At 41.4% G+C, this 72,089-nt stretch overlaps 2 protein-coding genes across 2 annotated transcripts; both read left to right on the forward strand.

The window, feature by feature from the left end:
* Positions 1-11,763: 11,763 nt before the first annotated feature.
* Positions 11,764-25,490, forward strand: LOC121877086. The gene is made up of 11 exons (XM_042382732.1): positions 11,764-11,915; positions 17,106-17,339; positions 17,676-17,844; positions 17,961-18,097; positions 18,304-18,513; positions 19,029-19,245; positions 19,747-19,901; positions 20,529-20,768; positions 23,428-23,534; positions 23,953-24,088; positions 24,394-25,490. Exons 1-11 carry the CDS (start codon positions 11,855-11,857, stop codon positions 24,558-24,560), a joined length of 1,833 nt encoding a protein of 610 aa, XP_042238666.1. The 5' UTR covers positions 11,764-11,854; the 3' UTR covers positions 24,561-25,490.
* A 3,791-nt stretch (positions 25,491-29,281) lies between these two features.
* Positions 29,282-36,068, forward strand: LOC121878336 (glutamate [NMDA] receptor subunit 1-like). Its single transcript, XM_042384499.1, has 11 exons — positions 29,282-29,781; positions 30,028-30,128; positions 30,558-30,648; positions 30,875-31,030; positions 32,217-32,305; positions 32,526-32,632; positions 33,124-33,338; positions 33,513-33,668; positions 34,008-34,114; positions 34,774-34,937; positions 35,559-36,068. Exons 1-11 carry the CDS (start codon positions 29,740-29,742, stop codon positions 35,612-35,614), a joined length of 1,284 nt encoding a protein of 427 aa, XP_042240433.1. The 5' UTR covers positions 29,282-29,739; the 3' UTR covers positions 35,615-36,068.
* Positions 36,069-72,089: the final 36,021 nt, after the last annotated feature.

Here is a 72,089-nt window from a genome sequence, read left to right on the forward strand (position 1 = left end):
AGAATTACCATTGGGTCATGATGGTGACCTTGAATGGGGAAGGGGGAGGGGGTAAGGAAATTTGTGCCATTTGAGTGAGAGTGTCTTAAGTGATTCAAGTCCAAGAGGTTTAGAGTGTGTTGGTGATCTACTGACCACAACTGACTGAATGATTGTTGTAGTCAATAATCAGTCATTTGGTTAGTAAGTCATGCAGTTGGTCATTCAATCAGTCAGTCAATCCGCCATTCAGTCAAATTGTGAATCAGTCAGTCAGTTAGATAGTTATTTAGGCATTTAATCAGAGCTTTCATAGAGCTAACAGATTAAGCTATAAAGACACACACACACACACACACACACACACACACACACACACACACACACACACACACACACACACACCACGTGAACACCACACCACCCGGTGTCCCCATGACCACGTAAGGTCCTTCATATCAACACCCTAGGACGAGTTACTACACCACGTGAACACCACACCACCTGGTGTCCCCATGACCACGTAAGGTCCTTCATATCAACACCCTAGGACGAGTTACTACACCACGTGAACACCACACCACCTGGTGTCCCCATGACCACGTGAGGTCCTTCATATCAACACCCGAGGATGAGTTACTGCACCACGTGAACACCACACCACCCGGTGTCCCCATGACCACGTGAGGTTCTTCATATCAACACCCGAGGACGAGTTACTACACCACGTGAACACCACACCACCCGGTGTCTCCATGACCAAGTGTGGTCCTTCATATCAACACCCGAGGACGAGTTACTGCACCACGTGAACACCACACCACCCGGTGTCCCCATGACCGGTCCAGGCCCGGGCCATCAACTGTAAACTAAAAAAAAATGTGTGTTCAATTCATGTTCCTTCTTCTTTCAGTAATGAAAGCTTTTGTTAAACGACCCACCCACCCCATGTCTTTGTATGTAATAAGTCATTTTTATCCAATGTATATTTTCAGCCTTCGGGCTGCCGACTTTTTCAATAAACCGTTAATTATTATTATCACACACACACACACACACACACAATAATAATAATAATATTATTATTATTATTATTATTATTATTATTATTAATAGTATTATTATTATTATTATTATTAATAATATTATTACATATTATTATTATTATTATTATTATTATTATTATTATTATTATTATTATTATTATTATTATTATCATTATTATTTCACACACACTTGATCTCATGGCCTTACATCACGGACTGGGTGACCTAATGGAACGACACCTCATGACGGGAGAAAACTACACACACACACACACACACACACACACACACACACACACACACACACACACATCAGCTGACGCATCATAACAAAGGATAAAAATGAGTTCACTTGACACAGATCTACAAAAAAAAAATCCCACCAACTTCTTTTTACTTTTGTTTTTCTGAAGATAAGATGTGAGAGCTATTGTTTTTTCTGTTTTGCTTGTCTCTTTTTTTCATTGTTATTTTTTTTTATTATGCGTATCGTTTATTCTTCATGTAGGAATTACTTACGGTGACTTTGGTTAGGTTAGGTTAGGTTAAGTTAGCTTAGGATAGGTTAGGAAAGATTAGGTTAGATTATGTTAGGTTAGGTTAAATTTAGTTAAGTTAGGTTAAATTTAATTAAGTTTGGTCTAATAAGGTTAACTTAGGCTTGGTTAGGTTAGGTTATGTTAGATTCGGTTAGGTTAAATTAGGATTGAGGTTGGGTGAAGAATATAAAACCTAACTAGATTGCGGTGGTAAATCCCAGGTAATGCAATCATGAGGGTTGCTGAAGGTGAACTTAGGCATCAGATTACCGTGGTTTTACAGTTGTCGAGGCCTCTACCTACCGCATACCCGTGTTACCCTCGCTACCATATATCAATAACTCATTTCTAAGGTCTACCTGGGAATTGTTTTTCTTCTAGTGTATTCCAGATTCATTAAGGCTATGCTGGATCTGTGTTGTGTGTGAGGGGAGGGGGGGGGGGGAGGTCTGGTGTGGTAAAGTGGGGTCGAGAAGCAACATATGGCCGGAGGTGACGTGGGTGAAGGCAGTGCAGCAGTTTTGTCCCTAATCTCCATAAGATCACGATGCTATAGTTGAGAGAGGCAGTGTAGTGAGAGCCTGAGTGTAGTGGTAGAGGGAGGGAGAATAATCTTGCACGTCCCCTTTTCTGATTCTGTTTCTAGGAGTCTTCACTGTATAAGTTAACACCAACAACAAGACTAGGCAAGGGAAAGCACAAGTGAGTTTAGGAAATACAAACAGTGTTGATAAGGGGAATATTTAAGGATGAGAATGCTGACGTGTTCTTTCCAAGGTGTCTGGCCCAGCATGATAACCAGAGGCGGAACTTAGTCAGAGGAAAGTTAATGTGTATGGTTAACGGTGGACCAATTATGGAGGCTTGCTAAGAGGTGATCTGGAAGACGATGTGATCAGAGAAACCTTGGTTGCCAACGGGTCGGGGAGTATCATTGATGAGGATAAGGAAACAGAGTAATCCTATCCTTGCATCATGGGGGACGACCCGGCAATGAGAATGAGAACTAGAGGTGGTAGTTCGGTGTTCGGTCGTCCAACAAGTCACGAAATGAGACATCTGTAGAACCCAAAGGCGATGAATTTATTGATAATTATAAGTTGTGGCAAAATAAGTCGAACGTTTCCGTGAAATCTATTGAAGGTGGGAGTCATAGATCTCTTAATACGTCTCTAGGTTATGATGTAGAATGTCTAGTAAGTTAATAAGGCCTTCGTAGCCAATAATGTCCGCATAAATTCAATAGGTTATGTGTATGTGTGTGTGTTTGTGTAAGTTCCATTTTGTTACTTTAACCCTTTAAAAACATATTGAAACATCATAAAATCTGGAAATTCCCTCAGTATCTATACATGTAAGAGAGAGAGTTAACACAAACCATGACAGACTAACAGGGAGACCAAAAAAAAATTAAAGACGGAAAATACAGCAAAGTTGAAAAATTACTTTATATTTTGTTTTTTAGAATCTCATTATCCGGGAAAAAAAATGCAACGTGGATTGATTATTAGGATTTGTCTAGTGTCTACCTCCTGAGAGAGAGAGAAAGAGAGAGTTGAAATAGATCTTCTGCACCTCACGAGTATTTGACCTTATAACATAGTTCATTTGTAAGCTTTGTAAATATTATGATCTTGAAGTTAAGTAGTGGACTGGGTACTTGAGCTGGAGGGCTAGGTTAGGGTGGGTACCTGTCTGGTGGTAGGTGGGGGAAGGGGCAAGGCATAAGGACAATAGGGGAAGGGGGTAAAATAGGAAAGGGCAAGTAGGGAAGAGGCAACAGGTAGAAGAATAGGCAGAGAAAAAGGAGGTGGAGTACAAGTGATATTTAAGACAGCTGTTGCCAACGCTCAACACACGACCATCTACGTCATGTGGTAGACCCTTAACTCACTCCAGCCTTTGAAGCCGTCATAAACACTACACCTAGGACGAGGTATCGATATGGTAACTCAAGATTGTCGTAAGGGAAAAAAAAACTAGGAAGAATGATTAGTGTAATACTGGATACAAATGTGTTAATAAAGAAAGGGGTAAATAATACACGTTTATCAAGAACATATTACCAGGAACTACAAAATAAAGAAAATACAACTCGGAAATGTGACTGGTTGTATTTTTGTTTCTCTTTGGGAATTTATTACAGGTAATGGTATTAAATTTCAGCGAGGAGTTAACAAGCCGCCATTTACTTCATTAAGTCTTTCATATTATATAAAGTTTTCTATATTGATGTGACACAGTCTGCCTGATGTGACACAGTCTGCCTGATGTGACACAGTCTGCCTGATGTGACACAGTCTGCCTGATGTGACACAGTCTGCCTACCTCACCCATACTTTTCTGTGCACCTCGGTGTCTTTTTCCCGTCAGGGTGTAGAAGGACCACACTAGTGAGGGACCACACTAGTGAGGGGCCACACTAGTGAGGGACCACACTAGTGAGGGACCACACTAGTGAGGGACCACAATTATGAGGGACCACACTCATGAAGGACCACAATTATGAGGGACCACACTCATGACGGACCACACTCATGAAGGACCACAATTATGAGGGACCACACTCATGAGGGACCACACTAGTGAGGGACCACACTAGTGAGGGACCACACTAGTGAGGGACCACAATTATGAGGGACCACACTCATGAAGGACCACAATTATGAGGGACCACACTCATGAGGGACCACAATTATGAGGGACCACACTCATGAAGGACCACAATTATGAGGGACCACACTCATGAGGGACCACACTAGTGAGGGACCACACTAGTGAGGGACCACACTAGTGAGGGACCACACTCATGAAGGACCACAATTATGAGGGACCACACTAGTGAGGGACCACATTCGACCTCCGTAGACAGAGAGAAATAGATGCATCTATCAACATAGACACAAGAAGGCAGGTAGGAAGCTTCAGCACATGACCCCGCTACTCTCAACACCATTTATGACCTGCTCCAGAGAGGTTTTTAAAAACAGTTTCCAAAATATTGAAATTAATACTTTTTTCTGTACTAAAATATATGTTTTAAATAAAAATTAACTGAATATAAGCCTACTTTAAGTTATAGGAACACGAGCTAGAAAATATAGACACTTTGTAATGATTTCTAAATTAAACTTGTTTATAAATCTTGTATCTGAAAATACTAACAGGCAACTCAGGGATGGTGGATGTGTGGAGTATATAAGGCGGCGTGTGTGTGTCTGTGATACTGTGCAACACAACCAGACGTAAGACATGAAGGCCTTCAAGCTCCTGGTGAGTTGATCTGTTGTCTTCATTTAGTTATTGGGCTAAAGTTTCTTAGACACAACTTGTAGTTAGTTAATGAAATGTTAACTTTTATCCCAGTCATTGATAGGGATGTTGAAGAACTTTTGCTTTTTATTAATGTCAAAATGTTTTAAAAAATCATGATATTAATTTAACAGAACAAAATCTCCCTTTTTACTGACAATATTATGAAACGTAGGCAGGTTGGGTAGTTGAGGAAAGTATGGGAGTTGTTGATGGTGGGGGTGCTGAGTACGACACCTGGTGAGGGAGACGTGAAGTAACTGGTCCTTACTACTTGTGTGTTGCAGATGGTGGTGATGGCCCTGGCAGCCCTCGTCGTGTTCACTGAAGCATCACGCAGATATAGAGGCTACGGTGGACACGGTGGACAGGGTGGCTACAGACCCAACTACGTCTCCTATGTTCAGTAAGTGACTCCATGGTTCACGTTTGTCAAATAATGATTATGATTCTCAATAATTATTACGTTAACTTTTATTTTCTTTGTGGTGTAACTTTACAAAAGAGATCGTATGAAGTTATGGTAGTTTCAGTGAGTGTTGGTCCAGCGTCTGTTGTTGTTATCATGTTATTTGAAGGGAAGACAATGTTGTGGTCAGCGACATTATTCATAATGTTAATCCTTTGCTCAAAGTATACACTGAGTGTGAGGTCATTTTTGACTTAGGCCTAACTGACCAGTCTTAACTGTATCTTTTGAAGAACATTCCAACTAAATACGTGTTGTCTTCCGCTCATCAACAGGCCCACGTACACCAGGTCCTATGGTGGCTCCTACAGTGGTGGAAGAAGATATGGATATGGATATGGGCACAACAGTGCAACCTATTGGTAGAATGTTGACGGTATAAAATAAAGATATCGACTGTAGTGGCATATCACCTTTTTCAAAAACTTCTTCCGAGATGATATAATCGTACAACTTATTATCCCTAGTAATCTATTTCCTTGTTCTGGTGTGTTAGTAAGATATACCTGTGTTACCTTTGAGGTGAAGTGACAATAAACAGTTTGATATCTGTAGTACAATATTTACATCTTTACCTTATGATAAGTTTTCCCAAATACGACTGACAACTGTATGTTATTTACCATTGTATATCACTTACAAGTATTTACACTGATAATATAATCGACATGGAGACAGTACAGAGCTACATCAACATATGCGGTAGGGAAGTGCCGGACTGCCGGCCGGAACAAATGTCGGGAGTGTAGACACTGGATGTCAAGCGTGGGGTCCTGTATATCAACACGGCACAACTGGTTAATTGGTGTCTTCTACTCAACACCTTCACAGGAGAGCTAGTACCCTCCTAACTGGCACAGGTACTTGATAATGGACCTGGGAGGAGCAGCACAGAGGCTAGGGCTGACAGTGTCCTAGCTGGCGTGCTGACGTACAAGGCGAGGAGTGTAGCAGTTCACACCAACGTGACCACGAATAAAAAGTTGCAACAATACAATCCATTTAGAATAATGTCTAAATATTTTAGTAGTAACTGTCAACATACTATTATATTTGCAGAATTCATACACACTAACTTGTACATTCATAGTAATTAACAAGCATTACACACGGCACCCTTAAAACACAAGTAACACCTTAGGAACGATAAACCCAAAACGATAATAAATAATATGGTATACTCACAGGTAGCAGGTGACCAACTGGGTCAGGGGAAGGGAGCTAAGTGACCAGCCATGTGGAACAGATTTATTATACGGAAATTACGTGGAAAAAAAATAATTTGGTAATATCAAGTAATGTTTTTTTTTATTTCACTAAACAGGAAAAAATACATAGTGCCCTCTATGTGATAAGAACGTTAAATGTGGCATAATATATAAGTGGTAATGTACCGCTTATATATTGTCTCAATCTATGGGTGTGTTTAGTTAAAGTTATAAGCAATATTATTTTCTTTGTACGATCATGAGATAAAGTATGTGGAACCTTAATTGTTCTGTTTATGAGGGGGTGAGAGGGAGGGTGAGGGAGTGAGAGGGAGGGTGAGGGAGTGAGAGAGGTAGGGAGTAAGAGGTAACGTGAGGGAGTGAGGAATCAGTGAACCTCCACCCACGTGCCCGCGGGAAGACCTCCTTGATAACAACTAAAAGGCGTGAAGAGAACGACACTGAACCAGGTGCGTTTTGCTGAGTCAGGTTACCCTTCGCTGTCACACTTAATTAAACTCGAACAACATACTCCTACATATTTGTTTCACATGTGGTATGAAACAGCGGTCCTCACTAACGACCCATTATCGTTTGTGATCACTGTAATATCCAACACTAATACACCGAACAGAAAAGACAGGAGACTTGATATGAAATGAAACATGGATGAGATTACTGCTGGGAAAAATGTTCATATATCAGTTTCTCAGAATAAGTCTTCAAGATGACGTGCGTGTATGATGTGTGTGTATGACGTGTGTGTATGATGTGTGTGTATGACGCTTAATCCGAGTTTCAGATGGATTCGTTCACTTGTTTCAGAGTGTCAGTTTATTAATTGACGGCCGAGATGGCGATGGAACAGGCCAATTGTCTAGGTATTTGTGTTATAATGTAATTGTGTCCCAAACGTTAACAATATAAGCTGTGTTCAAATGTCAATACTTTTTCTTTAACGCTGTATTGTACTCAGGCCTTTTTGTATAGTAAAATGTAATTACCATTGACCTCAGAATATCTCCTAATATCAAGTGCACATGGCTTCAAAATGTCCATGATATTGGTCAAATTTCAAAACAATTTCTGGGAGGTGGGAGGGAGGGGGGGGGGGGCTCGTTATGCTCCCCCACCCATAACTTCTTGGACCCCCTTTTTTATACTCCTGGATCCGCCCCTGGTATATTATGTATCTGTCTGCTTGTATCTATTTCTGTGTCTGGAGTGGTCAAGGGGTAGTTGTCTTTACTACTTCCCTCTGTTATTAGTAATTTATTGTAAGATATACGAGTATATTACAGTAAATACAAATAATGATGATACATTTAATATGATAAACCTTTTGAATATATTATAATCATCATCTCCCGTTAATAATTCCTTACAGCAGGAAAGACACACGTAGGAAGGTTACTGTGGGTTCGTGTCAGCCATACAACTCACAAGGCCGTGAGCGATACTCCCCCCAACAGTCACCCACAAGAGCCTGAATAGATTATATATTTATATTTTTCCTCTACATATTGTGAGTATCATTTATAGTGTGTGTACTGTTGGTTATCAATGTCTAACGCTAATATTATACTCACATTTTAGAAGGACAATGAAATCCATTTTCCACTTTACCATTTAATACCTCGTCCAGTCTCTTCCTCCCCCCTTCTCAATAACTGTATGCAACATACAGTATCTGGCATAGAAGACACACGGTCATGAATAAACGCCGGCCTACGCTTGCACAGTTCCAACTGGGCGTGGACGTAGTTCAGGTTGTACTGATCTCGTTGGTACAAGTTAGTTAACACAAATCTTAGGATTCGTATTGCGCTCCATAGTCCCCGAAACATGTCTTCATTATTGAGTCTCCCATCGAAGGCATCCGTTTTCTCTCAATGTCATGTGTCTCTGAAACTGTTTTTCCTCCAGAGCTCATGCCAGTTTCGGAGATTTGAAATTGAGAGAGAACCCACTGATGTTATATTGTATTAGATATGTCTGATTACAGGTAAAACATCAAGATCGCTTGGGAGTGATGTTGAAAGCTTCAACTACATTTATTGTAAGCAAAACTTGTCAAATACGAGAGTGTTGAGTCTGCCAATAAGAATGACGAAGTACTAATCTCGCTCTTGGGGACAGCCATGTGTTTCCAATTGCTACTGAAGTTAGATTATTTTAATGTCCAAACCTCAGAGAATCTGATCTTTGTAGTTTGTTTATTGTCAGTTGTCTATTTAAGAAAGCGATTAATTTCCTGACAAGAATCTGTCAAACTTTATATCTCCAAGAGACCCCCTGACGGAGACACGATGATCCTCCCAATACTGGCCAGATATTTTGTAAATAATATTGATTATGTGTTAAAGGAACATCCTTCCTTCCTTAGGCTTTAGTAAGCCCCTTTATAATATTTATACTGTTTATACTTTTCACACTTGCCAGATGATTCTGGTGTCATTGTACAGGGGTACCTAGTGACAGCACTAGGATCCCGCTTCCTCTATCAAGGAATAAACAATTGAAATTGAATTGAATTATATCTCCAAGATCTAAACGTATACCCATAGAGGACCCTGTGTGGAGTGTTGCTGAGCCTGTAGAAGTAGCGTTGTTAGCATATGTATTTGACGTCCATTTCACTTTTTTTTGGCACGTTCAATCTCTGAATAGATTATAAAAATAGACATAAGAAATTCACCTGACCCATGACACTGATATTCATAACCAAATGTACAAAAACTGATTTAAATGTAATTTCTCTCATTGCGAAATTAGTCTTTATGGCATGTCTGGCGAATGGCTGAGTTACCAGATGCCCATTTATAAACGAATGCACGAAGAAACCTCACACATATAGTCAGGTACCCAGGAAAATCCAAACAAATGATGGCCGTCAGAACAAGCAGAGAAATAGAGATAATAAATAACTATGAACGAAAATGGAAGATAAAAACCAATGTCCAAAAAAACTCAAAATAAATCACATCGCAAAAACAAATCCCTGCCCCATTATTGTTAATAACCAACAAATACCATAGGCTGCCAACGGAAAAATATTAGGACTCAAGATAACCAGCAGATCAATGAAAGAATAGCAGTACAAGACATACACACAGAACACAGTATAGACCCACTCGACACCAGAAGACACACCCAAGCACATGCACTATGAGAAAAAATCCACCAAGAACAGGATCCCATATTAAACCAACTACATGAGGAAAACAACAACACATCACACAGATGGTGGCCTAGAAGCAGGAAAACTGATAACGAAGAACCAGAGCCTCTATATACACAATGAAAAAGAACCAAAAGATGGGAACAACTCTCCAGTCACACAAGGATCTGGAGGGACATAATATGCCCCCAGCAAACATCAAATAGAACAACTTAGCTTAGCTTAGCTGACACCGGCCTTCCCTAGCCGCAAGAGTCCTCTAATGCAGCACTGTAGACGGAAGACAAAACCTCGTCTCCGCAAGGTGGATAGCCCACCTGCTGTCAACCTCCTCCTATATTTCCCACTTCTGAACTTCACCTTGTACTGTACCCTTCCTGCACCCTCAGAGCTGATGCTCTCTTCTCTCCGTATCACCAACCAACCTCACACTCTCGTGACTCTTCCTCATCGCATCTCCAGGCACTGTCTGTGTTGTCACCACTACCGAGGTTCGGTAGCCGTCTATGGGCAATGTTCATTGAAGGATGTCTTTAATATGGCTAAATTAGAATCTGAGGTCAGGAGCACCCGGGGAACTGTGAGGGCAAACTTTTTCGGAGTGAGGGTTGTAAACTCTTGGAACAATCTACCAGAAAGTGTTGTGACGGCACCGAGTGTGAGTTCTTTCAAGACCAGACTTGACCAACACTGGAGCGGGTTCAGGTACATTCAGGAGCCAGTGCATGCCCAGTACTTGCCAACCGTGCGTAACAGAGACGTGACCGATCGCTCAAGCGGCTGACAAGCCGATCAGTGGTGAAGAGGATAAAGTAAAAGTAAAAGTAAAGTGCTAAGACACGCTGCATCGCGTCTACCCCTACGTTCCTAGCAACCGAGCTTCGGCTGTTTGTGTAGTAAACAACATCAGCGCCCAGTGGTCTAGTCTTGTCTGAGTGTATCTAATTATCATCTTGTTCACTCCGTATGTTAATAAATATTGAATTAGTAACCTACGAGTATTACTGCTCATTTCCTGGTAATAATTGCTCTGAAAATAACCACTGTACCTCACGTGCCTAAGCTCACTACCACGCTACCCCACAGTGGACAATATCAGTATATTTTAATAAAAGCCTGTGTGGTAAAGAATGAAATGGTTTTCCCAAGTTAATCCATTGTATTGGATATAATTGAGCCATGATAAGAAATATAGATGAACTAAGATAAGAGAGAGGATAAAAAATAATTATATAAATAATTGAAAATAAACAACATAGAAAATACAACAATATAAACAATAATATAAATATAAAATAGAAAAATATAGAGAAACCTAAGGTATAATATAGAGAGAAAGATAAATAAAAACACTTGCAGAGTTACGCCCTTACAAGGTGATGATGGCTGGTCCGTTCATCTGCAGGTTACCGTCAGTGTGTCGTAAACTTTTGAACGGAACAGCACAAACAGAAACCATCTTAAGAATGATTCTAACGTATAAAATTATGAAACTTTACCGTGTACTTATTTTCATCATAGTCACCCATGGAGTATGTCGTTTTCGGTAATTAGAACATACATAGTTCCCTACCTGGCCGCCAGGTGGCTCAGCCTACACCCTAACATTACCTGGGGCTACATAATCGATGCCACACACTGGAGTAGATATCCAATTTGTCTTGTTAAAGAATATTTGTGTACGGTGACTTGTCTTACGTTTAAAAACATCATTAAGTTTGTAATATACGAGTCATCATTAATTATCTGTACGCCCATTCAGTGTTGCCATTCCATAACTATTTTAATGAAGTCTTGATAACGTGACACAATTGCCGCCTCGATAAAGTAACGTCATTTTATCAATGGAAGCAGATAATCACCTGGATGTAACATCAACATCCACCTGATATATACACACTATATATAACCATAAAGGCGTAAGAATATCAAAACCTTAATGTAGAGAGAGGAAAGACTTGAATGTTAATAAAATCACCACCAAGAAATGGCAACTGTTATCACACCTCCCCCAATCCAGCACCCCCCAGCCCCCTCCGCCACACCCAATGACCAGTACACGGGCTCACCAAGCTTGAAAAATATGTTCTCTTGTGCTTGATCTTATACTCGCGACAAAAATGAAGTTATTACCGAGATTTCTAGTGCTTCTTGTGCTGCTGGCGTGTATAACTGTGAGAGGTAAGTAGATCTACGAGTGAGAGGAAACCGGGATAATAAGTGAGAGTTAAGAGACTTCACAACAACGACGACTCATTGTTGGAACTAATATGGGTTCAGCCAAGGACCAAAACAATACCGTGATGTGTTTCCCAGGAGTAGATTTCTCTCTCGAAAATTTGTTTTGGCTTCAACCTTGAGAAACTATCGTAATTCTCAGCCATAAATCCGATACTAAGAGTGATAATAGGGGTAGGATGACGTCTAGAAGGGTAGAGGGTCTTGAAGTTACCAACCCATACCTCAAACTTTACCGTCTATGAGCTGAGGGACTTCACCTCGTGTTTCCTGTTTCTCTCACGCCCCACAGGTGAGAGAGAGAGAGAGAGAGAGAGAGAGAGAGAGTTAGAGAGAGAGAGAGTTGGTATTGTTCTAAAAACTTATTATCGTAATTAACGTCGATGCCAGACATAATTTACGTATGTCTTCTCTATAATTCAAACTTGTCTTAAGTCATTATATTGGCAGCCTTATGATGAGGATAATCGAAATTTAATCTATAAAACGAACTAAAATAACGTAATTCAAGGGTATAATTGGGTAATGTTATGAAACACACACACACACACACACTAGCAGGAGGATGTACGCTGCTTTGTACACCACTTGAAATGGGACCATCTATTGTGTTGGTGACGTCATAGTAGGATTCAATCACGGTGATGACGTCATAGTAGGATTCAATCACGGTGATGACGTCATAATAGGATTCAATCACTGTGATGACGTCATTCACTCATGATAGAGATGAAAGTAAGTGAACAACCTGAGATAATGACGTTAATCTTATGCAGTATCATCACATATATATTATCACATAAATGAATAAGAACATAAGAACATAAGAATGGAGGAAACTGCAGTGGGCCGATTGACCCATACTGGGCAGTCCCATTTACACCCAACCCCTATTGCTCATATAAGCATCCAACCTATGTTTGGAGCTATCCAGCGTATTCGAGTTAATGATGATATTTGGTAACTTGTTCCACTCTTCCACTACTCTGTTTCCAAACCAGTGTTTACCTATTTCACGCCGAAATCTAAATTTGTCTAATTTAAAACCATTGTTGCGAGTTCGCTCCTGGTTGGATAGTTTGAGTACCTTTGTAATGTCCCCTTTGTTTAACACTGACTTCCATTTATACACCTCTATCATGTCGCCCCTCACTCTACGTCTCTCGAGGGAGTGCAAATTAAGATGCTTTAACCTGTCTTTGTACTCAAGGTTCCTAATGCCCGGGATTAGTCTTGTCATTCTCCTCTGAATTCTTTCCAAGGATTCTATATCCATTCTGTAATACGGTGACCAGAACTGAACTGCGTAATCCAGGTGAGGTCTCACAAGCTCAAGATATAATTTTAAGATGACCTCGCTAGTCTTGTAACTAACACTCCTTTGTATGAACCCAAGTACTTTATTAGCCTTGTTACTAGCAAAAACACATTGTTTACTTGGCTTAAGATTCCTACTTATCATTACTCCTAAATCTCTCTCGCAGTCGGATTTCACAATGGCATCGTTGTTCATCTGGTAACTGGTTTCCCTGTTTACATCTCCTATACTGAATACTTTACATTTGTCCACATTGAATTTCATCTGCCATTTTTCAGACCATTCGAAAAATTTGTTTAAATCTTCCTGTAGTTTTGCTGAGTCCTCGTCAGATTTAATTACACGTCCTATTTTAGTGTCATCAGCAAATTACTTATGTTGCTGTCTATGCCGATATCTACGTCGTTTAGGTATATAATAAATAATAATGGTCCAAGTACTGAGCCTTGGGGAACTCCACTAATGACGTTGCTCCAATGCGATTTAGTGCCATTTATGCTCACTCCCTGTTTCCTGTCCCTTAACCACGCCCTAATCCAGTTAAGGATACTACCTTTGATGCCATGCTCTTCTACCTTTTTAATTAGTCTTTCATGGGGGACTCTGTCGAAGGCTTTGCTAAAGTCGAGATATACCACATCATAATTGTGCCCCTCGTCCACCGATTCGAAAACTGATGAAAAGAATGTTATTAGATTAGTTAGACATGAACGCCCCCTTGTGAAGCCATGTTGGGAATCATTGATCAACTTGTGCTTCTCCAGGTGGTTTCGAATAGAGTTTGAAATGATTGATTCTAGTAATTTGCCTACTATTGATGTTAGACTGATTGGGTGGTAGTTAGAGGATAGTGATCTATCCCCCTTCTTGAAAATCGGTATTACATTCGCTATCCTCCAGGATTCTGGCACTACACCTGTTTTTAATGACATGTTAAACAACTTTGCTAAGGGCATACTAAGCTCATCCTTACATTCCTTTAATAATCTGGCAAAAATCTCATCGGGACCAGGTGACTTAATAGGCTTCAGTTTGTCTATTTGCTTATTAACATCGTTACTAGTCACTACTATCTCGCTTAATTTGTTTTCTTCACTATCTCTGAATAGAGTCGGAGCCTCGGGTATCATGTTTAAATTTTCGGTTATGAAAACTGTTGAAAAAGATTTATTCAGATTATTGCTCATTTCTCCGTCGTTATCAGTTAGCTCGCCGGTATCTGACTGTATTGGTCCAATCTTGTCTCGTGTTTTAGTTTGATACATTTGGTAGAATCCTTTGGGGTTTGTCTTCGCCTCCCTTGCTATCTTCACTTCATTATTCCTCTTTGCTTTTCTTATCTCGGTCTTAACCCTGCCGACCAATACCCTATAATACTCCCGGAGGTAAATTTCGCCACGCTTTATCCTTCTACCTATAGCCTTCCTTTGGCCAATAATGTCTTTTAAATAATTATTTATCCATTTAGGGTCATTGTTGTCTGATCTGAGTTTTTTGTATGGTATGTTCTGCCTTTATGCATTAAATAACTCATTATTTAAATTGTCGTGGAACTCGACAATCTCAGATCTCGTTATCAGGTCGGTGTCATCTGTCAGGTTCACGCCCAAGCGTGACACCCACTCTCTCAGCTGCCTCTTTAAACTATCAAAGTTTGCCCTTCTGAAATCTCGGACTTAATGGAATTTTCCTTGCGTCTGACCTGAAAATCTAACTGGAATCTAATTTCTTTGTGATCGCTGTTTGCAAGTTCGTTCCCTACCTCGACATTGCTAATGAGGTTTTCTCTGTTCGACAGAACTAAATCGAGTATATTATTACCCCGGGTGGGTTCGGTTATATGTTGACTTACGAAACAGTCCTGGATCGTTTCGAGGAAATCCTCTGATACTGAGTTACCCGTAAGGTCAGTCCAATCTATTTGGTCTAGGTTAAAATCGCCTACTATACAGACTTTGTTGTGTATAGAAGCCCTGCACATTTCATCCCAGATAAGTCGCTCGTTAACTCTATCAAGATTGGGAGGTCTTTATATTACTCCTATGATTAATTTTTCCCTACCGTCGATTAATTGTATCCAAATTGTTTCTTTATTCTGCTCAGTTTTTATTTCCTTATTTATTTCACTCTTCAGATTATCCCTGACATAGATTGCTACTCCGCCTCCTTTTCTGGTCTGCCTATCGGTATGGAACAATTTGAAACCCGCAATTTGGTATTCGACCGGTAACTCACGTGGGTCTAGGTTGATCCATGTTTCAGTGAATGTTATTATATCGATTTTTTCGGTACATACCAAGGCCCTAATATCATCCATTTTGTTTCTCATACTTCTACTGTTCACGTAGTAGACATTTAAGTTAGTCGTGTTCTGAGTCCTCCCTTTACGTCTCTTAGGTTTAAACTCCCTGTCTAATTTAGTTTTGTCATCATTCCTAACACTATTTCCCTGTAACCTTTCACTTTGTTTACCCTCTCCCACTGCAGTCTCCTCCACCCCCGTGCCCATAAATTCCCCTAGCAGTTTAAATGCTTTGATATCCTTTGAACTGCCCTCTCGAGAGGCCCAGCCAGGGTTGCCACCCCTTCCCGAGACGGGTGCACCCCATCCCTCGCATAAGGGTCCCTTCTGCCGTAGAAGTTGTCCCAGTTGTCAATGAATGGGACTGATATTGACTTGCAATATCTGTCAAGACGGTCGTTGACACCAACCGCCCTGTCACATAACAACTTACACAAAGTAAGAATAAATGGCACCGAACAAGAGAGACGTGTTTGTGTGTGTGTGTGTGTGTGCGTGAGTGTGTGTGTATGTGTGATTGTGAGTGTGTGTGTGTGTGTGTGTGTGTGCGTGAGTGTGTGCGTGAGTGTGTGCGTGAGTGTGTGTGTGTGTGTGTGTGTGTGTGTGTGCGTGAGTGTGTGCGTGAGTGTGTGTGTGTATGTGTGTGTGAGTGTGTGTGTGTGTGTGCGGCGTGAGTGTGTGTGTGTGTGAAAAGATCAAGGCATCAACAAACACCCACAAACATCAACAAACATCAATAAACATCAACAAACATCCACAAACACCCACAAACATCAACAAACATCAACAAACATCAACAAACATCAACAAACATCCACAAACATCCACAAACACCAACAAACATCAACAAATATCAACAAACATCAACAAACATCAACAAACATCAACCAACATCAACAAACATCAACAAACATCAACAAACATCAACAAACATCAACAAACACCCACAAACATCAACAAACATCAACAAACATCAACAAACTATCCTTATACCTTTTATAATTTTCCTCAAAAAAAAAAACAATATTTACCTGGGGAGAAAAAGTTATAAGAATCACCTTAGGTCATGATTCGTGTTAGACCACTGGTTAACATTACACTATATAATAATTCACTGATATTGTATTTCTATAATATTCAGGTACAATTATTATTATTATTATTATTATTATTATTATTATTATTATTATTATTATTATTATTATTATTATTGTTATTATTATTGTTATTATTATTATTATTGTTATTTTATTATTATTAATTATTATTAGTGTGATAATGAACATTGTCAATACTACAGTAGTGTTATCCTTTATCTTGTAACGACGGTCTGTGTTTTAATGTCTACAAACAACCAATCAAAACGTAAATTTATTTCCTATTTACATTTTCTTTGGTGTGTTTCAACTATTCCTTACACACTAACTCCACTTCCCCTCGACATTCCATATATTAACTCCATTTCCCTCTACCTTATACACTAACTCCATATCCCCCCACCCACTGCCTACAGAGATCCAGGGAAACTGTGTGATTCCCTTTTTGCTCCGTGGGTCTTGGTTCAGCTTCGAGAAGGGCACCAACACCATCACGGAGATCGATGGCACCAGCATGTCTGACCACGGAACCTGCGTGGCCCTGAAGGTCTACAGATATGACTATAAGGCTTTCCTCTTCCGCCGGGACGAGTGTTACTACTGCGTCAGGTTTCACATTCGCACCGTCAATGTACTACAGAAGAGTGGAAGTAAGTGTGGTGAGAGAGAGTGGGAGTGAGAGGGGGAGAGGGTGAGGGGGTGAGAGAGAGGGGTGAGGGACTGAGAAGGGGGTGAAGAGTAAAGGGTAGGAGGAATTAGGGAATAGTGGATAGGAGGGTAGGATTAAGTGTGGGAGGGTGGGTGAGAGTGGAGAGAGAGAGAGAGAATAGGAGCTGTATCCACGTTACAATATTTATTCTGAAGTAACAATACAGACTGACAATACAGTATACAAATACAGGTAAAGTTACAGGTGTAGGTACAGGTATCTTTAGTAACACATCACAACACCCTGTCACTCTCACCTCCCCCCTCCCTCCCCCCAGCTGGTTGTTACACCTTCAAGGAAAACTACAAGCCGTCTCTGGAGGAGGTGTGTGCTGAGCTGGACAGGAACCAGGGTTTGGTCACCATGTTTAATGAGAATTATGTCCCCAAGAACTGTCGCTCGGCCATAGAGGGTGTATGGCACTTCGCATACCAGAACAGATTTAGGTGAGTCAATGAAGGCTGTTGTTGTTTTGTCTCCTGTTTAATATATACGACTTACCTGAAAAGATTTCCCCCCCAAAGCAATTTTACTCAACATTTCGGGTTTTTCTTTTAAACAGTTTCACAGGAGAATGTAACCATCCTGGGGCGAAGATTCAGTCGTGTCAGGAACCTGGTAACCAGTTTCTCATCGCTAATCAGAAGTTCAACATCAGTTATAAGAAGTGTGAAGGGATTAAGGAGTCATTTGGTGGCAGTAAGTAGCGAGTGTTCTTCTTGTTTGTTATAGTCAGAAGTTAAAGAGTCGCTGGTAATATTTCTGTCAGGAGTTCATTCTTAATAATAATATCCTTAAGAGTTGTTGTCATTCATCTTCATCTCTAGGGTTGTTCATCGTCATCATCTATGTTATTCACCCTTACCAATGCTATTCATCGTTCATCTCTATACCCTGACACACAGCCAAGGAGTTCTCGTGCCTGGGTGACTGGTTTATAGAGAAGAACCACTTCTTTGCCGTGGCCAACACCAAGGAGTCGAGGAAGGACGAGAAGTATCGATGCTTTGTCAGGAACAGGGACGATGACCTGTACATGGGCCACTCCATCACCCCGGAGTGTTCTGTGCTCAAGACACCAGAGAACAGTCCATTTAGGTTTCGCATGACCCCTGGTAAGTCGTGGCTGTAGGAGGGGTATGACCTTATGGGTATGACCTTATGGGTATGACCTTATGGGTATGACCTTATGGGTATGACCTTATGGTGTGATATGTCTCTTGTACTGTATTATGGTAATCACAATACATTTAAACTTCGTAAAGAAAATGTCCCTGAAAATTACTTTTAAATATGAAAAAGAGTCGAAAAAAAATGTATCTTGGAATCGCGTTTACACAGGTGGGAGAGCTGGCAGCAGGTGTGCTCGGTCGTTTCATGGTCACAGCTGCTCGTCGCGCATTACTGTACTGAAGAGTTCTATCTCTCATAATTTTTCAAAGTTGTTGGACTACAGTGTATTACTAACCTTGATATGAGCTTAAATACCTTCGTTGTTGAAGATAAGTAATAACATCATAATAACAACAACAGCATTACTGAAGTAGCATTTTTGTACTGATTTTTTTACAAGATAATAAAACCATATTTCTAACACACACACACCCACACCCTCTCGTCCCTCCCACAGTCAAGCTGGAGACGGTGAACCCTGGGTGTCTCCTGCCGAAGAACTTCAGCGGGGAGTGGGTCAACACGGCTCACACGGAGGCCGACGTCTTCATCAACCAGACCCACATCATCGAGACAACTTACCCTGACGAAGGCCGCTTCAGGAAGACCATCTACGTGTGCAAGGAACAGCGAGACAACCGATACATGATGGCTAGGCTGAACATTGACGGCTGGTGGGTGTTGGTGGCGAGGGAGGGCCCATGGGAGGTAGAGAGAGATGGCGGGGAGAGGCTGACGAGGGTAAAGAAGGGGAGGAATGGGGAAGATATTAGGATGAGTGATGGTGAAGGGTAAGGGTGGAGGTGAAGGGTAAGGGTGGAGGTGAAGGGTAAGGGTGGAGGTGAAGGGTAAGGGTGGAGGTGAAGGGTAAGGGTGGAGGTGAAGGGTAAAGCTGAAAGGTAAGAGTGAAAGTGAAGGGCAAGGGTGAATGGTAAGGCTAAAGGTGAAAGGTTTGGGTGAAGGGTTAGGATACAAAGGTTGATAAATGGGAATAAAGAGATGCTGGGAAATAATAAGAGAGAGAGAGAGAGAGAGAGAGAGAGACTGAAGGATATTAGGATGAAAAGGAGGAAGAAAATGACGTTTGTATGGATGAGAAAGAAAAAAAAAACTATAAAAAAGACTCAACAACCTGACGATCCTCACTGCTTGCCTCTCTCTCTTTGTGTCCACAGTCAGAAGGATTACGTGTGCTTCGAGTTCGTACCTCGTCACCACAGCATCATCAGGTTCAGGAAGGGTTTAGAAATGATCCTGGAGGACTTCTCGACTGTCTGCTCCTATATACAGTTCAAGAGTGGCCGGGAGTGGAACTACGACTTGATGTTAGGTGAGTTTTCTTCAGTGGGATGGTGTGTTAGGTTAGGTTAGGTTTCTGAGGAGAGGGACACCTGTCATTTAATTAAGGAAGTTTCTAGTCACGTCAGGTGTTGTTCATTCAGTGTGTATACCCTTCCGGAACTCCCCCCTCCCCCCCCTCCCCCCCCCCCCATCCTCTGGTTTGACTTTTAATTTGACCTTCTCGTTATTTTTAATCTCTCCAATTATTTTTTTTCCTCTTTGTCTCTGTAATGTTTTAATTATGTTGAAAGAACAGTTCCTGAGTTATTAGTGTGGATTCTCTTCTGATTTTTTTTCTGAGGAAGTATTTTAATTTTTTTGTGTGTGTGTGAATTTGACTTATGTTGGATTATATCATTTTCTTTACATTAAGAACCATTCTTCATTTCTCTCTTCATCCAATGGTTTATGTTTTTCTTTATTTTCTCAAACTCAAAAAGTAATTTGTATTTATTTTTTTATATAATTTGACTTGTGTTGGATCATATAATTTTGTTTATGTAGAAAAGCCACATTACATTCCTTCACTGTACCAGAGATATACTTTCAATTATGTTTCATTTTTAACTCCTATAACTACAACATCAGCTCCTAACTGCCTTCCCTGTCCCACCAGCTAAAGACCCGGTTCCCGTCAAGTGCCCTGTAGCGGGTAAATTTAACTTTACGCAGAAGGGAGAACTCCGCTTCGAAACTAGGATCCTTGGGGGTGTGACCAAGTCTCCCTGGGACCACATCTACTGCAGGGAGAATATCTCGGACCTGTCTGTGTGCGACCGTGACCAGAAGGAGATTTGGATTGACGCTCATTACTGTATCAGCGTGGATGCTTACGGCAGACACACCGATATTTATAGTATGTGACGAAGTGGTGTGGTGTCTTGGTGTGGTGTGGTGTGGTGTGGTGTCTTGGTGTGGTGGTGTGCTATGGTGGTGGTGTATTGTGGTATATATTGTGTGATGTATAGTGGAAGAATAGGCATTTGTTTATGTTAAAAGGAATTAATCTTCTATTGCTGTAAGAGTATTTAATCCTCCTCCTCCATCTCTCTCTCACTCCTGCTGTTCCATGTTGCTCTACTCTAGTAAAATTGAAAGTAAAATTGAAAGTAAAATTGAAAGTAAAATTGAAAGTAAAATTGAAAGTAAAATCTCATAATGTATTTGGTAACTCCAAAAAATGAATACATACTAACATTACAATATTTTTTTCCACTGATCAACGAGTGAGGATAATATTACCATTTAGAAATCTCCCATGAAAGAAAATTTTGACGTATATACATTTTTTTTTTGAGACACTGTTAGAAAGTTGCAAAAACATCATCTTGGTTTTCCTCTTCAGCAATCTCTCCTTTCCTCATTCTAACGGAGAGAAGGACTGCAGAGGTTAGCCACGTCATCCAGTATCTAAAGTGACCTACTTACCTGCCTTGGCTTAATTAATACCTTCTTCATTAACCTGTCTTAATATGTCCAGGTTATTATTGATATGAGGTGTTGTATCAGGGGTGAGAGAGAGAGAGAGAGAAAGAGAGAGAGAGATAGAGATAGAGAGAGAGTACAGTCAGTCACCGCTGAACACCTGACTCAAAACATGTGTCTAATTACAGGTGTGTTAAGAAGCTTCCCCTGTGGCACCTGAATTTTTGTACATGTTAGATCTCCTATATTCAGACACACACACACACACACACACACACACACCCTCTATGTTTATTTTGTACCACTCAAGTTAGATCTTCTCCTTCTCTTCTCTTCTCTTCTCTTCTCTTCTCTTCTCTTCTCTCTCCGTCCTTCTGACTGTTTCTCTCCCTTTGCCTAATCCCTTTGTATTTTATCTCTTCTTATTTATTTAATTTTCCTATTCTCCTCTTTCTCTCAAGGTTTTTGTCAATTATTTCACGTATCTGTTCTTTCATTATCTTCTTTATCCATCATTTTCATTTATTTTTTTTACCTTCTCTTTCGTCATTTTTTATCCCTTTTCTCTTTATCCTCCACCTCCATTTTCATTCTTGCCCCTCTTCCTTTTTATCCACTTCCTCCTCCTCCTTCTTATCTTTCTGCTATACCCACCTTCGCATCCCTCCTCCTCTTCTTGCTCTTTTTCCTCCTTAATTTTCTCCTATACCCATCTTCCTATCCCTCCTTCTCACCATCTTTCTATTCCTCCTTCTCACCATCTTTCTCCTCTTCCTCTTCCTCCTGTCCTTTTCGCCAGGCAAGGACCCGCTGGCCGTCAAATGCCCCATCGCTGGAAAATTCAACTTCATTCAGAGGGGTGAGCTACCTTTCGTCACTAGGGTGCTAGGGGGAGTAACTGTAGCACCCCGGCCAGGCATCTACTGTAAGGATAACATCTCTGATATGTCTGTATGTGACGACGCCCAGAAAGAAGTGTGGATCGAGGTGGACAAGTGTATATCCATGGATCATTACGGACGTCATGTGGATATTTACTGTATGTATCCACCATCCACACGAACACCCGCGAATGTAATCAATATTATTCTTTATCACCAGTAGATAATTTGATGTATCTTTATGTTGGCTTTCAATGGATGTTTTGTCGCTGTGAAAGTAGAAACAAAAAAAAATTATTGAATTACGTGAAGATTAGACACCCTAGTTTTATTTAACTGATTAAACACCTGACCTAACCTAACCCAACCAAGGCTGTGCTAAGTTCTTTAATCCCCACGTTAACTTTAAAGATTTATAAGGACTAAATTTTTCAAGATCCAGAACACATTATTTTTTTTTGTATCAGTTCCTTATGATTTGATCGGCGTTAAGAATGTAAACAAACCCAGAGGCGTCCTTTATGTGGCCACGTCAAGTACTGTATATGGTAAACAGACCCTCTACCCCCCCTTCCCTCTACTATTCCCCCCCCCCTTTAGCAACGTGGGGGGAGGGGAGGGGTGGTATCAACACGCACTGGTTCTCATGTTTATGTCGGGTATTGATTCACGAGTCTTGTGTGTGCGTGTGTGCGTGTGACAGACAACCTGCACGCACCTCCTCCACTACGACAGAGGACACTAACGCACCTGTCACGAAGCTTTATATTATGAGTGTGTGTGTGTGTGTGTGTGTTTTCCTTGGTGTATGGATATATGTATATTTTATTAAGTTGAAATAGAAGAAATGGGCATGAAAAAAAAAAGCATGTGACTTCTTAACCAATTAGTATCGTGTTTATTTATTATGCATGATCTGTTTACCTTATATCTTTGTGATTTATGTATACCACTAACAGCTGTTCTATGCCACTAACAGCTGTGTTTTATACCACTAACAGCTGTTCTATGCCACTAACAGCTGTGTTTTATACCACTAACAGCTGTTCTATACCACTAACAGCTGTTCTCTATCACCAACAGCTGTGTTTTATACCACTAACAGCTGTTCTCTATCACCAACAGCTGTGTTTTATACCACTAACAGCTGGTCTCTATCACCAACAGCTGTGCTTTATACCACTAACAGCTGTTCTCTATCACCAACAGCTGACCCGGACTACAAGCTCAAGTGTGTAGGCTACTGGAAGGAAAATCTCCAGTCATACCTCATCACATATGACGAACTTGACCCGTATTCCAAGTACAGGTGTTGGGTGAGTATGAGTCCTGGGTGAGTCCTGGATGAGTCCTGGGTGAGTCCTGGATGAGTCCTGGGTATATATTTTATTGTTGGATGGAGTACAAGTGATGGATGAATATGGATGCTTGATAAGTAATAAGTAAACACAAAATATTAAAGTAAAATAAAGTCAAAATTAAGATTAATTAAAACAAAATAAAGTTGCTTGATGAGTTACAAACGCTGGATAAATATTGGTGTCGGATGAAAACTTGTGTTAGTTAAGTACAATTGGTGATTGAGTATAGAGGTGAGAGGTAAACTTGTGTTATGGGAAGACAGGTGGTGGATGGGAACAAGTCGGGTTGTGTTAACCTATTAACTGGATAATCATGAGTGATATATGAGCACAGGTGTTCTCTGAAGTGACAGGTATTTTTGTCCTGACGCAGGTATACCAGAGGGCTGACTTGAACAAGATATTGATGTCACAGAGCGTAGGGCCCTTCTGTAACTTAAAACAGACGGTCCTTGGTACAGGAAATGGCGCTGCTGTCACGCTCAACATGGTCGAATATGAAAGAGAACGTAAGTAAACAAAGAAAAATGGAGGGATAACTGCCTTGGTATCTGTCGCAGCTTGGGAGTTAACTCTCTCGTTTCATGAAAGGATGTAGTGTTTTTATGCAATATTTCTTACCAACAATTCTCATGACCATTTTTTTAGCAATGCTTTATGAATCTCAGAAATTGGTTATACATGGGTGACGTAATTATATTATTTAATAGTGAATGTGTTATAGCGTAGGTAATATGTACAGTACGGTGTTTTAAATGGCATATGTATAAAGAAGCAGAAAGAGAGAAACAAACTAACAAATTCCATGTTCCAGACGACCGCTGTCCCATGCATTTTGACGATGGCTCCAACCCCTGGAAGGAGGCTGGCGCTAACGTACACGTCTTCCATTTCACGGGCGGCACAAAATATTTCAGCCCCTCAGTTCTTACCATCCTCATCGCCTTCGTCATCAGCTGGCTACTCTCCAGGAAGACTTGAAGATTACAAAACTACACGAAATAGAAGAAAGAAAGAAAATATATGATGAATGAAGGATAAATTATGTCTTAGTAATTATTCCAAACTGAAGAGAGAAATAAAAAAATATGTTAAAATCCAGTTGAAGTTTATTCAAGTACGTTATATAGAAGTGGTTCAATCCAGATGGAAAAAAAGAAGTGGATACGAACTTAAATCTTCGTGTACAAACTAAACTGTGAATCACTCTGCCATACGACCACAACAGTTAACTCTACTGTTATGAAATATAAAACCCCATTACCACTGCCTATACCATATAACCATCCCCTGTGAACCATATTAACACGACGGTGAATCTTGAAGAATAGTGAACCATACTGCCACAACTATGAACCATCCTAACACAACAATGCCCATCCTACGACAACTATGAACCATCCTACGACATCTATGAACCATCCTACCACAAGTATGAACCACCTTACTACCATACTACGAGAACTGAAGGCCTAACACACACACACACACACACACTGCTCATGGCCGGGATTGTACAGATAAAATGAATTAAAACCATAACCTATGTGATGTGTTGGCACAGATTAAACCAATATTATTTGATCAAGTATTACTGTATAGTTTTGACCTGTTGTGTGCATTAGTGGTTGTTGCTGGTGTATACAGACTTGGTTAATAACTGTAGAGTGTATAGTGGGTGTTGTGTTTTTTATCCCACGAGGGGAATAGGTTGAAATTACTGATGCCAAAAGGCTGATTGGTTTCGTCTCAATTGGTGATTATCTATGTTGTTTATATAATTAATGAATGAGTTATGATGACCTAATACAACTTGTACAATACCAGTGTGTCTTGTCTGCCTGTCTGCCATATCCCCCTTTCACTCCCAGACACACACACACGCCCCATACACACACACACACGCCCCATACACACACACACGCCCCATACACACGCCCCATACACACACACATGCCCCATACACACACACACACACACACGCCCCATACACACACACATATACACACACACGCCCCATACACACACGCCCTACACACACACACACACACACACGACCCCCATCCCCTTAAACGTGGTCGTGATGCTTTTAATTCTACGTTAGATGTCTGTTCGAGTGTAGATTTCTCAGTATATTTTTATTTATCTTTCGTCGTAGAATAAATTAGCCATCTTCTGTAGTTTATTCTCAGGCAGACACCTTTATGTTTGTTCTGCGAGAGATGTATTAACGTCTGTCTTTGTATAGGAATATTTTTACCTTTGTTTTATGGAAGATGTCTTTACCCTGTGTCACTGCCGCCCACTGTGTGATGGCCGCCCACTGTGTGATGACCGCCCACTGTGTGATGGCCGCCCACTGTGTGATGGCCGCCCACTGTGTGATGACCGTCCACTGTGTGATGACCGTCCACTGTGTGATGACCGTCCACTGTGTGATGACCATCCACTGTGTGATGACCGTCCACTGTGTGATGACCGTCCACTGTGTGATGGCCGCCCACTGTGTGATGACCGCCCACTGTGTGATGGCCGCCCACTGTGTGATGGCCGCCCACTGTGTGATGGCCGCCCACTGTGTGATGGCCGCCCACTGTGTGATGATTATAGTGATGAGTGAAGTGTTTTTACTTATGTGTGTTATTAACTTACGTAAACAAGTTATTGTAAGAATAAGTTATTATTTTCACTTATACTAACTGTTTCACACACACACACACAGACACACACACACACACACACACACACTTTACTAATAAGTGTATTATAAGTATTATGACCCAGGGGCTTACTGTGTCGATTAAAGGTTCACTTTCTCGATCATAGTATTCAAGAACCTCTTGCTCATATCAATAAGTGTTCAAACCAGCCGCCCAGGAGTCAAATGAAGCACCAAAGTTTTTATATTGTCACAAAAAAACAACATTAGTATAGATAGTTTACCTGTGAAATTATTTTATCCCGTCCAGAAATAAGTAGATAAAGATGTAATTTTTTCTCAATATTTTTAATAAATGATGTATGTTAATCTGTAATTTGTTTGTGTTTGTTTTACCTTTTGGATTTTATTATTAAGAGAGAGTGATAATAGTATGTACAAGTGATCGTTGGCCCTTCTTGCCCGGTAGAAGTTTGAATGCTCGTTGCTCGTGCTTGGCAAGCCCGCAACGCCCGTCCGGCTGACAGCGAATGAGGGTGAGTCAAGTCTGTAGCCCTGCATCGTTTTCCAGCGTAAATAAAATGGTTAAATAATGCCTTCCTAAAGAAACCATCGACATGGGACCAGGTTTGTTCCACTCTACGAATTTTTTGCGATTTTTCCACCAAGTTTGATGAAAAACGATTTTGCCGTTTCGGCTGCCCAGAACAGACACACACGCAGACACACGGCTATTCCTATAGTATATTGGATAATATGTATAGTGGGTATAGTGGTTTGAGTGCATAGTCAAAGAAAATAATAATCATATTATGTTCTCAAACCCTTGACGAGGTATTTTGGTAAACCTTCTCCTTCATTGACAATGAAGCTTCGAATTTCCAGTTTGAACCACCAAAAATTAGCCCCTTTATTCACCAACAGATGGCGTTCATGCCGGTACCATTTCTCGATGTTCAGAGTCAGTCAGAAAAATAAATATCTTGAACAATAATCCTTATATAAATGAGCTTCTATATAAAGTATATATATATATTGTGACTTTTTTATGTTATTTTTTTCCTGGGATAAGCCACAATCTTCGTGAAGGAGAACGTTAGTGGCTCAAATGTCCGTGGCTCAGATGTCCGTGGCTCAGATGTCCGTGGCCCAAAAGTCCGTCCACCTTAATCATCAGGTGAATCCATTTTTACCCCCTGGCTTTGTACTGACATCCAAACAGTGCTTCTCTCTAAACTGTCTCTCTGATGTTCAACCACTGAATTAAGTAGTTTAAATTTTAATCTGTAGTCAATTAGTGAGTTCAATAAGAGTATATAAAAGTTACATTTCACCTTTTAAATCCATTGATATAATTCTCTTGAGCTTTATTCACGGATCACCTGAAGGTTCGACACACTAGTTTATTTCTACTGGTGATTAAATACCAGATTAGGTTAAGTTAGATTAGGTTATAGGTTCCGCTGAACATTTCCCAGGGGGGGGGGAGGGGGAGGGGGGCAAAAGCCAGCTAGGACAAAATCCCTTTATTGTTTATATTAATGTTTCTCAAAGTTAGGCTGTTGACGTGAGGTGACATGAATTATGACCTCACTACCAAGATGAGATGCTGTAGACGTGAGGTGACATGAGTTATGACCTCACCACTAATATGAAAGGCTGTTGACGTGAGGTGACATGAGTTATGACCTCACGTGTCAAATGTTGCCGCCACTGACACCATTTAGGAAAGTTATCTGTGGGTGTGTGCGTGTGTGTGTGTTGATTCGAGGCTTCGTGTGTTCATGTGTGAGTTATTTCTGTGAATTGTATAAATAACAATGGTTTTAGTAAGGAAGACCATAGCTTGTGTGAATAATACTTAACTACTGCGTCACTGTTCCAAACTATACTTGACGGTGGTGGATCGGATTCACATTTTCATAGATATGAGGGTTCGTAAGGCAATACACGACCCCACGACCCCACACAGTCAGTTCACGCTCAGCCTCAGACAGTGTAAGGTCCTTCACCCTCTTCTTTCGTCCTCAGGATAAGGTTGACGGACGAATCCAGCGCTGACGGCCTTACTGTACAACCTTGTGGTAAAGTAGCCTGTGTTGTGATGTTGTATCATTCTCGATCTCTTACGTGAGACTGTTGGTCACTCCTGTCTCGGTCTTCATTATTCCTTTATACTGTGGCGTAGTGTAAGACTGACGTTAGGTTAAAGTTACTTTGTGTTATAATTTCAATGCTGTTTACCTGTTGTCTACCTCTTGTTTACCTTCTTTGTGTATTATTAATCATCAATTTATTTTATTAGTTTACTGTTTATACCTAATTTGGTGGATGATGTATTGGCAGTTGTTGTTGATCCTGGTTCGCCACATAGAGTTATATCACACACGGGCCAATACTGATCAGGGTTGGCGATAAATGGCGACCTTTCCAGGATACTTAAACCCTAGACTTCACAACTTTTTTTTTTCCACCTGAACATTTAATTCGTGGGTGTATTGTGGAGTCCCTTTTCTTAAATATAAATGGATCATAATGCCTTGATGGTCTACATTTCTTATTCTAACATTCTGTAATTATACGACCATCTGATAATCTAGTCGCTGTACCATCCCAAGGCTTAACGGGAGTAACTGAATACGAGTCAGTAGTGAGAACAGGTTTATTACGATCTCATCAAGGAAGTAAAAAAAAAAACTATATTCTGAAATTTCGTCTATTCACGTCAAAACACTAACTCGAATCCAATAAATCATTTCATCCAGCGTCAAAAAATTCGATTGCTATTTTTTTACCGCAACAAAGATCAATCACAGCACAAGTTCACACACAATACAAAGTTCATCACCATTTGTGTCTCTCGCCCGCCTAAAGTTCTAGACCAACCGATCTTGTTATGAACTTTCCACAGGGTGATATAAAGAAAAGATCAGACAGATTTATTCAGTGAGACTAATGAGGAGAGCCATTTTTTTTTATTTACGAGAGCATCATTGTGTGTGTGGTTGGATGGCAAAGCTGGGGAGAGAGGTGGTCAGTACCCCCGTGGACTCAGAGGGAAGTGCACGTCCTAACCTCTGCTGCTCTGTTAAGTACAAACCCTATAAGAGAAGGAAGTTGCATTGGCTATCTCTCTGCTACGTCAATCTCTATAGGGAGCCTCAGAACCTATGTCAGTTTATAGGGAGACTCAGAACCGAGGTCAGTCTATAGGGAGCCTCAGAACCTACGCCAGTCTCTATAGGGAGCCCCAGAACCTACGCCAGTCTCTATAGGGAGCCTCAGAACCTACGTCAGTCTATAGGGAGCCTCAGAACCTACGTCAGTCTATAGGGAGCCTCAGAACCTCCGCCAGTCTCTATAGGGAGCCTCAGAACCTACGTTAGTCTCGAAGGGGCGTCACATAGGCTACCACAGACAACTACAGGGACTCACATAGACCTCACCGAGACTTGGGAGACTGAAGAAGCGTCACCTGTAAGTCTTCACGTCAGCTACAGGATGTCAAGGGATGGAAAATGTCTCAAGATTGCAGCAAATTTTGTAAGTTACAGTGAGCTAAATTTATAGTTCAGGAACCAGCAACTCAAGACACACCTCTTAAGTTACTGACTCGGCGACCTTTTAAAAGATTCGCAGTATTGAAACTTACAAAAAAAGGCGAATAATTGTAAATCTCCCATACTGAAAACTATTTCCCGTTGGTGTATATAGATGTATAGAAATATGTATATAGAGATAACAGTATAGATTATTATATTTATTCTACACGTCTTGACTTTCCCACAGAACCCACCATTTATGACAGTAGCAGGTAGGACAACTCCCTATCAGGTGGGCGGCTTCCTGGTGGAGGTCTTCGATATTTTAGCCAGATACCTGAACACCTGGTAAGTCCACCGCCGTGTGTCTGGTTCACCTGAAGAATTCGTACTACCACAGCTTATTAAACACTCTAATCTAACCCAGCCCTTCCCCTTTCAGATAACGTTAGTGCATTTATTAGATGAAATAAGCTGGGGTGTTTATTCTTCACGTGATTTCTGGTTTTTGATTGGCTGGAATGTTGTCAAAGATGAATTTAGAGAAAGATAATTTAACTGGAATATTATTGGAATGGGATAATTTTTGTTATTGTTATAAGTCGTAACTCATGTAGTAGCTGTGTTATTACTAGTATTTATTATTATTGCTGTTATTATTGCTATTTTTTATTATTATTATTTTTATAGATACTGTACAGATAATACCTACAATAATAATAGTAGTAGTAGTAATAGCAATAGCGGCAATAATAGTAATAGTCATGGTTCTTTTAGTTACCAGTTCGTGGTGCCCCCCGACGGGTTGTTTGGACATCGCCTCCCCAATGGCACGCTGACCGGGTCTCTTGGCCTCATCAACCGCTCAGTGAGGACCCTTCCTGTGTGCTGCAATAAATTACGTTAGGTTACGTTAGATTTGGTAAGGTTAAGTTAGTTAAGATTAGTTTAGAAATTGTTAGGTTAGGTTAGACTATTTAAAATTAGGTTAGGTTATGTTAGGTAAGCGTTAGAGTGTTTGATCATCATGTGAAATAAGCTGGGTGTCTAATTTTCTGGTAATCTTGTCTCCCCTGGCGTGACCCCTTATATAGGAGGCTGACCTGACCTCGGCATTGACCTTGACCTGGGAGAGGACTTACTACACGGATTTCTCTGAGCCTCTCTTTATGGATGACTTTGTGGTGACCTACAAGAGGCCAGTGCTTGAGGCCGACCTTCAGGGCTTCATCAAACCCTTCACGCCTCTGGTATGTTCTGGCCAATATCACCACCTTCCTCCTCCTCATACTCTCGATTGTCTCCACCACACTGTAATGGCCATATAATCTCCACCACACCTTATATCTCCACCATTGTCTCCACCACACCTTTTATCTCCACCATTGTCTCCACCACACCTTTTATCTCCACCATTGTCTCCACCACACCTTATATCTCCACCATTGTTTCCACCACACCTTATATCTCCACCATAAGAACATAAGAAAATAAGGAGTCTGCAATAGGCCGGTTGGCCTGTGCATGGCAGCTCCTGTCGAGAGTTACTACCACTCTCTATCGTCCATGAATCTATTTAGCCTCCTTTTGAAACTTTCCAGAGTTCCCGCACTTACTACAAAGTTGCTAAGCTTGTTCCACTCGTCCACCACCCTATTTGTGAACCAGTTCCTTCCTATCTCCCTCCTAAACCTAAACTAATCCAACTTGAATCCGTTGCTCCGAGTCCTATCCTGCTCGGATATTATAAGAACTTTATCTATATCCCCTTTATTGATTCCTTTCACCCACTTGAATACTTCTATCATATCTCCCCGCACTCTTCGTCTTTCTAGGGAATGCAAGTTTAGTTTCTTTAACCTATCCTGGTATGGAAGGTTTCTAAGTCCCGGAATCATTTTCGTCATTCTTCGCTGCACCGACTCTAGTGAATTTATATCCATTCTATAATAGGGGCACCAGAACTGAACCGCATAATCGAGGTGCGGCCTAACTAGCGCAAGATATAGTTGCAATAAGACCTCTGCACTCTTGTTACTTACACTTCTAGATATAAAACCCAATACTCTGTTTGCCTTATTTCGAACATTAACGCACTGTTTTCTAGGCCGTAGGTCCAGGCTTACAAGTACCCCTAGGTCTCTTTCATAAGTCGACTTCTCTAGGTTGATGTTGTTAAGGCTGTATACATAATCAGTATTTGTTCTTCCAATATTAAGTACGCTGCACTTGCTGGTGCTGAATTTCATTTGCCATTTTTCAGACCACCCCTGCAGTTTATTTAGATCCTCCTGTAATGCATTTGCATCCTGCCCTGAATTAATCTGCCGCCCTATTTTGGTGTCATCCGCAAACTTGCTTATGTCTCCACCATTGTCTCCACCACACCTTATATCTCCACCACACCTTCTATCTCCAACATTTCCTCCACCACAGCTCTGGGTGTTGGTGCTGGTTAGTGTGGTGGTCACCTTCGCCTTCACCTGGGGAGTCTTCAAAGCCAGTCACCTCCTCCACTACACCAGGTGAGTCGGTACCTTTCATCTGGTCCGCGTACCTGCCAGCTAATCAGTCAATCAGTTACCTATCAGATAATTAACCAGTCATTCATCCTGTCCACTGAAATCCATCAATCAACTTATCAATCAAATAAGTATTCAATTAGATTACCTGATAATCAATTAAAGAACAAATTGTACGTGTCAGCTAATCACTGTACAACTCTTCACGTTCTCACATACACAGAGTTGAAGGTGAAGGAACTGGAGTAACGGAGGAGAGGAAAGGTGGAGACTTAATCTACACAGCTGAGAAGTCCATCCTGTGGACCTACTCACTCCTGGTTGGCCAGTGTTAGTACTGTACATTGTTTAGTCGAGTGGATACTGTGTTAACCTCTTGTTCTTAGAGTCACTCGCTGGGGAAATGATGGTGGTCTGTTGCAGTACCGACCACGCTGCCTCTTTGCGTACTAATGGCTTAGTAAATACACAATGTGATGTATCCACACAGTCCTTACCTGACCGTCATGGCTATGGGGCCCGCTGCCACTGTCATCCTCCTTGGCCGGCGTTAGTGAATTCCCTCTTTTAAACCTTACCTTCTCACTCCTCCTGAACGGGTTTTAGGGGTTAGCGATGAGGTGGTGTGAGTGTCTCGCTCTTTAATATAACCTCTTCCCACCTTTAACCAATGATATTATCTCCCCACAGGTACTGTAAGACCTTGCTAACCCCCAAACCCCTTTTCTTCCCATTCCACTAGAGCCCCAGGGGCCAACTGGGGCCGTCGACACCCGCATTAGCGCCTCACTGACTCCGAATCTCCTCCATTTATACTCTAGCCGTACCTTGGGAACCCCAGAGGGCGTGGGTGCGGGTGTTGCCGGGTTTTTGGCTGCTGACGACACTCATCCTGGGGTCGGTGTATCGCTCCAACCTGAAGGCCATGTTGATCATGCCCAAGGTGCGCCTCCCCTTCAACACCATCCAAGAGCTGGAAGCCACGGGTATCTCTCTCTGCGTGCCGGAGGGTAACGCTGTCCACCAGGCCATCATGGTACGTGGGGTGACGACCCATGTGCAGGACACTCTTTATTAAATTATTTCCTACTTTTGGAGCAATTTTGAAATGCATTTATTACTAATATCTCTCTTTCACACACTCTCTATCTCTCACACTCTCTCTATCTCTCACACTCTCTCTATCTCTCTCTCTCTCTCTCTTCTACAGGAGGCAGATGTCACCTCCAAGTTGGGGTCCCTCAAAAAACAGCTGATTGTGCCGGTGGACATGGTAAAGGCCGCCAAAGATTCGAAGGAAGGAGACTTTGCCTGCTCCACACCTCTGTTCATCGTTATGTTCTACCTCAACCTGTATAAACTCACGGTGACTCTCATCCTGCCTTGTTTATTAAGTAGATTGAGTAATTTTCGAATGCCATTTAAACAAATCTATGAATCATATTTCTCTAATATTATGTCATTTCATTGGTCGTTACGTGAAACATATTATGAGTAAAGGTTTCTAGTTGGGATCTCTAGAAGATTAAACACACTAACTTAACTTGTAAGGTTAGGTTAGGTTAAGCTATGGCAAGATAGAACAGGGATGGTGCATTTTAAGCAACAGGTGAAATAAATTAGAGTACCTAATCTTCACGTTGTCATTTCTTTGTCCATCTACAGTCATTGTGTCCATTGTAGTGAGAGAGTGTTGTTGTTCCAGGATGGTGAGTGTATACTGTACATCATGTCTGAGAGGATCCTGGGGGCCAGATCAATGGTCTTTATGATGCCTAAAGGATCACCCCTGAAGACACGAGTGGACAGAGTGTAAGTTGCTTCTCTCTCTCTCTCTCTCTCTCTCTCTCTCTCTCTCTCTCTCTCTGTAATTGAATATATTTCCCCTACCACCACTACCTCCACCACCACTACCACCAGAGATGTATCAAGTGAAACATGTATATGGTGTAAGTAACAAGATCACTAGATTACAAGATGTTGTAACCGCTAGACTAAGGTCAGGATATAAATACTTCTGGCAGTATATCCCTCAAGCAGATGTAAACAAAACTAAATGTAAAGTGTGTGGTCAAACGTATGGCCACACACTTGAACACTACGTCCTCGACTGTGTGAAGATAGAACCTTTTAGGGACAGGTCCAAGCACACTGAGTGTGAAATGCACAACACTTTATCTGTAATGGTAAGATAATTGACATATTAAGCTTGTATCCACTTTTCTGCACTTAGTAGCTACATCAGTTCCCATGTATAGAACTAAACACAATGTGCTTGAATACCTCTCACGCAAATGTGAATAACAAAGTGTGCTGCCAGACATACTGCTTCACACTCCTGTACTCACGCAGTTGTCAATAAGTTACCCTTTATGTATAGAACTAAACAAACAATTTATTTGAAATGCCGTGTAACATTCAATTCCATAATAACCTGACCATTATCATCACCACCCTCTCTCTCTCTACAGCATCCGCGGATTAAAAGAAATGGGCATCTTGGAACACCTGGTGATGCGGTCCATGCCTCACGCCGCCTTCTGCATGAAGCCAGTGACGGCCACCGTTGACACCCAGGAGCTGAGAGCCCTCGAGGTGACTGACTTCTACGGCGTCTTCGCCATCTACGCCGGCGGTGAGGAAAGAGGGAAATGGTGGAGAGGGAAGAAGGGAAGAAGGAAGGAAGGAGGAGGTAGTGAAGTGGGAGGGAGGGAAGGAAGAAAGTAGGAGGTGGAGAAGAAGGAAGGAGGTGGTAAGGAAGGGAAGAGGTGATGGAATGTATGGAAGGAGGTGGGGGAGGGGCAGCAGAGGGGAGAGGGGTTGAGGGAGAGAAAGAAGGAAGGAAGGAAGGATGTTGTAGAGGGAGGGATAATGGTAGGGAGAGAAGGAAGTAAAAACAAGTCTCTTCAACACCACAGTAATACACCGACAGGCTACACTCCCGTCATGCCAACACCAGGAAGACAGTAACTCGTCGTCAACTACTAACACCTTCCACACTTCTTCAATTTTCGAACTATTAATTCCTTTTTCCCTTCTCTAACCTTCTTTCATCCTCTCGTTCTGTACAAACACAGAGAGGTAATGCAGAGGGAGGAAGGGTGGGAGGGAAGGAGATGGTAGTGAGAGGGAAAGGTAATGGATAGGGAGGGAGGGAGGAGGGTGGGATGGTCTCTCACTGTTCGCTCGTCTAGACTTGATGCCTCCTCTCACCATGGTCTCAGTGTGAAGTAACTCTCTTTTCTTAATCCTCCAGGTGTCATGTTGGCCGCCCTCACTTTCTTCCTGGAGCTGATCATTGGTCAACCATGAGGAGGAGGACGAGTGGAGATATGATGATGATGAAGAAGAGAAAGGGTGTGTGGTGGGTGCAGTTGATACATTCATAACTGGTTGTTCGAGACAGTTTTTTTTACTTTGGTTCAGTCATTGGTTTAGACAGTTTTTTCTTTTATTAATTGATTACGTTGTGCTGCCAATTAAGTTATAGAGTATATGGGAGTTGAGAGTAGTAATGTGTGTATTTATTTAGTGATATATTATTTAGCCAAAAGTTTAGACAACTATCGTGATAAACTTTTTTTGAGAGTGAGAATTGTGAACTCTTGGAATAATCTGTCGGAGAGTGTTGAGACGTCACCTAGTGTGAGAGTATTCAAAACCAAATTTGACACACTGACGGAGGTGCAGATACAAACAAACCGATCAGTGACAGAGAGGAGAAAGTAGTGGGGATAATGGTAGTGGTAGCTGGGGCAGATCCAGGGCGGGGGGGTCCAAGAAGTTGTGGGTGAGGGAACATGGCGAGCGCAATAAGCCCACCCAGCTGGTTTTTTTTTGGGGGGGGGGGGCGCTGTAGACCCCAGAAAATATTTTGAAATCTAACCAATATCATGGGCATTTTGACGTCATTTTAAAGGCCATGTGCACTTGACATTAGGAGATATTCTGAGGTCAACAGCGATTTCTTTTTACTATACAAAAATGCCTAAGTAAAATATTGTATTCGAAAAGCATTGGAATTTTCTGATGAAAAGGGGGTCTGGACCTGCAGGCCCCCCCTGGATCCGCCCCTGGGTAGGAAGCGTGGTGAATGGTATTACTGGTGGTGGAAGGCTGCATGGTAGGTGGCGGTGGTAGGCTGAGTTATTGATGGTAGTGGTGGTGTCGGTAGGCTGAGTTGTTAATGGTAGTGGTGGTGTCGGTAGGCTGAGTGATTGATGGTGGTGGTGGAAGGCTGAGTGATTGATGGTAGCAGTGGTGGTGGTAGGCTGAGTGATTGATGGTAGCGGTGGTGGTGGTAGGCTGAGTGATTGATGGTAGTGGTGGTGGTGGTAGGCTGAGTGATTGATGGTAGCAGTGGTGGTGGTAGGCTGAGTGAGTGATGGTAGTAGTGGTGGTGGAAGGCTGAGTGATTGATGGTAGCAGTGGTGGTGGAAGGCTGAGTGATTGATGGTAGCAGTGGTGGTGGAAGGCTGAGTGAGTGATGGTAGCAGTGGTGGTGGAAGGCTGAGTGAGTGATGGTAGCAGTAGTGGTGATCGGTATAGTACATAGCCAATGTTCAGCGTCCATAGCCAACTGTATATGTATATTCTATTATAAACTGTAACACTAATGGTTGTAAGAGGTAGTGTTATAATCCTACTAATCTATCTGAAGAACACTAATAAATCAGCATCACAAAAGTACTACTGATTATCACTGTCCTTATCACCTCTTCTTGCTCTTCCTATTCGTTGATTATCAGTAAATCCCCCAGATAGTAAAACAACTTTGGAGTACATTTGATTAAGATTCGCTAGAGTACATGCACGAAAGTTTGTACTAACTTTTATTAAGGAAGATAAAATATAAAAGCTAAGAATACGTGAACTACTTAAAGTTAGGCCAGGTTTCCTTGGGTCAGTTTTTTTTTTACACGGTTTTACCCCACAGTTTCCCTCTATTTCACAAGACCTGCCCCTCCCCCCCCCACCCCACTTATTGGTGGTGGAGATGGATCATATGTAAATAAGTATTCGTTTCCGTCAGAAATAAAGGTCAGAATTTTTTAAATCAATTTGAAATGAATAAAACATTTTTTCTTAGTGATTCCGGTCCTTGTGCTTTACTGTATCTTTACCGAGAAACTTTTAAGTCAGGAGATTTTTCATGTATTATTTATGAAAATCGTCAATGGTTTCTCCTCATCCATATACAGTACAGTGTACCTCGTATATATTATATCAGGAAAGAGAACCGTCAAATGTTCTGTACTTTCCGTAAATATAATATTCTAATTTGGGTAATACTCTAACGGCTGCACAGGTTAATCACTACCTTAGAATGTTTTTCCTATTTGCCTTATTTGCATAATGGCCACCCAAATAGAGGCGGCCACCCTGAGGAAGGATCTCAGTGGCCTGTGTAGGATCATTCTATTGACCTTGATAGTTTTTAATGAAATGTTAACAAGTTTGCTAAAGGCAGACTAAGTTCTTCTTTACATGTTTTAATACTCTGGCAAATATCTCTTCGGGACCTGACGACTTATTAGATTTATATTTTTGTTACTTTTATTTGATAATTTTCTTTTGTTTTCCTTATCTCGGTGTTAACCTTTCTTATCAATTATCTAAAATAATCTCGGAGATAAGCGTCACCACGATTGATTCACCTGCTTATATATACAGTGAGTATTAAAGAAAATGTAAATTAAATATGTAATTGAAATATTTAAATATAAAATTAAACCTAATTAAATACTGTCCACGAATATGAATAAAAACAAAACTGCTTTTGAAGAAATATTTTTAAAAATACCCAAAGGATGAAACAGAATTATTTAAATTATTCGTAGTTACCCATGTAATACCAAAGCGGTCTTTATGCCGTGCCTCCATAGATGGCGTGTCAATCGGAGGCAACAGAGAAAATAATAGGTTTTATGAGAAGTTCAATTTCCTTCCTTTATATACGTTGACAAAGAGTGTGTGCCCTGCTGACCATCCACGCCACCACGGTCACCAGTCACCACCTTGGTCCAACCAGTGGTCACCGTCTACTGTCTCCCACATAATTTACTGCCATAAAGAGATTCCCACATGTACTCTGTAAAACATTACTAGAATAATGGCGCTACAAACACCTAAGATAAAAGCTATAGTGTGGAGAGGTGAGAAAGTTTAAAGTGTTATGCCAAGATTAACAGTTGTGATGTAAACAAACTGTTGTCAAACTTATGGAAGAATTTATTGGTGAAAATATTATTAATCACACCTGTGTGTTAAGTGATTATATAGTGAGTGATATTGAAATATTTAATGAGCGTTTGTGTAACAAGTGATAATTAGTGATCCTTTTTAAGTGATAATTAGTGACCTAGGGATGACGTCACCAGCAAGACCACTAGTGAGTATTTTTACTATTTTTGGTAATATTGAAGATGTTGCTCCTGCCTCAGCTGCTACCTGATGAAATTTCTCCATAGAAGATAAAGGCTTTCTTACCTCGAGAAACAGACAAAATGCAGGATAAAGACTTTTTCCGAGATATTTGTTTTGACTTAGGAAATGGGCGGAGGGAGACGGCCGCCACTGGTGTCATGTTTACACTGTTGGAATGGTTCTTTTCTAAGAGAGGAATTCTATTCTACTTTAGGAAATTAATATGGGAAGTTACTGAAGTATTTTAGGTGAGGTCTGGTAAGTTAAGAAAGATTACAACTGAGAATATTTTGCCGCTTAAGTAATTTCAACCTATTGACCTTTTGGGTGCCAATAATGTCATATTCGAATTTACTTGAAAACTTTTTTTAGCCAAAGTAATTTCAGGAATAATATTGTCGTCAGGTTTTTCCGTTTACTCCATTAATGCTGTTTGAGGGATTGTTAAAAAAAATAAGAACTTGAGTTGATATTATGTAGATACAAAATCTCCAGGATGAAAAACAACAATCTCTGATTAAAAAGAACCCATTGGTCGGACAGCAGGTCAAGACTTGCTCCTTCTTGTACGGAAAAAACGTCAAAAATCCGTAAGGTGAAGTGACACAAAACGCATTCCTTCTCTGTATTTTGTGTGTTTCTCAAGGTAAGATAATTTGTGTTTTGTGAATAAATTTCGTCTATTACTAGGCAAACATACCATGATAAACTACTATCCTATTCTTCAACTTTTTGGTGAGAAATACGTCTTCCAAATAGTGAAACACAACAATGGTCATTTAACGGGAATCCAGCTGATATTTGTCTCGAGGTTCAACAGACTCGAAATTAATGAAGGATTTGTTGTGGTTTGAGGGTCCAGAATGGTTACCTGCTCATGAAAATTGACAGATTCCAAAAAATCCTACCAGAAATAGATCCCATTATTATTCCTCACAGATCTATAATACACATAAATAGATTTACTTAGCTGGAAAAATTACTGAACACTTCTAAATTAGTTTTCAAGTTTTTAAAGACTTAAGGTAAAAGTGGATGTGCCAAATCCCTTGAAATATTGGGTTTAAGCAATACAAAGGGAGGTGTATAAGCTGGTGCCCAAGGAAGGGTCCCAGCACATTACATTAATCATGATTTTGGGACTAAACGATATTTTGATTTAGACTGTGTGATCCGATGTCGAGGAAGCATAGACCCTTCTTACCCGTTACCCTATACTTTTTCTTGAACAATATTATTTTGCAAAATTAATAGTTGATAGAGCAGTTAAAACCTCTCTTGACGGGGCTATGGCCGAAACTTTGTCACCTTAATCAGGAAATTATATTGGGAAGACAAGACGTTAGAACATATTGAAAATATTGTCAAATATGTCGACGTTAGGACTCGAATTTGGTTGAGGATTTGGTAGAGTACATATACGAACGAAAGCATGTGCTAATTTTTATTTTGAAAGATAAAAACCAAGAATATATGAACTTCGTAAACTTAGGTCAGGTTTCTTTTGGTTTGCTTGGGTCAGTATTTAACATGTTTTACACCAGAATTTTCCTCGACTTCAAGGCCTTGCCAACACTTTGTGCAATCAAAATCATTGGTAGTTGGGGTGGGTCATATCTCTTATTAATTGCATATCAGTCACCGCTGTAAATAAATGAAAAACCTGTATACCCTTGTAATAATATGTTTATTTTTGTATTTTATGTTAATTTCATTGTTCCCATATAACCAGTAATATTATGTAATTATATATAAAAGTTCTGAATTATAATAGGTTCTACTTATCGATGAACAGTTGGTAACAATTGATGGATTTGAGCACAATTTCTAGTGACACTTTCAGCAGATGCCTTTGAAAAAAGTATCTTAAAATATTTTTCACCACATAATCTGTATTACCTCTAAACTAAATGTACAAATATAATTATCTAATAACACAATGGGCCCGCCTACTGCATAAGCCCGCTGCTTCCCACTATAAACGATCTGCTGAGAAACTTGAGCGAAGACTTGAATTAAGCACCATTCAAGCCACACGGTCTTTGCTGCAGCTCTCATCCAGAAAATTCTGATACCAGTGGCTGAGGTCGCGGACGTGGTGGGTGACGAAGGTTTGAATACGCTGCCACATGTCTTCTTGAGCCTTACACTACAGCATCCTTGAACCTCTCCGGCCCACCAGACTTTTAAATCAGTTATGGTGGCGTCCCCGATCTGAATTTCCTTTTCATAGCTGTGTTTAATCAGGGTCATGGTCCTAACTCTTCACTCCCTGGGTCATGGTCCTAACTCTTCACTCCCTGGGTCATGGTCCTAACTCTTCACTCCCTGGGTCATGGTCCTAACTCTTCACTCCCTGGGTCATGGTCCTAACTCTTCACTCCCTGGGTCATGGTCCTAACTCTTCACTCCCTGGGTCATGGTCCTAACTCTTCACTCCCTGGGTCATGGTCCTAACTCTTCACTCCCTGGGTCATGGTCCTAACTCTTCACTCCCTGGGTCATGGTCCTAACTCTTCACTCCCTGGGTCAGGTTTTGGTATATTTACTCGTGTTAGTGGACAGTAATCTTATCCTCAAGTGTCGCTAATGGTGATGAGTACTTCGTGTGTGTGTGTGTGTTTAAGTTGTTAAAGTGTAACACATGAGTACACACGACGTCACTTATCACGCTATGGGTTAGTGATGGATTCATGAGTGCCGCCACAGCAGACCTGGTCACTGCCCCATCCAGGTACCACAAGGCAGTGTCTGTTGTATGTGTGTCAGGGAGAGAAAGTTGTACATGAAATATATAGATAAATAATTCAGTGTTTCTTAGCAACTTTAAACAAATCGTCAACACAAACAGAGAACAAGAGTGAGTGGAACTTGCAGAAAGAACTTCACTTTGTCTATAGCTACTGTGTACAGACGGGCAATATGGTTGGTGTCTTTCTATATGATGAACAAAGAAGAGGAGCGCAAGAGGCAGACATGAACCAAAACACAGACAATGGAGAAGAAAAACATACATCTTCAGGAAGTTTTAATGACAAAGTTCCTCACATATTGTCAGAAAACCAGAAGGAGGAGGAGGAGGAGAGTAAGGTATCAAAGAACACTCAGAAGGACCCGAGGCAAGACGCTGAGGATAAACAATGTCGCAGATTTGAGGATGAAAATAAGTTATTGTTTCTCACTTTTACTTTACTTGGAATAATTGCCATTAAAAGGGTTAATGGGCAGTGTAAGATAGGCAAAGTTAGATTCATCCTCTTTTATCTGATGTGGATGACCTGGCCCCTGTGTGGGTTCATCGGTGCTCTCTGTGGTACATGGTTGTGGGACCGACCTAAGGAAGACTTGATGCAGAAAGGCGCTATTAAAGGCTCGTTGTTTATACTAAGTTTTGCTGTTTGTCCTTCACTTCAGGCATACTCTCTAAAGTTCATTAACAGATGCCTTCCTGGAGTGTTGGAGGAGATGTCAGAGTTATGCGATATAGATGTCGACTTTGAGACGCCGCTGAAAGTCATTGGTGAGTGTAAAGAGAAAGTCAGACAAGTGGTAAATGGCAGCTCTCCCATCAAACAGATGCACCCAGGGCGATTATTCCACTGGCTACCTCTGGCGATGGTTCTGTTGTCTATATCTGCCTTTCTGGCACTTTGGAGTTTTGGCATTGCCACCATTGTGGATCTTGAAATGCTGCAGCAAGAAATGCCTCTGATACTTCTCAACTTTACCTTCCAATGCTTTCCTGTCATCACCACCCCCTTCGTTGTCATGTTCATCAGGTGGTGTATAAAGGTGTATGAGACTCTCCATAAGCACTGCCAGGAGACGTCAGCAACATGGACCAAGCCCCAAATTCTTGTACTGTGTGATTACATAGATAAACTACAGTACATCTTCACCTGTATGAATAATGGTTTCTTCAGGTACACTTTAGGCATCAACCTTGTGGTAGTTTTGTTCAGCGCCATTGTGTGTATGGCAAAGATTTTCGAGGATGTCAGTCAGATTATCTACTTCGAGCCCCTGATATGTAATATTTTCTTGCTGGTCCTCCTGTGTGAAACCAGCTCATCTCTCATGGACAAGGTAAGCTTCTGAGTCACTGTCATATACACCACCATAATATCCCACCACTGCCACCATAGTATCCCACTATTGTCACCATTGTCACTAACAAAAAAAAAATTATATTAAGTCTCAGTGCTAAGAAAAAGCCATTACTATCAACCAATTATTGAATAAGAAGACAATTATTTCATACAATACATCAAATTGGTTCTTCAACAGTATGACGATTTATTGCTGGTATTAAGGAAGAAGATTAGACATCACATGAGGTTCCAGACACGTGGTGAATACGAACACCTGCTGCTGATGAGGAAACTACTGCTGGAGTCACCGCCGGAGGTATCAGAAAACAAGAACGACTAGATGAGAAACAATTTAAAACAAAATCATAAGCATTTTTTTCAAAGCCTCTCTCTCTTTCTCTCTCTGAATATATAGTTCTTCATTATGTCTTTACAAGTGGTAGTAGACCCGGGAATAAATCTACTCAACACCAATGGCATCTCTCTCTCCTCCTTCAGGTGATGACATTTGGGGGATACAGGACGAACCGCTCACTCTTGGTCACCACCCTGGGTTTCGTCGTCTCCTACGCACTTCTCGTCGACCAGATCGCTAACCGTAGATCAGAGAGCGACAAGGGTTACTTCGATCAGCTCCTCCTCACCGTTAAGAATCTCACAGGTGTTGATTGTGGTTAAGTTAGGTTAAGTGAATCATGAGAGTGGAACATGACAACTGCACTTGACTCTTCAGAAGGCATTTAACTAACGCCAGACGATTTGTTCAGGTAAGAAGCACTCCTGGCATGATAATACTGAAGGGGATTATACAACAACACTGTCTTTCATAATTACATATATAAGATGATTAGGACTGGGTGATAATTATATTTCTGTCGATGATACTTAGAGGATGATAATAATTCGTGTTTAGATTATTACTAATTATTCTCACCGACAACAATCTGTCACTCTTGATATTTAATAATTGTTAAACACTTAAAATAATAAAAATATTTTACCAATAAAATGTCAATTTTTTTATAGTAGAGAAATATTAGCCGAGGGGATATATGGGCGTGAAGGTGGGTGTGTGAGGGTGTGGTAGCGGGTGTATAAGGTGGGGTGGGTGTGTGAGGGTGAGGCAGCGGGTGTATAAGGTGGGGTGGGTGTGTGAGGGTGTGGCAGCGGGTGTATAAGTTTATGTGAGGGTGGGGTGGGTGTGTAAACTATGGGTAGAGGATGAGGGGGCTGCATATAACTTAAATATGGGCGGGTGGGTGGGGAAGATGGATGACATCCTCGAGTGGGTGGGTGGGAAAACGGGAGGGTGGATGGATGTTTGATTATCTCCGCCCGAGCCATGATAGAGGATGAAGGGATGATTACGTAAAGGTGGTAGTGGTTCTCCCTCTGGTCACTACCTCCCATGTGTACATCACCGTTGAAACACTGCACTTATGAAAATTGGCTGGCCACCTAACCTACCAGTTACATATAAGGCGAGAGCTGGACTCAGATTGAGTTTCCCAGGCTGGGGAGTGAGGGAGGGAAGGGAGAGAGTGAGAGGGGGGGAGGGGAGAGGACGGCGCATTCTTGCATCCCCTCCCCACCTCCCCCTTCCCTGCCAGTGGTGGAGATGGGTGGCTCCCCCTCCCCACCTCTCACTCCATCCTAAATATGCCGGAAACGAAATGTTCTTGAAGCTACGACATCCGTGGATCGCTCGACGCCCGCCAGCTCATCCAACTGCAGGAATATGATGCCGCTGGGTAGTGTTCGGGTGGGTGAGGGCAGTTCTTCACCCCAGATAGGGAGAACAAGCAAAAGTTGCCCTCAACTTCGCTACCAACACCGGCTTTTCCTCAATCTATTTTTAAACGTTTGTACCATGGCGCAGCTCTTCTCCAAGATACCTTTGCTTTTTATTCTACATTCTCCCATTAACCTGTTTTTATTTATACCCAAACTCTTTAAAACAAAGTCTAGGTCAAGAAATTAATTTTACAAGGGAAAATAACACAGAGGGGATATTTACTGTACGGATACATATTTATATAAGTTAACACACTCGTGAAATCCGGCATTTATAGTTGACTGTGTGGTGGAGCCCTCAAGCGGCGGGACCCGACACTACATGCGGGGGAGGTTCACACATTTCCTGGCAAAGTTGATCTTTAGCGTAGCGTATCTTAAAACACGACTATTTCTTTTATTATAGTAGGGTCGAGAGTATGGAAGTAGTTGTATAAATATAAATAGGCAACAAGAGTTTCACAAAAGAAATCAGAAACGGAGCATTTAAAGTTAAAGATACTAGTAATGGCTTTTGTAAAATCAATATATAACAAAAATATTTCCATGACTGAATGAGTATTTGAGAAAGGAAGAGACATGATGGCAGGATGCTCTAGGTTGCTAAACTATGTGGTACTTAAATATTGTTCTTCATATTCCTGTTTATAATAAGTTTTTTCACTGTCAATTATCTGGTTAAATTTGACGTCTGTGAGCATTTTCTCACTCATTTTATCTTGTCAAGGCCACTACAGTGCATTCTTCTCTCTTTAACTTATACATACATACATACATACATACATACATACATACATACATAGACAGAACTCCCTTGAAGATTCTAACTAGCAACATCTGCTGATTAATCAACTAACTCAACCCTGGGCTTAACAACTTAGGGATTAGGTTAGTTAAGTTAGGTTAGGTTGGGTTTAGGATTGGGTTGAGTGTAGCAGGGTGTGTAAATGTCTGTAAAGATGTAATGTTGTGTAAGTGTATAAATGTCTGTAAGTGTGTGTGTAAGTGTGTAAATGTGTAAGGTGTGTGTGTGTATTAATGTCTGTAAGTGTGTGTGTGTGTAAAATGTGTCTGTAGGGTGTGTGTGTAAGTGTATTAAGTGTGTAAGTGTATAAATGTCTGTAAGTGTGTAAGTGTGTAAATGAGTGTGTGTGTGTAATATGTATAAATGTCTGTAAGTGTGTGTGTAAGTGTGTGTGTGTGGGGTGTGTCTGTGGGGTGTGTGTGTAAATGTGTAAATGTCTGTGTGTGTGGTGTGTGTGTGTAAGTGTATAAATGTCTGTAAGTGTGTGTGTAAGTGTGTGTGTGTAGAGTGTATAAATGTCTGAGTAAGTGTGTGTGTAAGTGTGTGTAATGTGTGGTAGAGTGTGTCACCAACAACCAACAACGTAACGCTATAACAATAACGCTTTCAGCGAACACTACTGACGACGGCAACAACAACAACTTAAACGACGATAACGACGAGCAATGACGCTGCAGGCGACGAAGCAACATAAGCGCAACAAGGACGACGGCAACGGCAACCAGCAAACTACGCTACAGCAAACAACGAACAACAGTGACATAACCAACAACAACAGTAAACGCTGCGAGCAAACGACAATGACATGCAGCAAGCAACGACAAAACTGACACAACAGCAAGCAACCAACCAACAACAACACTGCAACAACAACCAGCAGCAACAACAATGGCAACACGACGCGAATAATCAAAACCCAGCAACAGCAACAGCAACAACAACCAATGACAACAACAAAACTACAACAACAACTAACAACAACAACAACAACAACAACAACAACAACAAGCAACACTGCAGCGACAACAAGCAATAACAAACGAGCAATAACAACAACAACAACAACAACAACAATAACACTGCAACAACAACAACAACAACAACAGGCACAACAACAAGTAAACGCTGCAACAACAACTACAACAACAACAATAACAACAACAATAGCACACACAGCATGACAACAACACAACAACAACTTTCTGGCAACAACAACAACAACGACGATGGCGCTGCAACAACAACAACAGCAATAACTTGCAACAGCAACAACAACAACAATAATAACACTGGCAACAACAACAAGCGACAACAAACAAAATGACAACAACAACAACAACAACAACCAGCAAACAACAAAAGCAACAGTAACGCTAACGACAACAACAACAACAGCAACAACAACAACAACAACAACAACAATACTAACAGCAATGCGACAGCTACAACACACAAGCAACAACAACAATAATAAACAACACTGCAACCAACCACAGTAACAACCAACAACAACAATAACGAGCAAAAGTATCAAATAACAGCAGCAACAAATAACAATAACAACAAACGCTGCAACAACTGACAAGCAAACAAATATCGCTGCAAACACTACAACAAACATACGAGCAACCAGTATCACAACCATAAAACAAATAACACAAGCAAATACAAATAAATAAACAACAACAGTAATAAACAACAATAACAACAACAACAACAACAATAATACAACAACAACACAATACTAACAACAACAACAACAACAACAACGGCAATAACACTACAACAACAACAACAACAACAACAACAACAACGCTTAACAACGTAACAACAACAACAACAACACACACAACAACAAATAACAACAACAAATAACACAAAGCAAATAATACTACGACAACAACAACAACAACAAATAACAACAACAACAATAACACTACAACACACAACAAAAAACAACAACAACAATAATAACACTACAAAAGCAACAAGGTAAGCAGGCTGAATTGACAGATTCAACAACAATAATAACATCGTAAGGTTAATTCGGTGGATAGATAGGTAGTAATTAATGTGTTTTTTTCATTGTTTTCTAATTGATAGAATAAAAATGGAGGAAGGAAAGAGAAATGGAGGAACGGAGGAAAGGGAGTAAAAGAAGTAGTAAAGATACAGCAACAGATAAAGCAGGAACTGGCAACAGAGGACATTACAGAAAGAAGAAGAAGAAGAAGAAGAAGACAGGAGGACGAAACGAAAGACTAAAGAATGCGGTGAAACAATTGGCTGGTGTGTGTGTGTGTGTGTGTGTGTGTGTGTGTGTGTGTGGGGAATACCCGTCGTTAGCCTCCCACACACACACGCACATACACACACACACACACACACACCTCACATCGACGTACATTCACAGTCACGTACATTTGTTTAAGGTGTAGAAGCTATCGTCAACACAAGAGCCTCACCCTAAGTTAAAGAAAACCCAATGTCAAGGCATAAACCAAATAAATCGGACAATTCGTCAACTGCACTGGCTAACCATTATTCCAGAACACGATCCGTTGACTAACATCCAGGTTCCCAATTACTGGTGCAGACACACAAAGACCACTGTCGTATTTTTTCATCACGATATAAAAGTCTTTAATATGGTCTTACGTCAGCTATTGAGGAATTTTCTAATTTATATAAGTATTTTTTTTAAGTTGCGAAGTTGGTTGGCTGAGAGTAGTATTTTGGCCTTAGTGCATTGTGGGTGGGCTGCCAGGTGTGTGTGTGTGTGTGTGTATGTGTGTGTGTATGTGTATGTGCGTGTGTGTGTGTGTGTGTGTGTGGAAGTCCGGGATTGGCTCTCTCTTGGAAGATAAGACCTCTCGTTCGATCCCTTTCCTTTGCGTCACCCAGAACGAAGGCTTTTTTTTTATCAATTTTCTAGGAATATCTTACGTCAAGTCACTCTTTTATTCTTGACTAAATCTTAAAATAAACCCTGAAAATATATTCGTTACTCTTAAACAAACATATAATATAGGACAGGTTTATATACTATTATTATTTTAGGTACTATAGGTTAGGTTAGGTTAATAAGCTGATGACGAAAAATAAATTTCAGTACACTTAATTTCAGGTAGAGAAGGAAAACTGAATTGTTATGAGAGACAATTACATAATGCTTACGATTCATTGTTGTCCATCCTTACCTGTACTTATATCCTTACCTGTACTTATATCCTTACCTGTACTTATATCCTTACCTGTACTTATATCCTTACCTGTACTTATATCCTTACCTGTACTGATATCCATACCTGTACTTATATCCTTACCTGTACCTATATCCTTACCTGTACTTATATCCATACCTGTACTTATATCCTTACCTGTACTTATATCCTTACCTGTACTTATATCCATACCTGTACTTATATCCTTACCTGTACTTATATCCTTACCTGTACTTATATCCTTACCTGTACTTATATCCTTACCCTGTACTTATATCCTTACCTGTACTTATATCCTTACCTGTACTTATATCCTTATCCTTACCTGTACTTATATCCATACCTGTACTTATATCCTTACCTGTACCTATATCCCACCTGTACTTATATCCTTACCTGTACTTATATCCTTACCTGTACTTATATCCTTACCTGTACTTATATCCTTACCTGTACTTATATCCATACCTGTACTTATATCCTTACCTGTACTTATATCCTTACCTGTACTGATATCCATACCTGTACTTATATCCTTACCTGTACTTATATCCTTACCTGTACTGATATCCATACCTGTACTTATATCCTTACCTGTACTTATATCCTTACCTGTATTTATATCCTTACCTGTACCTATATCCTTACCTGTACTTATATCCACACCTGTACTTATATCCTTACCTGTACTTATATCCTTACCTGTTCTTATATCCTTACCTGTACTTAAGAACATAACATAAGAAAGTGGGATGCTGCAGGAGGCCGACTGGCCCATACAGGGCAGATCCCTTTCACACCCATCCCAGCACTTCCATGTGCCTATCCAACTTCGTCTTGAAGCTCCCTAGCGTCCCCGATCCTACTATAGCACTCGGTAGCCTATTCCACATATCCACAACTCTATTACCAAACCAGAGCTTGCCTATATCCTTTCTGAATCGGAATTTATCTAATTTAAAGCCATTTGTTCTAGTTATATCCTTACCTGGACTTATATACTTACCTGTACTTATATCCTTACCTGTACTTATATACTTACCTGTACTTATATCCTTACCTGTACTTATATCCTTACCTGTACTTATATCCTTACCTGTATTTATATCCTTACCTGTACCTATATCCTTACCTGTACTTATATCCATACCTGTACTTATATCCTTACCTGTACTTATATCCATACCTGTACTTATATCCTTACCTGTACTTATATCCTTGTAAAGATAAGAAGTAGAATCAATTAATAAAATAGGAGCGTAAAAACAAAAATAATAGAATGAAGAAATAAAATAATGAGTGACAATAATGATAATAATATAAAGTAATTATAAATATAATTAAAGAATGACTTAATTAAGGTAATGGTTAATAAAAGGAATTAAGTGTTAGTGAAGAATAATATGGTTAAAACAGCATCTTGAGTTTAAATGGATTACATAGTTTTATCTGCTTCCTCTTGTAGCCCAAAAGACTCATCTTGACAAACGTGTGTGTGTGTGTGTGTGTGTGTGTGTGTGTGTGTGTGTGTGTTTTTTAGGTATCTGTGTATGTAATTATATATGTTTAGTCTTGTGTATGTATGTGTGTGTGTCTGTTTATCCACATTTACATATCTGTGTAAATGTACGATCCAGGAGAGATGATTTTTTACATGGGGGAGAAATAGAGAGAGAGAGAGAAAGAAAGAAAGAAAGAGAGAGACAGAGAGAGAAAGAGAGAGACGGAGAATTCAAGGAAGAACTACCGTGGATGTGTTTAAACTCCAGTGAGAAAGATAAAAGAAAGAGAATTTAATGAACCAACGGGAAAAATAGAAATCTTTTACTCACAGCGATTCTGGCAAACTCACAGACGTCGAACAACAGGTTAACAATGACTTAGCTCTGAGCACTCCTGGAGCTAAAAAGATGACCTGAAGATTAGACACCCACTATTTAAATAATCCAATAACAGTACTATAGGTCAAGGTACAGGAAGCTACTGCCTTATATGTTGTTAAAGATGAAATTTAAGGTCACTCCATTGGTAATCTTGACCCTTGTGACCTCAATTAACCTATGCCCTGAGGAGTGTGGATGATTCACCAAGGAGGGGCAGGGGGGTGCCCAATAAACTATCCACCTCCGGGGCAATCTGTAAAATCTGTAAGGAGGGGCTGTAGGGAGGGAGGAGGAGGAGGAGGAGGAGGAGGAGGAGGACTGGAGGGAGAGAGAAGTGTGGGATAGGAGAGAGAGAGAGAGATAGAGTAGGGGAGAAACAGGTGAGAGAGAGGAGTAAGAAGGGAGAGAAGGTGAGGGAAGGTGAAGGATAAGGGGGCGGGATAAGGGTAAAGGGAGGTAAGGGGAAAGGGAGGGGGGGGAGAATCTGTGTCAGTTGCCAACAGTCAATGCCTCAGTCTCCCTCCGTCTAAACTCCTTTCTACAGACATACATACATACATACATACATACATACATACATACAGTACATATGTGTGTGTGTGTGAAAGGAATGGTTGGAATATTTTTTCAACGTGGATGTTTGGATTAAATTGTTGTTGTTGTTGTTGTTGTTTCATTATTATTATTATTATTATTATTATTATTATTATTTTTATTATTATTATTATTATTATATATTTTTTATTATTATTATTTTTATTATTATTATCATTATTATTATTATTACTATTATTATTATTGTACTCGTTATCTTCATTATTATTATCGTTATTTTTCTTATTATTCTTATATACACGAGAGCTTAAAATGTATTGTTATTTTAATCTCAAGAAAAAGTAACAACTTCTCTCGGGTAACAAGTTCCTCCATGACACAGGTAAATCACACACAAAATATATAAACTTTACTATCGTGTTTTAGCAGGTAAAGAATTTTGTGAGGGTGTCGAGTTACATGTGAGTCGCCAGATGTTGGTGTGAGAGAGAGAGAGAGAGAGAGAGAGAGAGAGAGAGAGAGAGAGAGCTAACTTACTAAACTGGCCATGACCCAAAGCTTCTCCAAAATACAGAGTGACACAAAACTTATACAAGGTGCCGAGGGGGGTCCTCTCTCTCTCTCTCTCTATTAGAATACAGCGGTTACAGTTACAGGTACACAAACTGTACTCAGGAGCAATAGAGGAAGTGACGTCATCTTGTACAGGTAAATTAAGACACAACACGGTGATATTACAGTGTACACGGTGAGATTACAGTGTACACGGTGAGATTACAATGTACACAGACCTCATAATACATAACGACAGTGTACAAAGACCCTAAACAAACAAACATGTACACAGCCTTCAAACAAACAAAGAAACATGTACACAAACACCAAAATATAGTAAACAATTATACAGCCTCACTTGTGGTATTGTTTACATAGAAAGTAAAAACAAAACAAAGACACATAAATTTTTGTTAAGTGTGTGTGTGTGTGTGTGTGTGTGTGTGTGTGTGCAGCTCAGTCGTGGTGGAGACAGTTGGTGGTGAGTGGGGAGAGGGGTCAGAATGGGGGTGGTACTTGCGTGGTGAGAGAGAGGGAGAGAGGGAGTAGAGAGGGAGAGGAAGAAAGAAGAGGGAGAGGGAGAAGTGGGAGGATGAATGGATAATATATGGAATGAATCAGGTGAGACAGACAGACAGACAGACAGACTTCTCTCTATTGACACAGCCTGAAGGTAACACACACGCGAGGGGGATCGAAGGATGAGTCGAGCTGAGAAAGACATCACTACCCACTGCGCCACGACCCACCTAACCAACAACTGGGATAAATATGACACTTGACTCGTCCATGTGTCACTCATAGCGGTGGTGGTGTCATGTTTAACATGTCATTAAAAACAGGTGTAGTACCAGAATCCTGGAGAATAGTGAATGTAATACCGATTTTCAAGAAGGGGGATAGATCACTATCCTCTACTACCGTCCAATCAGTCTAACATCAATAGTAGGCAAATTACTGGAAGCAATCATTTCAAACTCTATTCGAAACCACCTGGAGAAGCACAAATTGATCAATGATTCCCAGCATGGCTTCACAAGCGGGCGTTCATGTCAAACTAATCTATTAACATTATTTTCATCAGTTTTCGAATCGGTGGACGAGGGGCACAATTATGATGTGGTATATCTCGACTTTAGCAAAGCCTTCGACAGAGTCCCCCACGAAAAACTAATAAGAAAGGTAGAAGCACATGGCATTAAAGGTAATATTCTAAAATGGATTAGGGCGTGGTAACGGGACAGGAAACAGCGAGTGAGCATAAACGGCACTAAATCCCATTGGAGCAACGTCACTCGTGGAGTTCCCCAAGGCTCAGTACTTGGACCATTATTGTTTATTATATACATAAACGACATAGATATCGGCATAGACAGCAATGCAAGTAAATTTGCTGATGACACTTAAATAGGATGTGTAATTAAATCTGACGAGGACTCGGCAAAACTACAGGAAGATCTAAAAAAAATTTTCGAATAGTCTGAAAAATGGCAGATGAAATTCAATGTGGACAAATGTAAAGTACTCAGTATAGGAGATGTAAACAGGGAAACCAGATACCGGATGAACAACGATGCCATTGTGAAATCCGACTGCGAGAGAGATTTAGGAGTAATGATAAGTAGGAACCTTAAGCCAAGTAAGCAATGTGTTTTTGCTCGTAACAAGGCTAATAAAGTCCTTGGGTTCATACAAAAGAGTGTTAGTTACAAGACTAGCGAGGTCATCTTAAGATTATATCTTGCACTTGTGAGACCTCACCTGTATTACGCAGTGCAGTTCTGGTCACTGTATTACAGAATGGATATAGAATCCTTGGAAAGAATCCAGAGGAGAATGACAAGACTAATCCCGGGCATTAGGAACCTTGAGTACAGAGACAGGCTAAAGCATCTTAATTTGCACTCCCTCGAGAGACGTAGAGTGAGGGGCGACTTGATACAGGTGTATAAATGGAAATCAGGGTTAAACAAAGGGGACATTACAATGGTACTCAAACTATCCAACCAGGAGCGAACTCGTAACAATGGTTTTAAATTACACAAATTTAGATTTAGACGCGGAATAGGTAAACACTGGTTTGAAAAAAGAGTAGTGGATGAATGGAACAAGTTACCAAATATCATCATTAACTCGAATACGCTGAATAGCTTCAAACACAGGTTGGATGCTTATATGAGCAATAGGGGTTGGGTGTAAACGGGACTGCCCAGTATGGGTCAATCGGCCCACTGCAGTTTCCTCCATTCTTATGTTCTTATGTTCTTACGTGTCATGCCAATGTGACACCTTGACACCCCCACCTGTCTCCACCATCCGGTATTTATCCTGTGGTTGCTGTTGTTAGGATACGGTGTGTGTGCGTCAGGTTATTGTGTTTACATATATCAGCTGACTTTTGTTTACATGTATCAGCTGATTTGCGTTGAAGAGTGTGGCGTTCAGTAGTGTGGCGTTCTGTAGTGTGGCGTTCAGTAGTGTGGCGTTCAGTAGTGTGGCGTTTAGTAGTGTGGCGTTCAGTAGTGTGGCTTTCAGTAGTGTGGCGTTCAGTAGTGTGGCGTTCAGCTATGTGGAATTCAATAGCTGTGGTGCTCAAGATTGTGTCGAAATTCAGAAGTATGCACGGACAGGAGGCACAGAGATTAAATCCGCGTCATGTTCTGGGGCTCTGGGACTAAACCAAGGTCACAAAAAATCACTTGCAAAATGTCAAGAGTACCCAATGTCCCCCCCCTGCCCTTCTCCCTATCCCTACCCCCTTCCTCCGTCTTCCCCTCCCTGTCTCCCTGTCACCCACCACTACCCTAACCTCTCCCTCCTGTTCCCTCCCCCGTCTTCCCCTCTCGACTCCTTCCCTCCCTCCCTGTTGCCTTCCCCTCCCTGAGCTGTCCTTCCCTCTCCCATCCCCTTGCTATTCTGCTCCCTCCTTCCTTCCCCATTCCTCCCTCTTCTATTCCTTTTTCTTTTTCTAGCTTTCCTTGCTTCCTCCCTTCCTTCGGTTCTCTATCACCTTCCTTCTACAAACTTGCCTTCCCCCCTTCCATTCCTCCCTCTCTTCTCCCTTCCATTCGTCCCTCCCTTTCCTCTTCTATTCCTTCCTCCTTTCCCTTACCATTTCCTTTCCCACCTTCTCTCTCCTTTCTCCTTTCTTCCCCTTCCTTCTTTTCTCACCTTACTCCTCCTCCTTACCACCCCCTTCTCATCCCCTTTCCCCTTCCTTCCTCAGTATCTTCCTCACCCCCTCACCCCTCCCCTAACACCCCCTTCACTTCTTTAAACACCCCTTAAAAAAAATAAAACATTACTTACTCATCAGGGTATAAGAAAGTGTTAACCCACTGCTTCTATACGGTCGGAAGTCCCCCATGATCCACCCAACACCATCGACCGTATCAAACATTTGTGACGTGCCACCATAAACATCTCATCCACCACATCTATGTATACAGAACCTAGGAGGAAGGGGTCACAATAGAGCTAATCCACAACACACGTTAAGTCGTTCCTCCCATGTGAGAAGTATAAGGAAATAGGTCTTATGACAGTGTATTATATATGTGTGTGTGTGATGGAGGAGGTTCAGGTAGGAGAGCGACCCACCTTCCTCCCTCCCTCACACCTCGTATGCTTGGCCTACCTCCAGGTAATCCATCAACAAGGATGAGCTGCTCTGCTCACCCCTACCTACCAGCCATCACTCATGGGTCTATATTTCACTTTCATTAATTATCACAAAACAACAATACAGCCACAGGTGAAAAGTACAGGTAAAAAGGTTAGGTTAGGTTAGGTTTGGTTTGGTTTGGTGTTGAATTACTTATCTGTTACCTGTAATTACATCAATAAACTAACCTCATCTATATTAACCTGTTGTGTTGATACTGTTCTCTCTCTCTCTCTCTCTCTCTCTCTCTCTCTCTCTCTCTCTCTCTCTCTCTCTCTCTCTCTCTCTCTCTCCCTCTGTCTCTTTCTATCTCTCTCTTCCTGTGTGTGTATCCATCCCGTGTACACCTCTCACTGCACGTACGTACACATGTTTCACTTACATATACCTGCTACATCTTAGTCAAGCTTCTATAATTTTTCTTCATTTTCTTTCATCTTATTTTCTTGCTTTTGCTTCATTTTCTTCTTTTGTTTATATCATTGTCTTTGTTTTTTGTTTTGTCCTGGTCTTGATTTCTATTGTTCTTGTTCCTTATTTTTTTCGTTTGATTTTCTTGTTCCTTATTTTTACTTTTTTTTACTTTTGCCTTATTTTAATTTTTCTCCTATGCTTTACTTCGTGTTTATTAACTTATTTTCTTGAGCATTTTATTTCATTATTTTCTTTATTTATTTTAGTAATGAATGTTAAGTGTATTGAACAGGAGAAGGTTGAATGTGTACTGAACAGGAGAAGGTGTAGAGTGTATATTGAACAGGAGAAGGTTGAATGTGTACTGAACAGAAGGTGTAGAGTGTATTGAACAGGAGAATATATTGAGTGTTGAGTGGACTGAACAAGGGAGAAGTGTAGAGTGTATATTGAACAGGAGAAGGTGTAGAGTATATTGAACAGGAGAATATATTGAGTGTTGAGTGGACTGAACAAGGGAGAAGTGTAGAGTGTATATTGAACAGGAGAATATATTGAGTGTTGAGTGTACTGAACAAGGGAGAAGTATAAATTAATGCTGTGTTAAATTAATCCCACCAAACTATTTCGCGCATTTGGTTGTCAAGTGTTGAGTTTCTGAACAACTACAGTAAATCCAAGTAGGAAGGTCATTAACATACCGAGATGGTGTTTCTTACCTTGTATTTCTTCTCTGCTTAAGTAAACAAAGTCATTCTCCCGATAGTAAAAGAATGATGAAACGAGACTCTCTCCTTGAAGGACCCCACCCACCACCACACACACGGCAGGTAGTTCTTGTCTCCATTTTAAAGTCTGTGTCTAACTTTTCTTGATCTTGACTGACCAGCTGTGAGGTTTTGAGAGTGGATTGGTAGCTGTGTTTTGTTAATTTTTTGAAGGATGTGGAGGATAGGTTGGAGTTGTGGTCTTCATCCTCATGTTACCTTATCAATGTGTTTAGGATATTTGGCTTCCGTCTCCCGTACACAATATCCATCCTTAGATAAAGCCAGGTGGATAATATTAGACTTCCGTATATCCTACATGCAAAATATAAAATAAAAAAAGAATTCATTTACTCTCGAATGCACCATGCAGTTTATAAGATGACAACTAAAGTCTAAAAATATACGTGGCGAAGTTCAGAAATGTGGTCACGTATGCATCGCGCCATCAGATGTAAACAACACAGTCACTTTACTCCAGAGGAAATTGTTTCAGTAGAATATGGCGTTTTGCCCTTATTTACGGAGGCATCACCAGAGTGTATTAAATTTATTCAGTAGGAGACATATATATATATATATAGACATCCTCTGCCATGTGTATTTTAGAGCAGTGTTTATTATTAGCAGGATGTCATACAATAGAAATATCCTCAAGTGGGTGTTGAATCGGTCGCCTCTGATGCCGTGTCTTTGAGTTTCGTTCTCCAAAGCATTTCAGAGATCAGAATGAAGATGGGCAGCGCCGCCTCCCCTCTGCCAGGTCTATTTTATACACTAGAGAGAAGTGAAAATAAACGCTCATTTATAAACCTCACGACTTATTTAGCTTACAAATATTTTCTTACGTCTATCATGTTTATTCGTATACTTCTCCGTCTGCATTTAGGAACAAGTGATACTCGCTCAACCCCGGACAGCTGATGATGACGCAGAAAGACCAATCACAGCCCAGGAAACACAACCAATATGAACCCCAACAAGTGATGACGCAGAAAGACCAATCACAGCCCAGGAAACACAACCAATATGAACCCCAACAAGTGATGACGCAGAAGGACCAATCACAGCCCAGGAAACACAACCAATATGAACCCCAACAAGTGATGACGCAGAAGGACCAATCACAGCCAAGGAAACGCAACCAATATGAACCCCAACAAGTGATGACGCAGAAGGACCAATCACAGCCCAGGAAACACAACCAATATGAACCCCAACAAGTGATGACGCAGAAGGACCAATCACAGCCCAGGAAACACAACCAATATGAACCCCAACAAGTGATGACGCAGAAGGACCAATCACAGCCCAGGAAACACAACCAATATGAACACAACAAGTGATGACGCAGAAGGACCAATCACATTCCGCAGAAGAAAATCCTACCAAAACAATAGCTACCAATAGGATTACTGTTTTCTATATAAGCCCAGCAAGTGATGACGCAGAAGGACCAATCACAGCCCAGGAAACGCACACATTAACAAAATCCTCCAATTATTATTCATGATTTTTACGACCATTGTTTCTATTGGTGAATATTTTCCTTAGCTGGATGTTTATGTGAGTTTCATAAGTTATAGAAATAAACTTCCATTTGTACGAGTTTCAACATAAATTTTGAAATATATGATAATTTTTGTAAGAATATAACAAGACACATTATTTGGTGTGTCTGTGGAGGAGTTATTAGTACAGGTGTGGAGGTGTTATTAGTACAGGTGTGGAGGTGTTATTAGTACAGGTGTGGAGGTGTTATTAGTACAGGTGTGGAGGTGTTGTTAGTACAGGTGTGGAGGTGTTATTAGTACAGGTGTGGAGGTGTTATTAGTACAGGTGTGGAGGTGTTATTAGTACAGGTGTGGAGGTGTTATTAGTACAGGTGTGGAGGTGTTATTAGTACAGGTGTGGAGGTGTTATTAGTACAGGTGTGGAGGTGTTATTAATACAGGTGTGGAGGTGTTATTAGTACAGGTGTGGAGGTGTTATTAATACAGGTATGGAGGAGTTATTAGTACAGGTGTGGGAATGCTTAATCACTATCCTCTATCTGTCTCTTTACCTCTCACCTTCCTCCCTCTCATTTATTCCACCTTCCTTTCCACCTACCTTTCCACCTACCCTTCCATCCATCCACCCACCCTGGCAGTATCCCGGCAAAACCACAGTCACATGAGTGGGTGAGGCTCAGCACCCCAGAAATAGCTTAGCCTTCTTAATCACAAGTTATATATAAATACTAGTCATTGTTAAATCGGGAACTGCCTGCCTGACTCTCTGCCTCACTAGGACACCCACCATCATCTTCTCTTACCCTTTTGGTCTAATGGGTAAAGGGATAAAGGGGTGAGATGAGATAATGACCAAAGTGACCATGATATTCATAATTGGCGTCTTAGCTCATGAGAGAAGAGGGGGGGGGGGTTCTTGTTTTCCTGTTTTTCGATCTTTAGTCTCTCTCTCTCTCTCTCTCTCTCTCTCTCTCTCTCTCTCTCTCTCTCTCTCTCTCTCTCTCTCTCTCTCTCTCTCTCTCTCCATACACACGAGATGTCTTCACCTCTCCCTGTTAACCTTAGACTCAGATTATGACCTCTCTGTTTACCTGTAGTGACCTTAGACTCAGATTATGACCTCTCTGTTTACCTGTAGTGATCTTAGACTCAGATTATGACCTCTCTGTTTAACTGGAGTGATCTTAGACTCAGATTATGACCTCTCTGTTTACCTGGAGTGATCTTAGACTCAGTACAAATAATTACATAAAATATATCGTAAGTTAATTTGATGTACTTTACTTAAATAAGTTACTCTGACTCATTTCTCTTTAGTTAATATATTTCATTGGACTTAAAATCTTGCTAAGTTAGTTTAAGGTTAATAATATATACCTCGGCAGTATGCTAATGAATCGTATAGGTGTAATAGCGGCTTGATTATATTGTTAGGTATTCTTCGACCAGGTATGCTCCGGTTAGGTATACGACGACCAGGTATGCTCCGGTTAGGTATACTCTCACCAGGTATGCTCAGGTTAGATATACGACGACCAGGTATGCTCCGGTTAGGTATACGACGACCAGGTATGCTCCGGTTAGATATACGACGACCAGGTATGCTCCGGTTAGGTATTCTCCGACCAGGTATGCTCCGGTTAGATATACGACGACCAGGTATGCTCAGGTTAGGTATACTCTCACCAGGTATGCTCAGGTTAGGTATGCTCCGACCAGGTATGCTCCGATCAGGTATGCTCCTGTCAGACATGCTCCGGTCAGTCAAGTATGCTTTGACATATCCCTACCTGTTGTATGATTAAGTATACCTGCTTACCTGACATATCGTAGCTGGTGATGGTTCGATTAAGGACGAATTCTCTCTCTCTCTCTCTCTCTCTCTCTCTCTCTCTCTCTCTCTCTCTCTCTCTCTCTCTCTCTCTCTCTCTCTCTCTCTCTCCAGCTCATTTTGAAGCTTACTATTGTTCTGTTGTTGTAGTTTGTGTAGTATGTGTTGTAGCTGTTGTTGTTGTAGCTGTTGTTGTTGTTGTTGTTGTTGTTGTTGTTTGTTTTAGTTTCTAGTTGTTGTTGTTTGTTTTAGTTTCTAGTTGCTGCTGTTGTTGCTGTTGTTGCTGTTGTTGTTGTTGCTGCTGCTGTTGTTGTTGTTGCTGTTGTTGCTGTTGTCGTCGTTGTTGTTGTTGTTGTTGTCGTACTCAGGTGGTGGTGCGTCAGAGGAGCTCTTTTGACACGTTTATAATGGCGGAGTTTAGTGCTAAGGTCTATATCTCTTCTTCCTCAACCATCACCACCATCACCACCATCACCACCATCACCACCATCACTACCACACCACCATCACCACCACACTACAACCACCACCACCATCACCACACACCACCACACACCACCAACCACCCATCACCACCATCAACACAACCACCATCCACCACCATCACCACCACCTCACTACCACATCACAACCACCATTACCACCATCACCACCATCACTACCACAACCACCATACACCACCTACCATCACTACCACAACCACCATGACATCACCACCATCACTACCACACCACCACTATCACTACCACACCATTACCACCATTCACCACCATCACCACATCACCATCACCACCATCACCTCACTGCACAACCACCACCATCACCAATTGCATCACTACCATCACCACCATCACACTATCACCACCGTTGCCGCTTTGTTAGTGCAGGTGGTGGGTGGCAGCAGGTGGCAAAGTGGTGGCGGAAAGCAGTAGCAAGTGAAAGGTAGGGGGATGGGTGGTAAAGCAGTAGTGGGTGGTGGGTGGTGGGTGGCAGATGGCGGGTGGGGGCGGGCGGGCGGCACAGAACAAACTTGGCACACCGACATACCGACAGAATATGAAACTCACTACCTACAAGACCATCACAAGTCCCACCCCTTATCATAAGACTTAAAAACTCTATACACTCACTAGGGGAACATCGACCTTAACTACACCTGTGGGATGATACTATTATGCCCCGAGGTAAGTCCTTCTTCTTTGGGACTTTTATTAGAATCGACGACGGACCTCATAGGGATGGTTGGGGGAGAAAGGAGGGGGAAGGAAAGGAAAAAAAGGAGGGGAAGAAAAAATATATTTATTATATTTTAATTCTCTTAACGTCGTCTCTATTTCAATTTTTTTCTCTTTAACATTTTTAAGATATATTAAGTTAGTCTTTATAATTTCTTAATTTTGTTTCTCTTTTCGTTTATTTTAGGAATTTATTTATCTTTTTTAGTGTTATAATAATGATGCGACGATATATTTTTTAGGGGGTGGTTGACGGGAAGGGGGTTGACGGGAGGGTCGGGAGGTCGACTGGGGGGAGGGTCGACGGGAGGGGGGGGTCGACGGGGGGTGGGGGGCGGGGGTTCGAGTTATAGTCAAATTAAATATCATCCAATTAATTAACAAAAAGTTGCCCACGAACAGACAGACAGACAGGACCAACGGCAGACAGACAGACAGATAGACAGAACTGACAACATTATCCTACCCTTCCACTTTGAATTCTTGAGTAGGAGGAGTGAGTCTCTCTCTCTGTCACGCCATATTGTCATAAGAATTCTTTCATTTTTGTAAACATTCTGATACAACTATGATAGACCCTCCAGCTGGTAGGTATTGAGGTGGGCCTTGAAAAAATATATCTAAGAAACATCGGGACGCAGATCTATACGGTCACTATCATTCACAACCCCCTCTGACCTTTGACCTTTGTTACTGGGGTCATTAATGTATTCTCATAAGTTAGCGATTAATTCAGTGTTATTTGAGTTTTTAGTCAAATCAGATCGTCAAAATATACAAACTGTGTCGGATAGATATGAAGTTTTAGAAATTCATGGAAAAGACAACAAAAATATACAAACTGTGGCGGACAGACGAATATTTAAAAATTAGTGGAAAGAGAAATGTCATGTCATATACTAAAATGAACTTGTCACCATTTAGAAATTCAGTTTTGAACACTTACGGAAACGACGACAAAGTATGCAAACTGTGTCAAGCAACTAAATAAACACTTCCCTTCAGTCTGCCACTCCTCTTTTCTTGTGCTACTCCTTCTCCTCCTCCTCCTCTTTCCTGTTCCTCCCTTCTCCTCCTCCTCCGCCTCCTCTTCCTCCTCCTCCTCCTCCTCCTCCTCTATGTCTTCTCCGTGGGTGTCTTGAAGGTGTTGCGTTGGTCGATATATTTGTGGTGAACTTTTGCAATGAAAACGGCGACGACTTTGGCTTCCCGAACACCACCATCACGTGTATTTATATGTGTACAGACCCTTCCGTATTGTGTGTGTACGTGTGTGTGTGTGTGTGTGTGTGTTTGGCATACACTAGGCAGCCATCATGTGTATATATATATATATATATTGACGCCCCCAGATTATATAACTTATTGTCCCAACACACAACACGATGGTCCTCTCGGCTGCTGGATGATGGGTACAATGAGAAGCTACTATTATTATTATCAGTAGTAGTAGTAGTTGTAGTAGTAGTAGTAGTAGTAGTAGTATAATTTACACATATGCATATAAATGGTATGATGCATAGGTAAGCATACATAGAGCTCTGGCAGTATATTCCAACACGATTATAAAAACAAATAACAAATCTAAAAAAAAAAGGAAATAAAAAATGACAGAATGATACATCAGCCGCCAGTAGCCACACCTCCATAAGAGCCTTACATAGTGCTATACCACATCAGGTCATAAACACCATTATCCCCTTACAAACTACAGAGAAACTCACCTTTATGTCTCGTCTCTTACCTGCCAAAAGCATCTCAGGAAATATCATTAGCACCTGACAAGCTTGTAACTACCATGAAGGTTTGTTAAGAAATAAATGAAGTACTTTGTGACGCCACACACACACACACACACACACACACACACACACACACACACACACACACACACACAGGTACCAGAGCCCAGGTGTTGCCAGAGAATATCACTACCATTAAATTACAGGTATGCTGCCTCTTCTGACTACACTGATAACTCAAACCAGCAGTGGCGAAGATACAGGCTGCTAGATAGATGAATATATAGAGAGTAATGAAGAAGAAGCAGCGACAGAGATGAAGAGATAAAACACATGATGGAAAGATAAGGAAGAAACTGACACGAATTATATGTTTACGAAAGAGAGGCAAAAGAGGAGTACTGATAACACACACACACACACACACCTCGATAAAGATCACGGCGTAAACATAGTCAAAGATAACATGATGATAAAAATAAAAGAAACAGTGGAGAAAAAAAGAGGGTGAATAAATGGTGAAATATGAGAGAGAGTGAGAAGAGAGAAGGAGAGAGAGACAGTAAATTAAAGATAATGGAATAAACTTGAGGAATTTGGAGGAGTGAAATAGGCATAATATAACGTTGAGGAAGACGAGGAAGAGGAACAGGAAGAACCTTGATAAAATAGAGAAGCATAATGAGCAATGATAATATAAGAACTGTTGTTAATAATAATAATAATAATTATAATAATAATAATAATGATAATAATAATAATAATAATGAGGACACATCAAAACTAACTAACGTTTAACATAATAACAAAAAATAACTAAGAAAGGTTACAACAAATTAATATATATATGACCCTAAACAACACATGGAAAAAGGTCATTAATTACATTTTTAACAAATTCAAAATATTATGAAAAAAAACAGTTGCGACAAAACTCTAATTAGAATTGAAATATTAATGAACTTACCTTTTGTTGTTTTAATTACCTGAGTGTTATTAGGAGATATTTAAAAGTATATAAATTATTAAATAATTCCCATTACGGTTTATATAATTACCCCGTTACAAGATAATCATTATAAATATAGCCCACAGAGTCTTAGCCATGGGTGCTAAATATAGCCCCGAGCATAACACTAGAGCTATCCTTAGCACCTCAACCACCAAACTCGGTCTGGTATTCGTAGCGGACTTAGCCAAAACTGCTACGCACATCACCACCACCACCGCCTCCTCCCCGTCTCTCCTCCCCGTCTCTTACTCTTGCTTCGCCTCCTTCACCCAGTCATATTATTTTGGCAACACTGCATGATTTCCGAGACGTCTGTAGGCATTCTTAACTGCTTTTAGCCATTTGAGGGTGCTTGTGAGTGCTTGTAAGTGCTTTTGAGTGTTTGTGAGTGCTTGTGAGTCCTTGTAAGCGCTTGTAATTGATTGCGAGTCGTTGTGAGTGTTTGTAAGTGCTTGTGAGTCCTTGTGAATGCTTGTAAGTGCTTGTGAGTGCTTGCTACTTACGAAGAACGGTTCAGTGGCGTCCATATTGAAGTCTACCAAACACTCCTGTACGCACACCGTTAGCATGACTCAAAGCGGAAATTGCTAACTTAGTCACACTTGGCACAGATGCTCCTCGGCTTTGGAAGTTGAAAGGTCAGAACTTCAAGGGGTCATGTCTCTTAGGACGGGAAGGTCGCGGAGAGGGATCTTTGTCTCCATCTCTTTCCCCTCACCCCATCATTCCCCTCACTTCTCCTTCCCCTCACCTCTCCCTTTCCCTCCCTCCTTCCCCTTTACCCTTCATTTTTCTCATTTCCTCTTCTTTTCTCAACCTCCTTTCCTTCATTAATCCTTCCTCCTTTCACCTTACTTTTCCCCCTTTACCATCTCCTTTCCCTTACCCTTCCCCTAAACCCCTTCCTCCCAGCCACCCCTCCCCTTTCCCCTCAAGATAAAACACATTAGCTCTTTAAATAACCCTGATAACCCATTAAGAATCATTGGTACCCTAACACGTGTGAGAATTAGTCCCCCTTCATTTCTATGGGATCCACACACCACTGAAGAATCGCGCGTGTGTGTGTGTGTGTGTGTGTGTGTGTGTGTGTGTGTGTGTGTGTGTGTGTGTTTATTTATGTATGGATGAGTGACAGGGATGAGGGGGAGGGGGAGTAGGGGAGACAGATAGTGCATGACATCACTTTCTGTCAAGCCATCTGTCCATCTCAGGGCTCCAAGGACAGACGGGTCACTTGGTCAGGTATAATTTTGTAGTTCACAGTTGTTCTTTAGTTAGTGTTCTTGTGTTGACTTGTGTCTTCTTCTTCCTCTTCTTCCTCCTCCTCCTCCTCCTCCTCCTCCTCCTCCTCCTCCTCTTCTTCTTCCTCGCCTTCCTTCTCCTCCTCTTCTTCTCCTCCTCCTCCTCCTCCTCCCCCTCAGCCAGGTGGGAGAGGCAGTCCCACCTCACCCCTCTTCAATTACTAGGAGCTGATTACCGCCTGCACCTGTGACCTGATGACCTGAGACACCTGGGATACAGGACCTAGGACCCGGGACCCTGTTAAGTGGACCTAGGACCTGAAACTGGGATCTAGGACTTGGAACTTGAACCTAGGAACTGGTACTTGGGACCTGGAACTGAAATTTAGGACTCTGGAACTGGGAACTGGGACCCTAGAACTGGGAACTGGGATCCTGGAACTGGGAACTGGGACCGAGGACTTGGGACCCTGGGACCCTGGGACCTGTGACGTAGGACCTGGGAAAGCAAAAATATTTCATTATAATGTCAAGAACCTGATGGGGATGGGCTTATAGGCACGCCCATCTACAGTCGTCTGGTAATGACGTCACCGTTGTACATCTCTGTGATTAGTGATTTTTCAGACTCCTCGCTTACTATTGGTCGTATTGAATGTGACGTCATGATCATTTAGATTTAATAGAACCCATAATCTGTATTCATCTATGTGACGTCACGGCCATCTAGATTAAACGTCACCGATTGGTAGCATTTATATTTGACGTCACCACCATCTTGATTCAGCGCCACCTATTGGTTGAATTGCTCATGACGTTAAGGGTGGTATTCAAAATGGCCGCCAGGTGTTGACTGTGACACCTGGTTACTCTACTGTACAAAACCCGTAAAACAAAAAACAAACAAGAAATAGTTTGTTCGGTCACGCTCCTTGAAGACGTAAGTAAGACAGGAGGAATATATCACCATGGTAAATGAGAGAGACAGAGAGAGACAGAAAAATATGGTAAATCTTGTCGACAGTGGTGAGGTGTAATTAGCATACATACATACATACATACATACATACATACATACATACATACATACATACACTGATATTATTCACGTTTCCCGTAAGTTTGGGTGAGTGACGTACATGTGTGTGTGTGTGTGTTCTTCTGTTCTTCAATGTAAAATAAACACTGAAGTTAGAGATTATATATTGGTTTTATATGTTCTTTCAAGGTTGGTTTAATTAAGAGTGGTTTAGTATTGTGTGGTTTATTGATATACCTGTTGCTTATTACCTGTAAATGTGGGGATATTATTATTTATTATCTATCACCTACCACAACAGCCATCTACCACAAACAAGTCCACCTATCACAACACAACCACCACAATCTACCACTATCATCATCTACCACCACCACCACCACTACTACCACCATTATCACCTGCAGTCACTACCACTATACTAAATGGAGACACTATTACTACTACTATCACCACTACTACTACTACCACTACTACTATCACCACTACTACTACTACTACTACCCTCCAGGACTACTAACCACCACCACTACCACCATCACCAGTAACCACCTCTAACTACCATTCTTCAAGGTAGTGATACGTTAGTTAGGGGAAGAGGGGGTGAGAGAAGAAGGAGGAGGAGGAGGAGAAGAAGGAGAAAAGGAGAGGAGAGAGGAGGAGGAGAAGGAGGAGGTAGGAGGAAGGAGTTGTCCATCCATGATCTAGCCAGCTTGCCTTCTCTCCTCCTCCTCCTCCTCCTCTTCTTCCCTAGCCAACAACAACAAACATGGCGGTTGTGTTTATACCTTTGTCTCATAATTCATAGTATCCAGCCTCCCAAAACCCCTCCCCTCCCCTATCCCCTATCCCTCCTCATCCCCCAAACCCCCTCCAAACCACCTTCACCGCCTCCAATCACCCCACCATCCCCCCCACCACACAACCCCAAGTAGACGCAAAATGAAGGCTATTGGAAATGACAGAAATAATTCCATGGTCTTTAGGTCTACGTGTCCATACAGTAACTAATGAAAGCCGGTCTTAGGACGAGGAGTATTGCACGTTCTTGCCTCTGAGCCATACCACTGCTGGGTAGTTGGAGCCCAGGCTAAGTGCCCTCCTCCTCCCTCGGCTTGAATTTCATTGCCATAAGTGAGAAATGATGTTGGCAAACTGGCAACACTGATGTACGTGTGTGTGACAAATAACCTATCCCACCAACCCATCCCAACCCATCCCAACCCATCCCACTAACCCATCCCCAACAACCATCCCACTAACCCATCCCACTAACCTATCCCACCAACCCATCCCACAAACCCATCCCACAAACCTATCCCACCAACCCATCCCACTAATCTATCCCACTAACCTATCCCACTAACCCATCCCACTAACCCATCCCACTAACCTATCCCACTAAGCTATCCCACCAACCTATCCCACTAACCCATCCCACAAACCTATCCCACTAACCCATCCCACTAACCTATCCCACTAACCCATCCCACAAACCTATCCCATTAACCTATCCCACCAAACCTATCCCACTAACCTATCCCACAAACCTATCCCACAAACCCATCCCACCAACCTATCCCACTAACCCATCCCACTAACCTATCCCACCAACCTATCCCACTAACCTATCCCACTAACTCATCCCACTAACCTATCCCACTAACCTATCCCACTAACCTATCCCACTAACCTATCCCACAAACTTCAACATAAGTAAATTCCTTCTATAATATACCCTAACAGCTGAACTACGTATTTGAAATGGAGTCCTGAAGTTTGTTTGTCATTTTCAGATCACAGCTTATGAGGACACCTGAGACTCAGGACCCCACCACACCGGCTGCTAACCTGCTGTAAGGTGAAAACTACTCTTTTCTCCTCTCTGTGGTGTTTTGAACCTAATCTAACCTACAGTGACCTAACCTAACATAACCTACAGTGACCTAATCTAACCTAACATAACCTACAGTGACCTAACCTAACATAACCTACAGTGACCTAATCTAACCTAACATAACCTACAGTGACCTAATCTAACCTAACATAACCTACAGTGACCTAACCTAACATAACCTACAGTGACCTAATCTAACCTAACATAACCTACAGTGACCGAATCTAACCTAACATAACCTACAGTGACCTAATCTAACCTAACAAAACCTACAGTGACCTAATCTAAGCTAACCTAACCTACAGGGATGGTCTGAAAAATGGCAAATGAAATTCAACACCAGCAAGTGCAGCGTACTTAATATTGGAAGAATAAATACTGTCAATGTATACAGCCTTAACAACATCAGCCTTGAGAAGTCGACTTGTGAAAGAGACCTAGGGGTACTTGTAAGCCTGGACCTACGGCCTAGAAAACAGTGCGTTAATGTTCGAAATAAGGCAAACAGAGTATTGGGTTTTATATCTAGAAGTGTAAGTAACAAGAGTGCAGAGGTCTTATTGCAACTATATCTTGCGCTAGTTAGGCCGCACCTCGATTATGTTCAGTTCTGGTGCCCCTATTATAGAATGGATATCAATTCACTAGAGTCGGTGCAGCGAAGAATGACAAAATGATTCCGGGACTTAGAAACCTTCCATATCAGGATAGGTTAAAGAAACTTAACTTGCATTCCTAGAAAGACGAAGAGTGCGGGAGATATGATAGAAGTATTTAAGGGTGAAAGGAATCATAAAGGGGATATAGATAAAGTTCTTATAATATTCCGAGCAGGATAGGACCTGGAGCAACGGATTCAAGTTGATAAGTTTACGTTTAGGAGGAGATAGGAAGGAACTGGTTCACATAGGGTGGTGGACGAGTGGAACAAGCTTAGCAACTTTGTAGTAAGTGCGGGAACCTGGAAAGTTTCAAAAGGAGGCTAGATAGATTCATGGATGATAGAGAGTGGTAGTAACTCTCGACAGGAGCTGCCATGCACAGGCCAACCGGCCTATTGCAGACTCCTTATTTTCTTATGTTCTTATGTAATAGGGGCACCAGAACTGAACCGCATAATCGAGGTGCGGCCTGACAAGTGAGTTGAGGTGCAGTGAGGTGAGGTTAAATGAGGTGAGGTTAAAATGAAGTGAGATTGAAGTGAGAGAGACAACCTGCACCTCACCCAATGGGTCTTGGCACCTGGCAGTATTTGTGAATAATCTGAAAGCTATTTTTGAGGAAGTGTTTACGACCCTTCAAACGACTATTACTACTTTAGGGTCGTCAAAACACCTGGGTAGTCGTAGCCCGAGGGTGTGGTGTGTCTGAAATAACGACGTGGTTGGTGGTTTAGTTAGGTTAGGTTAGGTTAGTTAGGTTAGGTTAGGGTTAGGTTTAGTTAGGTTAGGTTAGGTTTTATTCACCCTCAACCACAAGGCTTCGTGATCACTTCAATGTCAACATGAGCCCACACACACACACACACACACACACACACACACACCTCCTGCCCCTGGCAGGTAAGAGGCAATTAGAAGTTAATTAAGAGTGATCAACCTGGAGGAAAGGTACTGGTGGCTGATGGATGATGGGGAGGGGGAGAGGGGAGGGGGAGGAGGAGGGGAGGGAGGAGGGAGTGGGAGGTGAGGTTGGGGAGGGGTGGAGGAGGTTAGGAGGGGGTGGAGGTGAGGTTAGGGAGGGGTGGAGGTGGAGGTTAGGAGGGGTGAGGAGGTTAGGGAGGGGGTGGAGGTGAGGTTAGGAAAGGGGGTGGAGGTGAGGTTAGGAAAGGGGGGGTGGAGGTGAGAAGGGAAGGGTGGAGGGAGGAAAGAGGAGGCAAGAAGGGAGGAAGAAACAGGTAGAGAGAAGAGTGAAACAGGTGGCGACAGGTGGGGAGGAAGGCAAGAATGAGGAAGAGTTGTAGAAGAGGAAAAATAATAAACATATAATTATAAAGTGAGGTACAAGCTGCCCTGGTGGTGGTCCGTCTGGCCTCCTGTATATATTAACACCTTCACTAGACAAATTCAACTAAGGGGGAGCTGTAACCCACTAAGGCCAGACCCACTAAGAGACAGGGACTACTAAGGGGAGCCAGGACCCACTAAGAGAGCCAGGGACCCACTTAGGCAGGTGGGGGTTCTCAACCAGGGGAATGACATTCTGACATATGGTGAAAGGGGTGCATGGGGCAAACAGGTGCTGAGAACCACTGCACTAAGGGGGAGCTGTGGACCCACTAAGGGGAGCTGTGGACCCACTAAGGGGAGGTGTGGACCCACTAAGGGGAGGTGTGGACCCACTAAGGGGAGGTGTGGACCCACTAAGGGGAGCTGTGTACCCACTAAGGGGAGCTGTGGACCCACTAAGGGGAGCTGTGGACCCATTAAGGGGAGCTGTGGACCCACTAAGGGAGGACAACACCACTGACAGAAGAACTGGCTGACTTTATTTATCACCGGAGATAATATATTTTCTAGGCCAGGCGGAGGGAGGTCACAAGGGTCACCAGGTAGAAGGAAGGGAGTCAAAGGCTACAGGTCACCAGGTGGCAGTAATAACACTCACCTGAAGTAAGTCTCAATAAGAGTGCCTCACACCTTTTGGTTCTGTAAACACATCCCCCACCCCCCTCCCCATGGTCATATTGGACGGACGGACGGACGGACACATGGACGGAGGGGGAACCATCTTGGCACATAAACAATCACCCTTTGACATACACCATTTATGTCATATTGTGGTGGAAAGTTAACTGTATACCTTTGTTTACACACACACACTACTACTACTACTACTACTACTACTACTACTACTACTACTACTACTACTATTACTATTACTACTACTACTGTACAGCTCTATGTAACCCGTCAACAAGTAATATAAGTCTATGAGTAGAGTTCCGATCCACTAAGTGATTCACTGTCTGTTTACACTGTGTTAGCGTGTGTGTGTGTGTGTGTGTGTGTGTGTGTGTGTGTGTGTGTGTGTGTGTGTGTGTGTGTGTGTGTGTGTGAGCTTCTTCAGAGTTGCCCTAAAAGAACTTTATTTACCACGGAGCTAAAACTGCTGCCTCTGGCCCTAAGTGAATGTCTTGTTGCCTTGATCACGGACCATCTCTCACACCTCCGCCAGAATCCACCGCTGCAGAAGGATAAAAATGATTTCGTTTATGACACGTCCATTAAAATTATATAAAAAGTCTCTCTGTTGTGACAGGTAACAGGTATGGTCGGTTCTTGCAACATACAATCAATATAATTCCTTCTTACTGCAACACGGAGTAATAATGTAGTTAGTTCCTGCAACATAGAGTAATGTAGTCCTTTTCTGCAACACGTATCATTTAAAATCTTTTTATGCAACATCTGATTAATAAAGGTTAGTTCCTGCAACAGAAATCAACATAATTAAGATAGGTTTTCGGGCACACGTGAATGTATTTGGTACTTGCAACATAGATTAATATATTCGGTTCAGTCAACACACGTCAAATGTTTGGTTCATCAGAGTGACACTTATTTTACTACTGAGTCATGTTTATCAGCCGTAAATAAATATGTGTTGTCTCAAATACCATAAAACATAAGCCAAATGTCACCTCCACTAAACACATATATTAGCATAGTCAGTCCTTCAGTACCTTCACTAAAACAATGGTTATGTCTTATGGGTTTTTTTTTTTACAAGAGTCGGTTTTTGCAACACAGATCAATACGAGCGTTTCCTGCAACACAGATCAATACGAGCGTTTCCTGCAACACAGATCAATACGAGCGTTTCCTGCAACACAGATCAATACGAGCGTTTCCTGCAACACAGATCAATACGAGCGTTTCCTGCAACACAGATCAATACGAGCTGTTCCTGCAACACAGATCAATACGAGCGTTTCCTGCAACACAGATCAATACGAGCGTTTCCTGCAACACAGATCAATACGAGCTGTTCTTGCAACACAGATGAAATGCTCGAGTATTTGCAGTGTGTTAAACAGATCATATACCGTTATTTTAACGATGCCTATAAGATATTCAATTACTAAAACAACTA

Source organism: Homarus americanus, unplaced genomic scaffold (genome assembly GCF_018991925.1).
Source record: "Homarus americanus isolate GMGI-L3 unplaced genomic scaffold, GMGI_Hamer_2.0 scaffold33468, whole genome shotgun sequence".
Lineage (NCBI taxonomy): Eukaryota > Metazoa > Arthropoda > Malacostraca > Decapoda > Nephropidae > Homarus > Homarus americanus.

Bases quoted from the DNA above. Each gene is read 5' to 3' on its own strand.
- LOC121877086 (XM_042382732.1), top strand. From the start codon at position 11,855: ATGAAGTTATTACCGAGATTTCTAGTGCTTCTTGTGCTGCTGGCGTGT. The intron at 17,340-17,675 runs GTAAGTGTGGTG...CCCTCCCCCCAG, and splicing joins TGTACTACAGAAGAGTGGAA to CTGGTTGTTACACCTTCAAG. The intron at 23,535-23,952 runs GTGAGTATGAGT...GTCCTGACGCAG, and splicing joins ATTCCAAGTACAGGTGTTGG to GTATACCAGAGGGCTGACTT.
- LOC121878336 (XM_042384499.1), top strand. From the start codon at position 29,740: ATGTCAAGGGATGGAAAATGTCTCAAGATTGCAGCAAATTTT. The intron at 30,129-30,557 runs GTAAGTCCACCG...TGGTTCTTTTAG, and splicing joins GCCAGATACCTGAACACCTG to TTACCAGTTCGTGGTGCCCC. The intron at 34,938-35,558 runs GTGAGGAAAGAG...TTAATCCTCCAG, and splicing joins CTTCGCCATCTACGCCGGCG to GTGTCATGTTGGCCGCCCTC.